This window comes from Sebastes umbrosus, chromosome 11, assembly GCF_015220745.1.
Source record: "Sebastes umbrosus isolate fSebUmb1 chromosome 11, fSebUmb1.pri, whole genome shotgun sequence".
Classification (NCBI taxonomy): Eukaryota; Metazoa; Chordata; class Actinopteri; order Perciformes; family Sebastidae; genus Sebastes; species Sebastes umbrosus.
Genome location: NC_051279.1, coordinates 6,041,546 through 6,094,695, shown reverse-complemented (window position 1 = coordinate 6,094,695; position 53,150 = coordinate 6,041,546). Strand labels below are relative to the sequence as shown.

The window sequence follows — 53,150 nt, the reverse complement described above, 5'->3', positions numbered from 1 at the left end:
TTGAAATAAGTACGTAAACTAAGCAACACGACACAAATTTCCCTTTTTTTTTGTGACGCTCAGCACGACTGTCAACAACGTATTTTTCGTGCTTATTCCGACAAATGTCCAACAACACGTGTCAATTTCCATTCCAGTCTTCTAAAAATAACACTACATAGTTAAGTTTAGGAATAGATTGACTTGCCTAGGCTTAGGCAACAAACTACTTATTTAGGTTTAGGAAAAGATCGTGGTTTGGGTTTAAATAACACTGGAACTTATGTAATGACGTTATGTGACAAATAAATCCACTTTGACTTCTAGTTTCACATGGAACACGAACACCGGCATCCTGGGTGAAAGTCCAGTGTTTTTTGGCCCACACATCCACCCCGGCCCTCTCCCTATGTGACGTTCGCCGCTCTTTATATTTCCTGGTTCATGATTACGTGGAATACATACAAATTGATTTTGTGCTGACCATTACTAAAAAAGTGAAATTTGTGTCTCTGCACACGAATCAACACATTCAATTTCATGAACTGCTGTGCGACTGGGCTGTAACATAAGTACGGAAAACACGTCAAAAACGTCAATAAAAAACACGTGACTGTTTTAGTTTGGACCCCGAAGCAGAGACTGACACCAGTAAGTTAAAATAAAACAAAGTTTATTTTCCAACTAAGAGGAAAAACGCAAGCAGGAGGGCAGGGATCTGGCCGGCTCGTGGCGAGGAGAGAATGGAACATGAGGACTGAGCGCATGGGATATCTCAGCCACTGGAGTCGTGGAAGCAGGAGCAGCAGCGAGGCACACAGGATAATCTGAGAGCAGGAAAAACACAGGTAAGTAATGAGGTCACGAGCAAAAACTAGAAAAATAGCAATCTTGAAAAAACACTAGGAAAGAAGGTACGCCATGCACTACCGAACGAGATCTGGCAACGTAGTGGAGTGGAGACCGGGCTTTTATGGGGAAGTTGATGAGGCGAGTAGAACGTGGTGCTCCTCGTCTGCTGCTGAAGGCGGAGCCAGCCACACGCCCGGCCACACACATGCCCTGCCATGAGGAAAAGACAGAGGGGAATGGGAGAGAGAGAAAGCAAACACAAAAAATCCAACAACCAAAAACAAAAGCAGTGACGTCACATAACTAAACACCGGTCTCGAAAACCGGTCTCCTGGTAAAAAAGATGTGTGTTTGTTGAACCCATCCACCTCCCCTCCTGCCCGCCATAAGCGGTCTGTCTCGCTTTTTATTCTACGTCACTAACTGAGCGTAGCATATTTACGCAGATGCATTTACATGGCAGTCAGTACAGACTACACGGCGTACAAATGACACAGCAAACGCATGAATGACGTTCTTATTGCACGCTAAATGCCTTGCACATTATCGTCTCATTCATACGCCTTTTCGTGTAAACAGGCCGATGGAGCGTGCATGCTGTTTTTTCTTCAGCAACCTGAATTTTATTCATGTGCTCAACAAGCAACTACAACTGGGAGTTCCCCAGCACTGGTGACCAGTCAGTATCTCTACTGGAGCAGCTGGATGTTGGATTGAAACCATTGACCCCGTCCCTCCATGTCCCAGTCCAGTAAAAAACATCTGTTGTGTCACGTCACTGCAATTTAGCCTCATATTCGACCGTCAAAATGGATTTTACTTCAAACAAAGTGGAAGTTTAAAAGCTCAGTTAAAGTTTCATCCAGAAAAATACTTTTCATATGCATGCTCTTAACGTAGTTATGCATATTTCCTGAGCTGTCATCTGAGGATCGGCTTTTGGTGTTCCCACTGCTCTAACCCATCTGATTTAACCATTATACTGTCGCTGTCAGACTTTAAAACCGCTCTTTGCTGCCTTCAGCTGTCATTTCACTGCCTCCTTGACACACTCCACTTCTCTGTCGACTGTTTTCTCCAGAGACGCTCCCAAAATGTGACTCAGCCCAAAGTCCTGTCCAGTCAGCTACTCAGGAATTCTGCTCTGGGTCACATGGTCCATGCAGTTATCTCCAGTCTCCTCATTCTCCACCAAAAAAAACATCTTCACCAGAGTCTCAAATGGGGTTAAAGCCCTCTACTGATGTTTTTTAAATACTTTAAAGTGTCATTAGTTTACTGCATTAAAGGTACACTGTGGAGTTTACCTACATTGACGGTATCCTTGAGGCCTGACGAGTGTGTTGAAAGAATTTAATTTGCAAATTAATTATTTAAAATCAAAATTTTGCTTTGTTTACAAAAGTCCAAAAGTAACGCTAGAGGGTTACTCCATTGTATCGGTCTTCGATGCAGAGGGGCACTGACCAAGCGGCGGTATTTGACGAGTTGGGAGTGAGAATGTCTTGGCATTGTCCTGCATGGTATTGCATTGCAACGCTAGTTAGTCCTGGTATTATAAGTATGATGAATATAGATTTAAGATCAGATTATTAATTTGTTTTAACAAAACCCTGTTTGGCTGCCCTTTTGTAGTTTCAAACAGTATGTTTTCACTGTTCGGCTTTTCCATTCGCACTTTTGGCCGCGCCGAGTCAAACCATGCCACGTTGATTTGCGTTTTCCATTAACAGTTATAGCATGCCAGCACTACCCCCTTTAATATACTTATGGAGTCTAATAGCCAAAGACTTTGCACTTTTCATTTTATCATGCATGTAATAAATTATTGTTCATTTAATATGAAGTCTCTCCTGATTGAAGTAGGTTTGTTACCTAAACCTAAGGAGATATCTGGCAGAGAAACAGCTAAGGGGCCCCTTAGCTGTTGTAAAATCAATGTAAATTGTGGCTTATTGCTTAAATGAGCACGTATATCCATATATATATATACATGTTATGTACTGTGTTGCTGGCCATGAAAATAATCAAAACCGATAACTACTCATACTCCTCTTCAGCAATTTACACCCTGAATTCTTGAAATTAGTCTCTCAAGATGGAGCTGGGTGAGAACTGTTGCTAATGTTTCAGGAAGTACGTTGAATAACGATGCCGAATCAAGAAAACGACACACATCTCTCGAGAGTCTTTGAAACAAGTGGATTTGTATCAGAGACAAATAAATATCTCACTTTATTGGCGGTTTTCTCTTACTAACTGCAATAACTGGTGGAGGTGAAGACTGTGAGAGCTACGGTGTTATTTCTGACACAGCATGGTGCCTTACTTTGCCCAGCTTGCTCATTTTCCATTACAGAATCCAGTCTTCAAATGTATTTCCAACCGTGACTCCTCAATAGAGTCATTCCAGCCCTGCGGTCGGGGCTAAATTTGGGGCCTAAAGGATTTCTTGCGAGTGTGTCGAGTCTAGAAGTGTATAACTCTTTATTTCTGGGAAACCAATTTTTTTTAGTTGTTGTTTGTTTTCCTTTACGGGACACCCGGCGTGCACAGCTTGGCTGCAGCGAGGCTCCGATCAATCAGCGGCTATTCAAACACAATCAACCATGTTGTGCCACGGAGCCACGCACAACTCCTCTCCAATTACCAACACAATCAGATCTGATTGCTCATCATGTGTGCGTTGGTCAGTTTCCAGAAGGTTCCTGTGCTCGTGAGCCCGATTTAGGGCTCAGAGAGAGAGAGAGAGCTCATGTATTTCAGCAGAACACATATACATCGTGTCATGTTGTACTTTTAGCATAATCCAAGGTTATTTTTTGCTGTTACTCACATATGTTTCTCTTTATCCTCCATTTATTTATTATTTTCCCCCTCTTTACACTTTGGCAGCACAGGTGCTCTTAGGAGCCAATAATAAAAGCGGCAACTGTGACTGTAATTGAGAGCGAGAGAGACGGAGCGCCGCTGCTATTTCTAGTTATTTATTCATACTCCACACAAACACACAGGGCCGATGTTAATATCCAGACACTGACTCCAGACGTCCTCTCTGTCTCTCTGCGTTCCCCACAGTAATAAACTCTTTTGGTTGCTTTTTTTAAAGCAAATACACTGTGGCCTTATCGTTTGCATCATCCTCACAGCCTTAACAACATAGTCTAAATAAGCTTGGGAGAGTATTTAGGAAATGCTTGCAGTGTGGGTTGGTTTTCTGCGTGGCAGGAGGAGATTAATGGTTTGTTTGCATTCCCTGCGTGCTGTTCATCGTGGTTGCTGTCCCAAGCAACACACTGCTGTATACATACAGTATAATGGAAGATAAATGTGGCAGGAGGAGGAGACTCTTCCTGGGGGAGTGATAAGAAACAGTAGAAGAGGAATTTACTGGTGACTGTACAGATGAGATAATGTTTCTCTTCTTGTTACAGTTTGTTTTCTTAGAGTGTTTAGCTTCTGACCTCTGGACTGTAGTGGAGACTTCATCACTAACAAACTGTGATGTTGTAGTACAGTGTTTCCCAAACTTTTTTTCTGGGTACACACTTTTTAAAAAGTGACAAACCATCGTGACCCAATTCCCAAAAGTCCTTATCTATAAATCGTGAGAAGAGCGAATTTGTGCTGGATGAACGTTCCTCACCATTTTTACTGCCATAAACCATTTTGAAGAGATATACGTATTGATAAATCACTTTGTTTTATGCATGTGTTATTTAAAAAATATACACATGTTAAATATTTTATAAATCAGACTAAATAAATGCATTTAGGTGGAGGTAACAGGCTCTCCTCATCAGTAAAGCTGGGGACACACCAACACATCATCAGAGAATTAGTGGCGACGAAGGCCGTCTGTTGCGTCGCCTCATGTCGCCTTTGTTTTGGCCGACATGTTGCACCTGAACACACCACAAAGACTGCAGCCGACGGCCAGTTAGCACGGGCGTTCTGCACCTGCATGAGAGGAAATAACTCTCCACACCAGCAGGCGGCGGTGGTCTGTATTCATCATTCAAAAAAGGAAACAGGAAGACCGAGGATGGCGGATATACAAGCTGTTGTTATGATACGTACATGAAACAAAATGCTGAACAATTTCTCTTAGCTTCATTCCAGATGTTCATGTCGTTGTGAAAATATCCGTGTATTGGAATGACCAGATGAGATGAAGATGAAAAATGAGAAGAGCCTTCTGTGTGTGCCCTCTTTACTCGTTTGTAAGCTTTCCTCACTTCTGTTTCTCTTCTCGTGCACTGATTCGTTCAAGCTGAACTGCCAATCGGAGTGATTTCTCTCAGCTGATTCAACATACTGAATCGGCTGAAAAGCCAACGACACGGGCAGACTAGAGCCGATGGTGCGGGACACACCGAAAAACCAAGGGCCTATTGAGTATATAAATAACAAATAAATGTTGGGGACACTATACAAGACCTTGGGGTGCTATAAACAAACATATAATGCATATAACATCCATTTTGTGAAGCTGTGATGAGCACTGAAACATTTTTTTTATGTTATAACAAAACTTTTGGGCTGCTCTGCTCAGGGCTCGCTTCATGCCTGGTAGGTAAAGCAGAAGCTGTTTCAGCATCTTTGAAAATAGTGTTATTTTTGTGGCTCAGCAAGATGTTTGGCAGGAGAAAATGTGGAATATGTTTGTTTATTCATCTCCGAAAGCTGGTGGATTCTCACATTAATCCCTCGAGGACAGATTGACGTCAGCCTTTGAAGTCCAACAGCATGATCGTAATCCACTTTTGAACTCAGACATAATTGGTATCAGCCGTTGAAAGGAGGCGATGAATGAGAAAATGACTGAAAAACAGGTCTCGGTGTAGCTTTACATGTTAATTATTCGTCTTATCTGTTTAATGAAACAGCGGAATAAATGTGTTTGGAAAAAAAAGTGAAAGGTTTCAATTCCTGCAATCTGAAATGTATCAACATTTCAAAAGGACGTAATTATTTCATCATCAAAACATAATTTAATTGGACGCAAACGTCTGAGGAAGATTGAAAAATTGTAATTCATAATCTGCTTTATATTCAAGCGTTGGAACAGTTATAGCTTGTTTTGAAGGTTGTATATAAAAGTTCATCATCATTATTATCATCATCATCATCATCATCATCGGCAGCAGCTGTCGGCTTCAAATCCCGTCAGTTACAGGTGTTTAAAGGTTGGAGCTGTTCAGTAAAACAAACTCTTCTGCTGTGATTCAAGAAGAGGAGCTGGAAGTTAAAATATAACACTTTCCATATTTCATCTGGACTCTATTTTCTTCTTTTCCCATCATATATATATTTTTTTTTTTTTACTCTTTAACTATCTTAATTGATGCCTCAAAACTTTTTCTTCTGTATTTTATATCCTAACTGAAACTTTCTGCTCTCTGCTGCCAATGTGTTTCCAGGAAGCCCGGCAGGCTTTGCTGAGCTTTTGCTGAGTTGTCATTAACAAACCCATTGGATGTTATTTGTGGGAGGAAATCCATGCAAACATAATTCATGACAGAGGAGAAGCTGTTTGCTCTATTTCAGCCACATCTATTTTTAATGATGTTGACTTTTCTTCCAATAAAAACACATCAGGAACGCAGTGAGGACGGCGTGCAGTGCTGGGTTTGCCCTGCAGGTGACAGCAGTAGCATATTTAAAATGCAAACATGTGCACACACATACAGCACACAGAATTACAGAAAGAAGGAGAATCTTATGTTATTTGGACATCTTGTGAATTAGATGTCTTGAACATATTACTACTCCTATATCTAAATATAGGTGGCTATATTTAAAATAGAAAACAATGGAACGCTATCTTTCTGTTACGTCATAAATATAATATATAATTCCAAGGAGTTTCTATTTAAGATTGTGCACAAGTACTACCCTGCTAAAGATAATATTTGCAAGTTCTTCGCAACTGTTAGCGATAGATGCACTTTTTGTAACTGTGAAGGGGAAACTATTGAACATGTGTTTGTAGATTGTTTTCTTGCTACTTCTTTTTGGTTTAATTTAAACTTCTCAAAACATTTTGAAAAAGATATCATACTAATACTCGTACTCACTTTTAACAATCCCAGTTTTTCAGCAGATTACATTTGCATAATTAATTTGATGGATAGCTTCGCAAAATATTATATCCATAAAATTATATTGCTTATTGCTTTTAAACTTTTTAGAGTTAAAAATTAAGATTTTTATTTTCATAAATACTGTATTTATTATTTTCAAATCTTTTGTATTGTTTTTTTTGCAGACATGGCAAAAGTCATCTTATCAAATGTAGAATCACCCCATGTTGGTCTTGGTCACATGAAAGGGGGAAAAAAAAAATTAATAATAAAATAAAATAATTTAAAAAAGTAAATAAATAGAATAAGAATAAATAAATATTTTTAAAAATACTGATTTTAAAACATATTTGACTACGATTGAAAACTTAAAACTCAAAAATTCTAAATTGGCAAAAACTATAAGATTAAAAATGATTAAAAATTCAAATTTATTCCTATTGTTTAACAGACCCGGATTGTTTTTTCTTTTTTGTTTTTATTAATCTTTTCCTTTCCTTGCATTTAATTTGTTGTATTTTATTTTTTATATATATTAAATATATTTACTGTTTTTTGTAATGAAAAATCTGAATATGTTTATATAACTACTGAAATCTCTAAAGGTATAGAAAAAAAATAGAATTAGATTTAGTTCATTTCCATAAACAGATCTTTGATCAGCTCTTTTTCAGATGAGTTATTTCCCATAAAGCAACACTCAGCTTCTGTCACTACTTCAACCAGCTCATGTCGCTCCGTGCCCTTTTACTCCGACCTGCAACTCGAGACGTTTTTGTCAGAACCAGCGTCACCACAAGAAAACAAACTATCAGCAGATCTGTACTTGTGTGGAAATAATATAGCAGGAGGGGTCGAAAAAAAAATCCATTTCAATCAAAGAAGGGGACATTTCTTTCACAGTTGTGCACAATTCCAATAAAGTCTTTTGAGATTTGAAGTGCTGAGGGGAGCAACTCAAACCCTGACTGCTGCTGTTCTCACCAGGCTCCAGCTGTGTTTTCCCCACTTTGCCCACTAAAGGAAAGCAGTGGAATTGCTGACTTCCCCCTTGGGTTTAAAGCAGTGACAAATAAAATGAGGGTTTCTTTGTACTGTGTGTTCGGCCCTTTTTTATGACAGGTTCATTGGCTCAAAAACAAACACAGAAGAAAAGAAAATCACATCTAAGGTTTGCATTGAGCTAACTAGGATGCCACGGTGACTGCTCCGAGGCAGTTTTCCGACATTCGGGACAGTAGAGAGCCCAGAATTCAGTGGCAGATAATCTGATATAATTGGTAGAAACCTTCAGCGCAGAACACGAAGCTGCAAGGTTTTATTAACCTTAATTCACCCAGCCAAGGCTTTTTGCTGAGCGTGCATGTTGTTTTCCAGTGACGGCCATGCTTCGCATTCATACAATTGCACACATTCTCAGCTGGAAGCGGCCCAGCTCCACCTCTGGAGCAGCTGGCTGTTGTTTGCTTCTCTCCACAGCAACAGCAGCAGCGGCCACGTAAGGTAACTCAGCAGACAAAAGGATTTCTTAAAGCTCTTCAATTTTCAGCTAAGAGCCATTGAAGATCCTTTGAAAAGCCAAAGGCCTCATACATCACCCGTTCTAGTTTGCTTTTTATTGGGCCGTCTTGGAAGTAGAAACCATCTCATAAAGTCATTTTATATGACTTGAAAGTACTCAGGACAAAGAGATGAGGTCTGAGATTTGGCAAAATCCTCAGATGCCCTTAAAAGAAAGCCTCCCACGGAGAGAATGAAGGGCCCTTTGCTGTGCAAAAATGCTAATCACCACCTACAGTAAGCACACGCCCATGTATTAGATTTAACCTCGTGTAAAATCCTTTGTGAATACAATCCCTGCTGCTGAGTATCAGAGTGTAGGTTTGTCTTCTGCTGGATGACAGAAAGCGTGCCGTAATAACCTCTAGTAAGGACGTCCTCCATCCTGCTGGCTGGAGGCGGAGTCGTTTCCTGGGCAGCGAGGGGCGAATGAGGAGGGGGTCTTCTGTGTTTTGGGAGAAAGTGATGAGGTGGTGGTGGTGAAATTAAGAGGGAGAGACGTGAGTGAATTGTATTATGTGCAGAGAGGAGCAGCTGGCGGAGCAACCTGTTTGTTCTGTTCCTCAGGCAGAAAGATGAGGAGGTCCAGTGATATCCTGGCAAAGCAGCTCTGGCTGAGTTTGTTCTGTAATAGTCAGATCACAGAGATTTCATATACAGCAGAGATCCTCATTTCTCTCTGTGTGTGTTCCACTTTCAGATAGCTGCGGAAAGGCCACGCGGAGAACCCCGCGGTGCACGTGGCGCCTTATCGCCACTCGTGCTACAATAATGTGACTGTTGTCGGATACGCCGCTCGGCGTTTATTCTGTGCAATGCTTTGTAATCCCTGGAGGAAGATAAGTAGTAGAGGCGTTTAGGTGGAGCATTTTGTGACAGAGCGAGCAGCGATGCTGAGATCTTCCTGCCCACGCAAGAACTAAAGCAGCTCGCAGATACAGCACTGATGACGAACACACACGCACACACACACACACAAACCCTTAGACACTCAGGGGCATACACATGCTTGCATACATATTCAGATGCACACTTGCATAATTTACACATCACTGCTGTCAGAGGGGAAACCTTGTATCTCCAAACTGCCTTGTTTTTAGTGTCGTCACCAGCAGGGCCGGCTTGAAGGGACTGTTTGTAAGAGTCAGAAATGATTGTTAACGGCGACACCTGTGGCCGTTAAGTCACCGAAAGTCAGCGTCGGGCTCGCTCTACATCGCTCTACTTGGTGCTTCCGTGTAGTTTGTGTTGGAGTCTTGTCTGAACAGCGTAGCCACACGCGAGTGAGCATGGGACACCGACCCGGATTGATTTATACGTGTAAGAAGTTACAAACAGTCCCTTTAAGGCATAGGCCATATAGGCGGTCGCCTAGGGCGCCACCTTCTGGGGGGCGCTGGTCAAAACAAACAATAATAATAATACAAATTTAAAAAATATATATAATATGTACATATATATAATTACTGACTTTCTTAATGTAAACGACAGCATTGGTTGTTTGATCAAATGACTGATTACATGGTATGAGTGGAAGCTTAAAGCTGCAGTTGGTAACTTTGAACAAGTTATTTATTTCTAAAACTGTCACTATATCCTGACAGTAGTGCATAAGAAGGATAATCTTTGAAAGGAATCATGTTCTTCTGTGTCCTCCAAAAACAACCAATCAGAGCCGAGCAGTACAGCAGCTGTCAATCACTGCTCGTGAAACTCGTACAAAACGGTCAAACTAGGCAGCGCTGATCAAATATGAATCAGGATTGTGTTACTGTCACGTCTATTTCTCTCCTCAAATGTTTTCAGAAACATATTTTAGTTAATGTTTAGCTTTAATAATAATAATAACATAAAAATAACATAATTTCTCTTGAATAAAAACTTACATTTAGACATAAAATGAACAGATGAACCGGAGGTGACTTGTCAAGTTTAACAACAATAAGACCAATATTGTCTGCACATCACAACAAATCAAGATCATAATGAAATTTTATTTCATATTTGGAAAAACAATAACATAATTTAAAAATGCCTTTTTTCCTTTAAACATTTCTGGAGACTTTTCCATAAATTCATCATTGAATTTGAACTGTTCAATTTCAGTCCAATTCTGAAAATCTCCAAAATAAGAGTTACAAGGTTTCCTCCCGACAATGTCATGTTCACACATGCATGCCAATGCAGCTTTTCAAAGCTCTCCCTCGCTCCTCTTCACATTTGTTGCCATTCAATTTACTGAATTGCATTTGTTTTGGGGGGGTTTGTTCATCTGAGGGGACAAAGTGCACGATAATGGACAACTGCGCTCATTTTTTTTCTTTCCTCCCCTCCAGCTTAAATTGCAGAGGAAAGCAAGAGTAGAATTGTAAAACACATTTATCTGTCCCAGACAACCGTCTCCACTCTGAATAATTAATGCCCCAGGCTTTATGGTGTCTTGCTGGTTTGTCCTTGGGGCGTGTTGACTCGAGGCATTGAGAGTCCAGGATGCTGGCGTGGCGGCCTGGTGATGCACGCCGCCGTACATCAGACCTCCAGAGCAGCTTTACATGCAGAGGATGTCGACTGAGTGGACCAACAGAAATAAATAATCGTATTAAAAGCCGCTGCAGAGACAGTAAGTAAGTGGTGAAGTGATGCAGAAAGCAAAGTAATGAGTGTGCGAATGTGACGGTAAATAAGTAATCACATCTCTGTGATAAAAAACAGTAACGGCACATATTAAACTGGTCAGAGTATCATTTGAAGCACGCCTTCCTGGTTTAACTTTCACAGGAAACAATGTTGAATAAAATGATACCAAAATATCAAGCAAGGAACTCTTGATACTGTGGAAGAAAAGGTATTGTATACTTCTTCTTTTATGCTATATCATGAAAGAGTGGATACATTTAAACTAATATTGTATGGAGTTTGTCCTCTCAGTGATTGATATCATCCTAATAATGGTCTGCTCTCATAGTGCCTGGATCAAAAATGAGCTTCAGGCACAACAATTTGTCATTTTATTCATGTTTCGTGTCATCGTGAACAAATGGTTTTGTATCTAGGACGCCCCATGAAGCCATGACAGTAAGAGTATGAGAAAATGTTTTTGCCTACGCTGGCCTAGTTTGACAAAATCTATCACACCATGGTTGTTGTCTGCATGTCTCTGGCCCCTCTGGCCTTCCAGAAGGAGAGCGTTATGATTGTTGGGAAATCTGACATAGTAGAAACTAGGGCTGCCCTCGCTGAGTCGATTAGTCGACTAATCTGGGGTTTTTGTCTCGCTGGATTAAGATTTCTTTAGCTTTTTTCATGCTAAATGACTTATTACCAAGAACCTATGAGCACATTTGAAGTTATACTTTTGTGTGATTCTTTGTGGAGAAACTCAGGATGACAGATCTGTTACATTAAAGCTGCAGTGGGTAGAAATGGAGCAAATATGATTTAAAAAAGTTATTTTTTATAAAACTACATCTACATCACTACAACCTGACAGTAGTGCATGAGACAGGTAATCTGAAAAAAAGTCATGTGGCTCTGTGTCCTCTGGTGCTCCTAATGGCATCTGCAAGATTTCCCACAATGGAGGAAAACAACCAGAGCGGAGCTGGAGCCTTCCCGTCTCTGAGATGTTTAGCTGTAAAATGAGAAAGTTTGTGACGCGGCAGCCATATTGAGATCAGTTGAGGAAATACCAAGCACTGCCCACCAGCCGGAGTTGCCGTCGATAGAGGCCGTGATTTTTTAATTCACTCGACCCAGATTTTAAAAAATTGCAGCTCGCAAAACTATGCTGTCCACCACGTTCACTACGCCGCACAATTGACGTAGTGTAGACATTTCTCTGTTTTGGTTGCCGTTGAACCAAACAGCCCGCCCGCTCACTCGCTCTCTCTCATCCCCGGCTCTCTAAAGCTCTATGCCCCGGTGTTGCCTGGCAAAGGCAGCGGTGCCAGAGGTGTCGTAGGCCCCCGGGGACCGCCGGTACATTAACCTTTTATTTTGATGTTGATACCCGAATATGTAGGATATTACTACAGACATTCCTGTCATATTACGTCACAACGTCTTCTGTATTAACCATGTGTTTACGACGTGTTTATTTGCATATAGAGCGGGGAAGTGAGATCGGATCACAAGTGATCATTGGAGACACATCTGGAGATGCATTCTAATGCCAGGTGTGAACAGACGTACTTAAAGCTGTCCACTTGTGATCCGATCACTCAGGTCGCATCTTAATACCAGGTCTGAACAGAGCCTCAGTTGTCACAATGTTGAACAAATTATCTGAACTACTTATTGCTCACTTTGAAGCCCAAGTGAGCAAAACAATATTTAATCTGCTGCACGATAAAAAAGACTTTCAACTTGTTACCCAAGTTGTTTCCTATCCCGGTAACTGGCAGGCTGCCATCTTTGGTTTATTTAGTAAAGGTCGTAGACACATTTCTATAAGATAGGGCTGCTGTGTTCATTATAGAGTAAGTACAGTAGACCAAAGTTGAACTTTCTTTACTCACTTACTCTCTATATGAGTAATGGCCAAAAATACATACATATAAACCAGGTCATAAAAAGAGTAATTTTCCTGTAAAAGTAATTTGTTAACTTCTGGCACATTTTAAATGACCTACGTTGTGCATTTACTTTTTATTACCCCAGTAATACCATTTTCTTCACTACAATGCATCTTTATTTAAGAAACATTGTACAGCCATTTGAGACGGGCATCCAGCCCACTAAATCCTTATTGTGTTTCAGTCTCACGAGCACTAATTACAGTGATCTCTTTGTGAACTTACCCTGAGCTCACTGGAGCTACAATTCAGACTGCACTAAGTGTGCAGCGACAGAGATACGCTCAATATGTGGAACTAGTTAAATTCCTTTCAGATTCAAAGACTGAATTTTTAGGTGTCAAGAGTGTCTTTTCCCCCCTAAGGTCAAGTGTCTGCAGGAACATGAGGAACACCGAGTCTGAGTGCCTTTTATACAACCCGGCCGGCTCAGATAATCCTGCAGACGAGGAAACGCCGCCCTTCTGCTTCTCATTTCTCACATTTTCCTCAGTACAGCGAGAGGAGAAATACAATGAACGTTAATCCTCTGCTCAGTCGCCGGCAGCTACGGCTCTCGATTTCCCCTCCTTCACAGTTTGATATGTGGAGGAAAAAAAAATAGCCAGCATTGATTACTGGTAAGTGTGGATGTAGAGGATTTTAGTCGAATTAAAACATGCCGTTGCACATCGCAGATTCTCCACCCCTCGTCCCGCCGCTCAGCATCACCACCAACACTTTCAAATCCTTAGAGAGTTTATTTTGTTTATCCAGCTAATCGTCTTCAGACAAAGACTTCAGTTCATCTGGGTTAAAGAAAAGAGCAGCTGTATAGTATATGTAGCAGTATGGAGTCAATCAATAGAAAGTTTTGATGATTGATTAATTGTTTATTTAATTTATCCACAAACCACTCATTTGTTGGATGTAGACTCTCAAGTCCTCCAAATGAAACAAAAGTTGTTCGTCACCGCCTTCCAAAATGACACATATGAACGTTTTTGAAACCGCCCTCACAAGCTCACGAGAGCTTTCGTTTGCTCAAATGCCTGATACAATTTATTTTTACTTTAACCTGACAAAGACCTCCAGTGGCTGTGCAAATTATGATGATTATGGATTTATTCAGCCCGTTCTCATTCCCAGGGCTTCAAATACCGAGGCTTTGTCATGGCCATCGGCGTGATACCGCCGCAAAAGGTACCCTTTAGCGCCGGTATGAAACACACCGGGCTTGCCATTAACTACAATGTAAATCCATATGTGGCAACAGCAAATGCTCAGAAACGTTCCCCGGCAGCGACTGTGTTGATGTAGTTTAAAGAGCGAAAAGACACACCTATACTTTTTGTTCCAATTTTATCGTTACCGATACCGACTGTGATCATTTCTTAATCGAAATGTCATTTTTCAAAATCATTGTCATTTTAAAAGGGACTGTTTGTAAGAATCAGAAATTGCTTGTTAACAGCGACACCTGTGGCCGTTAAGTCAATGAAAGTCAGCGTCCTGTTGATCGCGCTCGCTCTACATAGACATGAACGAGCATCGCTCAAAACAGTGATTTGTACTCGGTCTTGTCTCGGTTAGGACTCAGGATTTTATTTCAAGACTGGTCAAGACCACAACTATGGGGATATCACTAAAATGTTATCTATACATATACTGTATATGGCAATAGAGAGGTGAATGAAGAGGAATCTTCATTTGTTTTCTGTGGGTGTTTTTATGGGAATGTGGATCTTTCAGATCAATTTGAGGAGTGCCTACATGTTCCACATTTTAACTGGTGTGGTCTTGACTCGGTCTCACCCCCTCAAAGTCGGCCTCGATACACTGTGGTCTTGGTCTTGGTTAGGTTCTTTCGACACTAAAGTCCGTGTTATTAGACCCACCCGTCCACCCCGACCTCCTCCCTACACAGTCTTTGTCGCTCTTTATACTACGTCACCTGTCCTGGTTCACGATTACATACAAATTGATTATGTGGGTTATATACAAATTATAGTGCTATACTTTCCATAGGTATAGCTACGAACGATGTATGAGAACAGCTCGCATATTAACATAGTAAACACGTCATGACTCGTGCTTCAAGTCCTGGCTGACTTTTTCAATATTCAACCAAGACCACCTACTTCCCCCCAAAGTGCTGTGAGTGCCTAAACATAATAATAAGACTTTAATAATGCTGTAGTTTCTCCGAGCGGATTTTGTCAAGAAAACAAATTAAATACTTCAACACTGAATTTTCTTCAGATACTCTGTATGAACATTTTGCAACTTGGTTGATTGAAAACGTTTCCTCAAAATGTTAAATTAGACTTTAATTCAGGTGGGCATTATGTTTCTCTCAAAACATATTTGCTGTTGCACACTTAGTAGTATATAAAAGTTTATTTCTCTGCAGGGTCCTTTCCATAATGTTGTCAGACACTTGTAAGAACAATCTGAGACTGTCAGTGGCAAAAACAAGCACTTTTAGTGAACGTAACGTTATATTGACGCTGCTGACTTGCCCTCGCAGCTCGTTTCGCTGCTGCCGGTTACAGCATTATACCTCAATACTGGATCAGTTTCAGAAAGTTTGGCTAAATTGTTATACTAATAGTCAGTGGTCATGTCTATAATGTTAAATCCAGGGGTACATATCCACCAGTTCCGGCGAGGACGTGCTGCTCCACTCAACTGGCCGTTCAAGCGGTGACGTTCCCTATCGTGGAGTGCACCTGATCGGTCCCTGGTTTTCTGCTTGCCCTTTGAAACAGGAAACAGCATGGCGGACTGCTCATAAACTTTCTGTTATTTCGAAGAAACAGGCTACGCCACTACTGAATCTCGTTTCATTTTAGAACTAGATCGCCTAATTGGACAGCTTGGTCCAAGTTTTGTGAGCCGGACGCGTCGCGCGGGACCTGCTTTCCGGAAATGAATGGAAAGCGTTGAAACGCCCCCCCTTCACCGGTGAGTGGAACCGCTGACACACACACTACTGAAAACTTAAACAAAGGACTGTTCCCGCCTTTTCATTTTGAAAGAGCAACGGCCAACGAGGAAACTCCAACACTCAGCCGACCCATCGTGTAACTTCATCACTCAGTGTCAGACTGTTGCGTTTGTAGGGCTGGTCCTCTGCGGTTCAGGCAAATATCAAAGTTACCCTTTAGGCACCATTTTGTGTGGCAGCAGAGCGACGTTGCGTAGACTCTGAGATGTCTATTCTCAGTGAAACTTCTACCACCCATTTCCCACCAACACCTGCCTCATGTGAATGAACCTCTTGCCTGCACCATACGCTCTGCACTGAGCAGCAAAATATCCACAAACAGACGAAGCTAATTTCAAGGTCAGGAAAATACCAAACTGATAGCTTTTGCCATGAAAATAGAGCCCATATGTTTCAGTGGCCGACCGAACATTAACCATAGTTTGATTGCCATAACCACAAGCTTTCCCTAATATTAACCATACTGTAGTTGCCATGAGCAGATTTTGTAGAAAGCAAGGAATTAAAAAATGTCCCTGCACTGCTTTGCCTTCTTCTTCTCTCCGTTGTGTGAGAACAGTAATACAGAAGGATATCTAAAATAAGCATGAAATGAACATCAGTAGAGGTGTGTGTCAGTCTGTTTATGCAGAGATCTCTATAATCCTCTCTATACTCTGTAACTGCAGACATCTATATACATTAAACCTGTTCATATAAGAAGTGCCGCTCAGATTTTAATAGAAGATTTCTTGATGAAAACAGTCCGCATGAATTTCCCTCTTCATAACGACGTCCTCACAACGTTTCCTCGCCTTTTCATTTTATGTAAATGTTTAAACTGCAGTCTGTCTCATGCCATCATTGTGAGGTTCCTTTCAAACAAGAAACTTTTATATGCAGCACAGAGGCTTATAAATATTTATATCCGCAATTGCCTTTTCGTTCATTTTCTTTAGCTCTCCGGGTCTTTGTTGCCACAATGACCCAGTTTCCCCCGAGGGACTCAATTAAGTGAATCTTATTATGGTGTATTTTACCTTAACTTTGTTTGTACAGGTCCGTGCAAATGTGTCCTTACAAGAACACCACATGAACTTGTCTGTCGAAGGAAATAATAGCAGACATCTCCCGCTCGCAGGAATATTGACACAGTGTTCCTGCCTGTAAACCTCCCTGGAAGATTTGGTGTACGCAGGAGGGAGAATAATTTGATGTGGCGGCGTAACAAGAAGCGTTTGAACAATGCGAGAAATGAAAAAAAAAAAAAGAGGAAAAAATCTTTTTTCCTATCAAGCTATTCTGGTCTTTTTAATAATTCGAAGTAGCTCCTGCTGACAGCCGGGAGCATTGATTATCATTTCCGAGAAGTCGTCTGTGAACTAATCTGCGCTCAGGAGCTCACTGACGATAATTGACCTGCAGGTGCCCGAGGTTTTTATGCTCTTTTAAGTGAAGCAGACAGCAGGGGAGGTGAGGAATCTGATTTGCAGGTGCTGCTGGACGACCGGCTGTCTGTCTCTCATCACAAATGTTACAGAAACATGTTTTTTTTTGGTCTTTTTCTTTGTCTAAACCACCTAAACATCAACGGGTGGATTTCAAGACAGAAACCTTTTGTACCCCAATTTCAGAGACTGTCCTTCCCCCCAAAACAGCCTTAGAGGTTGTTTGTATTAAACAACTTATTACAACCAGACTGTATATAATAAGCAGAAGTAGTCACCGTGACGTCACCCATTGGTTAGTGGACTGCCGTTTTGGGTTTGGCTTTTTGCCGTCGTCATCTTGTTTTTTTTGCAGCTAGAAGCAAAGAACCTTTATTGCCAAGAAGTGAAAGTCAATTGTTCGTTCCACTGCAAATTCAGCGCCCAGCAGCAGAGCTACGCTTCCGTGATTTTGGACTGAAAGCGAATACTGGACGCCAGCAAAGCATTCACCTAAAAAGTGCTATACAAAAGTGAAACAAAATAATGTCTATTCTATTGTCATATTCTACCGAAATGGCCTTTGTTGAACAATAAAATATTATAAATATAATAAGTGTTTTCAGTCCAAAATGGCGACAGCGGCTGTTGTGAAAAAAACACCAGTTTCGTGTCTTTACTTCTATACCAGAAGTGACACCAGAGGGTGGAGCTAAGTACAGTCGAACGCTGAATTAGACATTTTTTAGGCGACCAAAATGTTATAATTAACTTTCATGAACTGAAAACACACTGTGAAAGGGTTAAAGTTCTAAGACTAAAGCACGGACAACTCCCAGACCGGACAGCGGCGTGGTAGAGACCATAAGCTGATGTTTACAATGTTTACTGAGGTATAAAAACGAGTAATGCCTTTTATTGTTAACGCTCATTTTAGTGCTTTTATTGCTTCTATCCTAGTGTTTATCGGATTTATGAATGCTTTTAGGACATAGATAGTGAAGAAAAGAAAATACTAAGACTGGATTTTGAAGTTAATTCCTGTTGTTTTTCATTTGTAAGGATGTCCTTGGTTTTGTTTGCTTAATATTTTAGAGATTCTATGCGTGTTATGGGGATTGTTTGTCCTGTTCTCTACGACATCAGGGACCATGTTGGAAATAAGTTTTTACACTTTACACGTTATCCTTTGGATTGTTTGTTGTCTTCTATATGCAAAAATAAAATAAAACCAAACCACGTGTTTAGAACTGCGACCGCTACGTTTAAGTATGAGAACGTGCCATCGGTAGAGGAAACGCTCCTGTGGGTCGTTTTGTGGTCGTACGGGTCGGAGGACTTTTGGTTTCATGTGTGTTACAGCCCGGCTCAAAGGCTGCAGCAAAAAATGGGAAACCAGAACAAGTATAAAAGTAATAAACAGACATTTACAAAATAATCAAAAAGAACAGAACAAACGTGGAAAGTCAGTAATCAGTAATGTAAGCAGGTGTGGATTTATTGAAAATGTCTGAAACAAACAAAACCAAAACAGCAGCTGTGTCAGCAAAGAGAGGAGAGAGACCTTCTGTTGAAGGTGATGAGCTTTATATCCTCTGAACAACACCGGAGCAGGTGTGGTTCATAAAGCTGACAACCCTCCGGCCTGCAGTCCTAGAAGCACTGTTGCTGTCTCTGCTTCTTATGTGGTGGATTTCTGTCTTTATGATGGTTGAATGTTGGTGCAAAATTGTGAGGATAAAAACTCACTGGTCGTTGACTGTAAGCAACCAAAACCTTATATTTATGTTCATATTTAGCTTCTGGAAATACCAACGTGACTTCACATCACACGTCTAATGCCAAATTCAGACACGACAATCAGCTGGATGATGGCATGAATCAACAGATGTTGGGTGTCAAGCCAAAGTAGCGTGACAATAGTTTGTTTTATCCCGTTTAGTTAGTCATAGTGGAAAACAACTAATGTAGCACCTGGGAGCTAAAGTCCAGCAGGTTTATTTTTCCATCTTTCATGAGTCAGCCCGTTCTCATTCCCACGACGTTAAATATCGACGCTTTGTCACGGCCGTCAGCTTTTGATACAAGGAACCCCATATACCAAGTATTTCCTTTATTATTATACTGTATATTATTTGTAAATACACTATTATTTTAATTTAATTTAATTTTTTTGCTACTTAACTTACTGTTTTCTTAATGGATCTTCCCAGCAAAAGTATTTTAACACAATTGTACTTGTATAACCGGTGTGACAATAAACATCTTGAATCTTGAATCCCTTAACGCCGGTATGCGACACACCAGGCTTTCCATTAACTACAATGTAAACCCATCTGGGTCAATATTAAACACTCAGGAAAAGAGCTGTGGTGACGTAGTTTAAGGAGCGAATGAAACACACATTTGGGGAGGTGGATGGGTCCAACAAAACAAGGCTTTAATATTTTAAATCTTTTTTTTTTAAAGGCTTTAAAATTTAATCCAGAAAGTTTCACTTTCACGCTACAATCAGCTGTTCGTTCGCGTCCCGTGTTCACAATGTTAAGTCACATTTTCAATGTACAAACGTAGTAATTTTAAGCCCAACCATGTTGTTTTTTCCTAAACCTAACTAGGTGGTTTTGTTACCTAATCCTAAGAAAGTATTTTTGTTTAACATTAAGCACGTGTTTACTGCGACCGAAAAGTGACACCAAGTTGTCTGACTTCAGTATGTGAAGTGTTGGGATGAGAACGTGTTGCTTGAGTTTGCCAACTTTTAAGCTTACTAGCTTCTTTTCCTTATTCCTGAGAAAGCATATATTACATTTAGAATTCACTCTGTGTGCTAATTCATGCAATCTGCATTATTAAAATGCCGCTCCGTTCCTTTAGCCCGACTTTCACCTCCACCACGCAGCAGCAGGCCGATCCGTCCGCAGTCCTCCTCTCTCTTGTTCGACCGCTCGACAGCCGAGTGTTTACTGAGGCAATAGCATTTAAGTGCTTTACTCAAGGACAGCTGCATCGTCCTCTTGAGGGAAACACATTAATGCAACAATGATCTGACTGCCAAAATAACCAGGCTGCTCTCCGCCACGAACCTCGGCTAATGCACTGTGTCTCTTCCTACTGCACGCTGATTAAAACCTTAATGGTGTTTTTGTTGCAGGTCCAAACTTTTATCCGGCGGTGCCTTTCTTCTCAGCTGTTTTATTAATGTAATATAGAAAGACTTTTACTTCTTGGACATTATATACCCTATAATATCCCTTTTGATGGAAATAAGGACCTGACGTTCATCATTACTACAACTTTTTTTCAAACTTCGTGGCGCCGTTTGAGAGAGCACGTTTCATTTCTTTTCAAGTGATAAAAAAATCTCAGATCAATATTTGCCAACTCCTAAATCATTACACAGAAACTGTATATAAGAAGTGGAAGTAGTCACCGTGACGTCACCCATTTGTTTGTGGCTGTTTTGAGGCCTTGAGTTTGTCATTTTGGCCGTCACCACGTTGGCTTTTTGCAACCGGAAGTGACAGCAGAGGTCGGAGCTAAGAGCTAACAACCAAAAACTGAAATTTTTAGGCGACCAAAATGTCCCAATTAACTTTCATGAAGTGAAAACACACTGTGAAAGGGTTAAAGTTCTAAGATGGAAACACGGATAATTCCCAGACCGGACAACGCCGTGGTAGCGACCTGTCAATCACAAGGTAGCCCCGCCCTAAAGCATCCTCTGCTTTATGGTCTATTTGACTCTAAATGGGACCATAACTGACTAAATGAACATCATGCTGTATTGAGGAAGACTTGAAACTAGAGATTGAGACCATAAATAATGAAGAAATAATTAAAGTTTCATCAACATGTTTCTGAGGTATTCTGACAGACGACAACCTCTCTTGGAGATATCAGGTTGGTTTTGTCTGCAATAAGGTCACCCAATCTCTTCCTGAGGATTCTGAGAAAAATAAGTAAACAATACATGTCTGTCATTATTATGTTATAGTTTAATTTATCCATATTTAACTTACTGTAATATTGTTTGGGCAAGTACTTTTCCAACTTATCTGAACAAAATATTGCTGCTACATGAACAGTTTATTAGATTAACAACTTTTTCGAATCCTGTTATACCAAGTGTGGCGAATAAACCTAACGAAAATGCTAAATACTCGCCTGCGAATGTTATACAGTATATCTAGGGCTTTTATTGTGAAAGGTAAGAAGGGAAGGAGTGGATCTTGTCTGCGCTGCCTCTGTCAAGGTTGAAAAGAATAATAAAGTTTGCCGTCTTGGATCGGACTACGGAGCCTCCGTGTTGTTGCAACTCAACCCGTTCCACAAAACGTGATTGGTCGAAGCCTTTATTTTGTGGTGCGAAAGTTCAGAAAATCAACCTCATTCCCAAAAGAAATTGCATTGGTTTTTCGCAGTGTAATATTCACCTTCTGTGTGAAAGTAGTCATGACAGAAAAAAATATACTGACGTGTGAATCAATCGCACGTAGGCCTAAAAAAACGCCACTGTGTAACGGCCTTCGATGTGATATCCGCTTTAGACAACAAACAGAAACCTAAATAAATTCAAATAAATCAGTATTTTCCTCCAGATTTATACACATAGCACCAGCCCATAATGTAAGGAAATCATATTTACAGAAAATATAATTGAACAGTTCAATACATTTATAAATAACATGTGGGATTTTGTGATCTCCTTGCAGCGGGAAACAAACATACATGTAGAAAATCATCTAATCATTTAAACTCATCTGCTTTTTATTTATTTTTTTAGTTAAAACCTGTAAAAAAATCCAACATTAATTGACTCAATGCAGACAGAACAGATATGAGGTGTGGTGAGTGAGAGGCTTTATTTTAAGGCAGTGGCTCTCAGACTCACACCACACTGTTTTATCTTCCCTGCCAGGTGGTTAATGGAAATTAATTGCATTCACTTTGCATCCGGAGAGCAAAATAGCTTCTGATTAAACAGCTAAAATTAAATCCGGCAGAGCTCTGGGCAGTGATGACCCGGCTGGAAGACGTCTGCTTTAAGAGGGACGGCATCATGGCTTGGTGGCTATATTGCCAATATAAAGACTTCCAGTATGAGGTTCATCTTCCTTCTCGCTCAGCCAGACAGCCAGTATAATTAGATATTGATAAAAGGGCAGTAATTAATGATGAGTCTTGCCAGCAACATTATCTGCCCCGCAATTTCATCCACATGTCCTATGCTGATTGGGCCGGTGGGTCGCTGAGACACAGCCAATCATTTGTCAAGTTCTCTGACCTGAATCTGTTGTAATGGGAAGGACTTGAGCCGTGATGGAAACCAACACAATTCACTGGTCAATAGTTTCAAGATGACGGCCGGCTCCGGGCCTTTACAGGACGGATTATCTTTAATGATCATCAGAGTCGATTTTTACCAATTTCACTGAATGAAATCCAATTATTCTTTTAAGAAAAATGGGGAGAAAATGCAATTGACCAGGTGATTATGCACCATTATCCAATAAATAATAATTATAAGCTAAAAAATTTACGCTAAAGTACACTTTGTGTCGTGCAAATCATATCTTTAATATCAAATTTACTTTTTTTTTGTATAATCATTACTTTCTAAATAAAACTTTTGTTTTATAAATAACTAGTCATACTAGCTTGTCGAGAAAGAGGATAAATAACGCTCCAAACTTGCACAACTTTTTGGCGAGGAAAAACTGTCATGGCCATTTTCAAAAGGGTCCCTTGACCTCTGACCTCAAGATATGTGAATATAAATGGGTTCTATGGGTACCCACGAGTCTCCCCTTTACAGACATGCCCACTTTATGATAATCACATGCAGTTTGGGGCAAGTCATAGTCAAGTCAGCTGCTGACTTTGCCATTTTATGATTTGAGCATATTTTTTATGCTAAATGCAGTACCTGTGAGGGTTTATGGACAATATTTGTAATTGTTTTGTGTTGTTAATTGATTTCCAATAATAAATATAAACATACATTTGCATAAAGCGAGAATATATGTCCACTCCCATGTTGATAAGAGTATTAAATACTTGACAAATCTCCCTTTAAGGGACATTTTGAACCGATTATAAATGTGTGATTAATCTGCGATTAATCCCGATTAATGATGGACAATATTTCAATCGATTGACAGCCTTAATACATAATCAAAATAAACCCTGACAAAATCGAGGATCTATTTATTATTATCATTATTGATGATAATAATAATAATAATCCCAAATTTTCCTCTAGATTTGTAGTAAAAAGTAAGTTTTACAACAATACGGGTGAAAAAAATACTGTTATTTCCAACCGGATTTCAACTTTTAATTGGTTTTGAAAAACAATCGAAATAAAACACAGACAACTTTGCGTATTTAACAAAAAAGTAAAAATCTTTTACATTCATAAAACCTGTGAAATGGGACTTCATCAAATGTGAAACACATCTGGTTTTCACACATCTCCTGTGATACATTTCGGACGTTTCATGTGATAAATCTGCACGTTATAAGCATGTCATTTTCAGACATCACACTTCAAGACAACAGTTTTACGTGTGTGATAAACTCACATGAAAGCACTTCCATCCATTAGCTACTCTAGCTTTGTTTTGGTTTTTGGAGACTTTTACAGGGGTGAGTCAAAACCACCAGACCCCGTCTGTAAGAGTTATAGAGATGTTTGCATGTTTTAAGGTTTTTACAAGCGGTTAAAAGCAACTGATGGAGATAATTCAATCAAAAGGTTTTAGTTTCTTTCTTTTGTTGTGGGCACATGAGAAACTATTTCGTCTGTTTGGACTGTGTTGAACTTTTAGTTCAGGGCTAATGATGACGTTACTGAAGGAATGAGTGAAGACAGAAGGAGGGAAACAGATGAAACTGTACGTGCAACTCTATGAAGGAAAGAAAGATAAAAGAAAAACAGGTATTCATGTTCGTCTGTGTGACAGACAGGGAGGTGAATCACAGACGGCTTGTCCTCTCTGCCTTTAGGGAAGTCTGTGTGTGTGAGTGATGGCTGTGTGTCTGAGCCGAGGTTACGTGTGTGCACCGGTGCGTGTAATGAACGCCACCATCAGCCCAGCTCCTCGCTTCTCCTCCCCCAAATCCCCCAGCCTGCCACGCCGCATCCTGTACACGACCACTCCCATCAGCAGCACGCCCGCGCACACACACACACACACACACACAGATGGTAGCCGTGTACAGTATTTGCTGCTGATCACGATCACGTTCGGAGACAATCACATCCAGGCCGATCAGTTCCGGTTTCTCCGGTTTGAACCATTTGAATAATGGCTAGAGGCTGTTCACATCAAACACATTATAATGATAAATTGGATTTTAAGGAGCTCTCAGACTATCCAAGGACAGTGTGCTGTAAAAAGAGGAAGGGATGGGAACAGATGTGGGACGGCGTGGAGATGTGGCGGCAAAAGCAACTGATGCTGGAGGAGAAATGTGGGATTCATATCAGGCTTTGAAATCTGAGATGCTTCTAGATGCAGAGAGGAGACGGTGGCCGTGATCTGCTGGGTTTCATGTGAGAGGAAGTCAGCTTGTAGATTTGTGCAGTGAAATCAGTGTCAAACAAATCCTTTATTGAGACCATTTTAGCCTTCTGTTGGATTTCTTGGTATGGGAACCTTACAGTGCAAAACAAAAATCGTTTGTTCAACATTGTTAAAGCAGCCAGCAAAATAATCGTCATGAAGGCACGGTCGATCTAAGCCAGCTCTGACCACCCACTCTTGGAGGAATTTGTTCTTTTCCCTTCTGGGCGGAGATACGGGTCCCCCGGGGTAAACAGTAATAGGTTTAAATTTTCCCTTTGTTAGTACAATAAATGCGCTTAATTTGCACAGAGCCTCGACTAGACTGCACTGCTCAGCAGCACTTTATCCCGGCTACCATTACAATGGTTTGACATTTTCAACGGACGGATAGCTTACATCTTCTTTCTCCACTTGGTTGTTTGCTTGTTGTGATTAATGTCCCATGTCCTCTTGTATGTTTGTGTTCTTGGCCTATACGGCAAACCAAATTCCCCCTCGAGGGACAATAAAGATGAACAGAACTGAACTAACTCAAAGAGGAGAGAGTAACTTTGGAAGATACACGCTTGATTTGTGTAACTCCGACTGCTGGGGCCTCATATTATCTTTGGCTGGGCTTTGTAATTATATATATAATATAACAATATATGCAAAAACAATACAAAAAAATAAATTTCTTTGTAGTTTTATATTAAAATGGTAGTTTTTTTGCTAATAAATTAAATGTATTATTATATTATTAAATGTTTGAAATAAATTATTAAATAATAGCAGAATATAATTATTAAATAATGTTTATAATAAATTAATTTCTGATAAATTTTGAGGTAATTATCGGGGTAATTTGGCAGTAATTCCAAAGAAATTTCAAATAGGTTACTTGCTAATTATCACCTAATTACCATTAAATTTGCGGACCTGTAAAATGAAGTGTTACCTAAAATTTGTTGTTTTAAACTGACAAACATCATTTGTGTGATTCATGGCGCAATTCAAACGCGATCTTAAAGATATTTGCCTTTCGCTGTAGACTATCGTACATATTTTTTTCCAAAACAAGGTCCAATGGAAGTCACCAGAAGGGGAGGGATTTCACCTCTCTATATGACGTGTGCTTACGTAAGCTAGTGCCAACCAGTTTAAATCGATAATATCATGACACCCATCCATCAATCAATCTGCATTTTTTAGCGACACAAGTATGTGTGGAGCCACACTACTATGAAGCTCAGTATCGCGCTACAGTCTAAGCCCGTCCACTTTTTGGCGTCCAATCAAATATGAAGGATTTGATTTAAATACCCCTTGTAACCAATACCTCTTGTGATGCCATTAGGCCCAAAACTACTTTTTTCCATAGACTTACATTGAGAAAGAGACGTCTGTAACTCAGCAGATCTTTTTTTGTTTTTTTAGATAAATCAAAATTCCAGTATGAACACTCTTATAGCCCTTATTTAAATCATTGGGTCCTAAACGTTGTAAAATGCACTAATAGCCGAATCCAGAGTTATGTCCCTTCCTCTGTTCATGTGAATGAGACCCAGACCGAGGCTGGAGCGAGGGCTGGGAGGCGGGGTTAGCAAGCCGTGACGACAGCGTGACGGCCGTGACCGAGCCATGTGACCGAACTATGTGACCGAGCGGACGCTACTGCGCCTGCTCCATGGGCCCAATGGTTGTGGAAGATCGCGGGAAGATCCGGGTACTTTTCCACTTGGAAGTCGAGCCATTTTGGCATCATGCACCACTGAGCAACTTTCATAGGAATGAACGCTCCTCCAACGCTGTATCCAGTTCTCTTATACAATACATCCATGCTTGTACCTATACACCACACAAATATTCCGTTTCCCTGGGAATACATCGCAGTACAGAAGCTCAAGACGCTCTAACATCTATTTCACTGGGACTTTCAGAAGGGGTAAGAATGACTCTTCTTCTGCACAGTGAAGTACAGCTGCACAGATGTTTGAGCATGAAGCGGGCCAGTCACTGAAACCAAACTCCATGTGAGAATTTGCACGACTGAACAGGAGCAGTTTCATGCAACACTCCTGGCAGACATTCTCCAAATGAACCATTAGTATTATTTCAGGAGGCCCGTGTGTGTGTCCAGAGGTGACCCGTCACATGCTCGTCTTATTCATGCTTATAGTTCATCTGAATAATTGATTGGATACATCTCATGCTACTTCTAGAGAGACGTGTCGGTGAAATGTCAACACTTTTCCACCCAATTAGCCCATTCGGCCGCGCATGAGTTCTTTCGAAGAGTTATAGCGCCGCAAGGGTACGAGGTGGAGAGCAAACTGTGTTCTCTGTGCCAAACAAACGGTCACAGAGGAGCATGACATCAGCATCAATCTATAAAAGTGTCTGAGTGTGTAACAACAAAAAGTAAAACCTGCTACCTGAACGTTTGGCTGTCATTGCTGTTATTTAGTCTTGTGTTAGTGTAAGATTTGATCTTAAAGCCAAGAACACGAACACAATGCCTTCAATGAATCACTCGACAGGCTGCAGATGTTCCACGAAAGCGCTCGCCTGACGGATTCCCGGCGGCTCCAGTGTTAAACCAAGAGGTGTTCCATCAAAGCCTTCGTGCCCCTGAAGCATGACAGCCTGGCCGTGACCAACATTAACCCATTCAAGGTAACGCTGGCCATGCATATGGAGTCCATATGGGTCATTCTCTCGGGGTAATAACTAGGTGAGGTGATGGAAAGCCTCAAGCACTTCAAAACCCTCTCTGTCTCTGACTCGCTGTGACAAAGCCAGGCTGAAACACGGGGCCAAACCACCAGTAATGCTCTGACTACGGGTCACCTCTAATTGTTCAGGTTGAGCAAATCTGGCGTACTGTTCCTAACTTGGAACCATACAAGAGAAAATGGTCCAAGATTGATTTTATAGCCTGGGGGCCAAAACCTGGGAAAGTGAGCAGGTTTTGTTCTTTTATTTTGAAGTGCTGAATTTTTCTAAAAGAGCTGATGTTGTGGAGATGCTCATGATTATCACATTTATTATTTTTATGTATGGCAGTATTTTCTGGAGTCTATGGGATGTCAGTAGTGAATTATTGCATGCCAGTTTTAGCCTGCAGCTTGACTTGACTTTTCATGGCTTCCACTTGTTTTGAAACAATGCTACAGGGGCCAAAGGTCTCCCCCATTCATCAGGAGATGCACGCTATCCAACAAAGTGCTGCATATGGAGGAAAATCTGCAAGCACGGCAAATCAACAGTGGAGGAGGAGGAGGAGGAGAAGGGGGGGGGCACTCGAGCTGCAAACATGCTATGTGATCTACAATCAGCAGTGCTGTCAGAAAGCTGATGATCAAAACAGATAGGATGCTGAGTGCTTTCCAACCGGCAGCCTTGGAAACATTCGTCTGGATGGTGAGGTATGGGGAGGCATTTTTCCTCGGGGGATGGTACATCTGCCCCGATTAGTTTTTACCTCCATCATTCAAATTTCTTCTTCACTTTCATGCTTCGTGTTCAGATCTCAGATCTGAGATATGCTTCAAAACTATGTTGATGTGGATTTTCCTACAAGGGGAAAAAAAACATTTTGTTTTAACGTTTAATGCTGATCAGGAAATCTCCACAGTAGACTTTCCCAGGAAAAGAAATCAATGCTTATAGTTTATTTTCTTTTCATTATTTCTACATAAACTGACGATTTGCAGCTTAAACTGATTTACTTTAAGGTCAATTTTGGAAGAATTTGGCATCTGTGGTGCCGTGTTTTGTTTAAGAATTCACAGACAAAGTGTATTTAAGAAAGCTAGCTCATAAGCTCAGTCGCTAACAGGACAAACAGTTAAAGGAACAGTGTGTAACATTATAATATAATATTAATAACTACGTTTTCATTAGTATATAATCACCTCAAAATAAGAATTGTGTTTTCGTTGGCTTAGAATTAACCCTTCATATCTACATAGGGAGCGGGTCCTCTTCACAGAGTCCGCCATGTTGCTCCACCATGTTTCTATGGTAGCCAAGAACGGACAAACCTAACCCAATCAAGAGAGAGACTATCGCATTTTTACGTCACCTGAAGGCCACCGTAGTTCTCTGACACGCTTGTGAAACTGCGGTAACGTGAGCCGCAGAGTGCAAATAAAAAAATAGAACGTAATTTTAAAGACATTCCACGTGTCATGATAACGCATTTTAGGCTTTTCGCACGTCATTTCACGCCACACTTTTTTTCTGTAGTGACGTTTTTCACGTCTTCCATAGTGAGATGATGTTACGTTGTTTCTGTACGTATTTTACTGAGGTTAAGTACTTGTTTAAAAGCCCAGCCACATTTTTCCTAAACCTAGCTAAGTGATTTTGTTGCCTAAACTTAGTGAGTGTTTTTGTTGCCCCATGCTGGTACTCCACCTTCATAAAGGTGTGTAATATTATACACGCCTCGGCGAGTCAAAACGTTACACTGACACACTGTCGTCTGTTGGACAGGCAGGTCTATTATCGGGTTGCATTTAACACCACGTCGTTACCGTGAAACAGTACAACAAAAACACTTAGTTAGGTTTATGAAAAACATCATGGTTGGGCTTAAAACAAGTACATAAACTAAGTAAAGTATGTACGTAAACAACGTAACATAAGTACGGAAAACACGTCACTAATGTAACTTCAAAATAACTCAACAATACTTTGGGGACTCAAACACTGGTCTCCTGGTTGAAAGTCCTATGTTTGTTTGACCCATCAACCCACCGTAAGTAGTCTTTATCCCCTTTTATTCTACCTCACCAGCTCTGAGTGTAGCATATTCACGTGGGATGCGTTTATATCAGTTTATATCATTACAGACTACAAGGCATGAAATGACACGCCAAAGACAAGAATGGTGTTGCGATTGCACACAAATTGAAATCACCTTTTGGTTCACTCAGGCTGTGGGCCCAGAGGTGCCATGATCATCTGTCTGGAGTGAAAAAGAGAGAAAGTCAAAGAAATTTCTTGTTGTTTTTTTTATTAAGGTGGAAAAGATATCAAGAAGAAAACCATCTGGTCCGGTCGGTGTGCTTCTTTCCACAGCTTTTCCACCCGGATTGTTGCCATTGTTGTCAATTAGCTCAACATACTGTATGTCTCATGGAACATGACTAATGATGGCACGTTATGTAATCCTCATAAAGAACAGATCGCTGTCAGAGATTAGTCACGAGGCCTCCCTCTCTCTGTCTCGGGGCACTGCCAGTATCAAAGAGCAGAATCAACTGAATCTAATGGATACTTGCTTCAGCTTCTGGGAAGGCTCCGAGTCTGTCTTTGTTTTTGTCCTCGTAAATGCCCGTTCAAAATCAAATTATTGTGCTATGAGTCATGTCGCCCATTTGGGCGAGTTACTGTTGCCTGATTGCTGTCCCTCCCTTTGTGCAATAGGGTTGGGATGTATTTATTATAGCTGTAATTAAATGTGTTTACATTTTAATTTTATCTGTGATTTAATCTACTCTGACTGAGAAGTGAAAATAAGTTTCCATGACCGACTTGTTGGAAAATATGCACGCAGACAATAAAAGTTTTGCAGGGGTAATACGTTCGATTTTGTACTGGATTGTGTGAACTCGTGCGTCCGTCCCTGCAGCATAATGATTTGTTTATGTGTGTGTGTCAGTGCTTGCGGTGTGCTGACAGCCGGGAATGTGCTGTCTGTTATGAGCCAGGCATTGCTCTTTCTTGTCAACATACTTTGTGAACGGAGGCGAAAAGGAGAGCGAGTACTTTCTTGTCTTGTCATATTGAAGAATTGCTCTCATTTTTGGTTGTTAATGCGCCTTCAAAAATCATATAAATCACCGAGTTTTCACCTTTCAGTGGAGTCAAGTAGGTCTGCTTTATGTGAAACTGAGTTCCACGCTGTCGAGTCGAGCTGATACACTCATAAAAATGATTTCCAACCCTTCCTTGTACACTAGAAATAATGTTAGCCCGATTAAATTTTCTAACACCCAAGGCGATCAGGTGAACGGCTTTGCCTGATTATCTCAGTGATTAATCTTGCTGACGAAAAAAATTTAAAAAGCAAACACGTTATGAGGCTCACACAGACTAATTATGGAAGCACTTTGCATTCAACAATAAATAAAATAAACATCACTGTAATTTTGAGATCTGCATCTCAGAATGGAGAAAAAAGTATCTCATAATTATGCAACAAAATATATTGTTTTTATGAGACAATTATGTTTCAATTATCTGCATTAAATGATCAAAACACTGCTGATGATATATACTGTTTATTTGAAGCTTTGTTGCTATAGGACATAGTTTGGGTTCAAGGTTACTTCCTGCCCGACGTGATCTCATCCCTACATCATGTAAGAACGCTTGTAACATAATGTAAGCTGCGGACGTAACGTCACGTGACATAACATCGTAAGTAAGTATCACTCAATTTTTGTTTTCACATGGGACACGAACGCCAGTCCCCTGAGTACAATTCCTGCAAATGAAATGGCTACTATGGGGGACTACCATCATCACACATGAATACAACGGGGCTCATTCAATATTCCAATACACCATTTTGGAAAAAATAACAAACTTTGGAGTGTTATTTAGCCTCCTTCCCATCAAGCTAGTATGACATGGTTGGTTACCAATGGATCCCTTGGGTTCTCTAGGTTCTTCATAGATATCTGTACCTTCACTCCTGCTACAGCCTCTGAAAGACAGTAAAGTCGGTCGGGATCGCAGGTGTCAGGGGGTTCATAACAATTGCAACTAGTCAAATATACATTATGGATAAATTGACTTGGAATTATACGACATCAAAATTTAATTATAGATATCTGTTTGAATAGAGGTCAATGGTAAACATTGACTTGTTGTAATTAAGTTACAGACATCTACAATTATCTCCAGCTTCCTCCCACAGTCCAAAGACATGCAGGTTAGATTCATTGTTGACTCTAAATGTCCCATAGGTGTGAGTGGGAGTGTGAATGGTTGTCCGTCTCTATGTGATAATCTGGCGACCTGTCCATGGTGTGACCCGCCTCTGCCCAATATCAGCTCGGATCGGCTCCAGACACTGAATAGGATAAGCGTTTACAGATAATGAATGAATGTATGAATGAATATCTACAATGAACATTTCCACTAGTAAGACATTAATTGTTGATATCAAGAGTTAACATTCTGTCTAGTGAGAAATGAATTGTAGATATCTTTAAAGGTATGATATGTAACCGTTGTCGGTTGCCGTTTGTAAATACACCGCATTCAAAGTTGTCCACACCTCCACAGCTCAAGCCGAGAGAGAGAGAGAGAGCAACGGTGGTCGAGCAAGCTATAGAGTGACTGAAGAGAGAGAGCGGCGTTAGTGAGAACAAAGCAGCAAATCACAGAAATAAAAAGTTATTTTCTGATTGTTTCCCGGCAGTTACATTCTGAAACACACAACTAACTCTGCATAACTCTGCGCGAAGGTGCCGAGTTGCTGTATTTTGAATGAATACAGGCTTCCTGTCTGCAGACTGTGGCTCAGCGCTGCTCTCGTCAAACTACAGACAAACACCGATCATAGCTGCACTCACAGCACAGAGAGGAGCAGGGGGAATCACTGGATCACATGCACATAATAACACACAACCAGTTCTCATTCGTGAAATAGGACCCCTTTGTATGTGGAGACTTGTGCCTTGGTACTAGAAGCCGAGGGGCGTGACAAAGCGGTGGCATTTGACCACCTGAATGGGCTGCACACCCTGCGCGCTGTTATTGGCTGGAGGTTACACGCCCACGTGGGGCAAAAAGGCACTTTGCAGACACCCAGGAGTGTCCCGAGTAAAATAAGAAGAAAAGAGAAAATTCAGGCAGGTGGCAGGGTTTCTGCAGAAACAGACACCGCCACACACTTCTAGTGGGACATAAGTGATGATTGACAGGGATTATTTTAGTCTATACATTGTTTTTTAGTTCATTCTTGCATATTATACCTTTAATTAGAATTGCTACCAGTCCAAATCACATTATGGATATGCTGACTTGGAATTCGAACTCGTCAGAAAGCTTTTTTGACATCTACAATTGCTATTAGCGCTACTGATTCAATGTTAAAAGGGCTTGCCATAGCCTGTGTAGCTCATTACATGAAATATGAACTTCTCACCGTCATTCTTGCCCTAAATTGCGCCGTTATTCAGCTTAAACATCCAAAGACGACGACCGTCTATTGAAAGCCTGCCACCTCCCATTGACTCTGCCATTACTCAACCTTCAGATAAGGATCAGCGGTCAGGATAAGCGCAGATAAAGGTGGAGAACGACATTATTCAACAGTGTGAATAATTGAGGAGCCTGCAGTCGATTTTCCCGAAAAAGAAGAGGAAGACTGTAGCGGTGACTATCCTTATCGGTGGCGCCGTGGGTCTCCACCCCCGACACAGACATCTGCCTCGTTGCAGTGCTCGTGCTGGGTGAAAGAGGACAGGTGGGGCGTCCATCATCCATGCAGAAAGGACAGAGGAACCTTTAAGTCAGCAGGATCCATTGTTCAATGAAGGTCAGTGGTAAGGTGGGAGTGAAATAGGGCGACACCGGGGAGAGTGATAATAGCTCATCACGGTGGAGGTTTCTGATTCGCTGCCATATACTTCATCATGCCCTCTCGACGAGCACTCCACTTCTGCTTAAGACAAGGTCACACTGTTCAAATCTGGCAGCGTATCGTCTCCGAAAACTAATCTGAAGGTTGTGGTGGTTGAATAAGAACTTCACTTGCAGTGAGTCGTACCGGAGTCATCAGAGTTGACGGCAAATGTACACACCCACCCTTCCATCCACCAAAAAAACCTCCACACGCTGATTTTCCACCACGCTACTTCGACGTCAAACTGCTGTGTTTCCAGTCGAGTCTTCTCTTAACAATATTTTCCTGTTGGTTCCCTGTATACCAACCAAATAGGTGTATCATCATCTCTTGCTCTGGTTCTCAAACTACAACATTAACTGCACACCACAAATATAGTTTTTAAGAGGCAATATTTGAGGGACAGAAGTGGAAACATATATTTATGGCTAATTTCACTACATTTGAATGCATAGTTGTGGCTTGATCAAACCACAATGCCATTTTAAACCATCTTTATTGTGTATGACTAAAGGTCTTTACAAACTAGTCCGAACCAAGACGGCAAACTTTATTACTCCTTTCAACCTTGATAAAGACAGCGCAGAACAGATCCACTCCTTCCGTTCTTACCTTTCACAATAAAAGCCCTAGATATATAAAATTCGCAGGCAAGTATTTCGCATTTTTGTGTGTAAAGGTCTTAAGGCGGCAACTAATGATTATTTTCATTGTAGATTAATCTCTTGATTATTTTTCAATTTACTTGTTTGTTCATAAAATGTCCGATAGTGAAAATGCCCATCATAATATCCCTGGACCCCTGTTATGACCAACCAGTCCAAAATCCAAAGATATTCAATTAACAAAAGGAATTCAAGCAGCAAATTCTCATATTTGAGAAACTGGAAACAACAAATGTTTGGCAACTAAAATCATAATTTGTTTCCCATCATAAATTAATAGAAATCTGTTTGATGTGTCTCAGAAGTTCAACAGGATGGCTGCACAGGAAGAAAACACTAAATGCATATTAGACGCCCCGGTTGTTTTACATCTAATTGACTATGAAGGGAGGGATCATGGTTGTAGCAAATAAAATATGGTGATGATGGTTGGGGTTAGGCAATCAAAGCACTTGGTTACGATTAGGGAAAGATTGTGGTCACAGTTAATAACAATAAAGCTAATTACAGGACTTAGAGTGCCCAGTCTCACAGTAAAGTGTGTAATAGACCCGCCTGTCTACCAGAGGAAAGCGTGTCAGTGTTGAGTTTTATGTCGCCGAGACGTGAATAAGCTCGTTCGAGACGAGCCAAGCCTGCGCACAATCAGTCACCGGCGATTTGCAGCACAATGAATGCCGGTCAGCTTTGTGTGTGACTTGATCCCAATTTGCTCTGACATCATGCACGCGTTGACAACGGTAACCTCACGAGATCGAGGCAGCTGCAGTTTTTAGAGCCTGCAAGACCCAGGGCATGCTGGGAAACACCTGGCTGTCACCTGATCAATGAGCTGATTGGCTCATAGTTTGACAACAAACAACGTGTTGTAGAAAGTCTGAACTTTCTGTGTAATTGTGATATTTAACACTGGATTGTAGGCTATTAGTCTCATGCTGTGTAATGAAGGTTTCATCAAACATAGACTATCTTGTGTGGTGGTTGATAAAAATAATAATTATTATAATAATGAGGGTTATTTATATATCACTTATCAAAACAAGTGCTCATTACAAAGTGCTTTACAAGGCAGACATACAAATATAAATAAATCCCAACGTGGTCTGCAAGTAGCCCACAGATCGGATCTAACAGGATGTCACTTTTCCTGTGACTTCCTGTAAATTCTTTGAAGGCTGCTGGAAACGGCTGGAAACTGTCCGCAGCTTCTTGTCTCTGCCCCCTGCTGCTGCCGCCTGATCTCGTCTACTTTCCAGGTGAGGTGCAGTTCATCTCGATCAAACCTATTATTACACGCCTGCATGACGGTGATGTGTCTTATAGTGACGGTTATCACATGAGGTTTGTCATGTGTTAACTAGTGACGGAGGTCTAACTTCAGAGTTAGTATATGAAGTGAGAAAGACCATTTATGGTGGGCAGATATAGTGAGATGGATGGGTCCAACAAACACAGGACTTTCACCCGGAAGATCTGTGTTCGAGACCGATGTTTTGTTTTACTAGTTACGTTATGTTTTCCGTACTGACGTTATGTTGTTTACGTACGTGTTTTACTTAGTTAATGTACTTATTTTAAGCCCAACCATGATGTTTTCCCTTAACGTAACTAAGTGGTTTTATTGCCTCAACCTAAGTGAGTTGCTTGGTACTGCACGTTAATACATGCATGTTATATTCACTTCTCTGCAAGGAAATACATGACACTGACACGCTGTCCTCTGGTGGACAGGCGGGTCTATTTCATGCTTTATAGACGACGGCACTATAGATGAATCCGGCAACCGCTTTGTGTGTTCCGCAATCTAGCAGCGCCGCCATTACTGCGGTGGCAAGTCTTAGTGACTCACAGCTGAGAACTGGTAAGGTTCTTCTTGAACTCCTAGACATCATTGTCAAAAGTGATGTTACATAGAGAGTAAAGGTAAAAGTAGAAAATTGTTCACTTCTTGCATTCAAATGTGCGCGTATTGTTGGGGGACGTCAACGCAGTAATGGCGTCTTGGTTACTTTTGGTATTTCGGCAGATTTGTGTGTATATATAACAATTTATAGGAAGTCGAGAAGAGGTGGGAATCTGTCTCCTGATCCATATTGAGCTTCAGATTTTTTAGATGAGATGTACTCATGTGCTCCCACTCAGCATGTTGGCAGAAATGTTGTCAGGCTCAGTGGTGAGATACTGAGATTTGTGCAGATACAATTACTGCAGCCCAGATATTACAAGCCAATACTGCAGTTTGGGAAACACTTGGATAAGCCCGAGTGTATGTTTGCCACATCACATTTGTCTTATTTTTGCATCTAATTTCCCTCCCTCAGTACTGCTAATCATCCCGGCTGAAGAATTCACTGTTTCCCCTCCTTCATTTATGCATCTTTTATAATGATGCTCGAGAACCCTAACAGGGTTTTTCCCCATGCTTTCACTCGTTATTGGATTTGAAAAGTCTGCTGCAGGCGGCTCTGTGATTGTGTAGCTGCTGACATTTGTTTTTGTGCTGTGGTGCGTTCAGAGCTGTGGGAACCTCCAACCTCTTGACACTGATGATCAGCAGCCTTTTTATTGGAAGAGAGCACTGAATTCATGTATTCCTTTTCATGTTGTTTGGTTATTGTTTGACTTCTGGGCTTGGTATTATATCAAAGCTTGTAAATGTTGTTCAGCGTCCAAAACTTAAACTGATACTTGACCCAAAATCTATCTTTGGAATATAAAACTGTAGGCTTGAGAGAAAAATAAGTAGTTTTATTTGCTGTGGAGAACAGCGGCCGTGCTCAGCTTCGGTTGAATTGGATTCAAACAGTGACCAGTTTTTACAGTTGAAAATGTATCAAATATCAATTAAAGCCTGCCAAAGCCCTCTTGCAGCATAACTCTCATCCTTCTGTTCATTTGTATGCTCCAAACACTCATGTTTTCACCAAAATATAGCTAAAATATAGCTAAGAATCCATCTGTCACATCAGGGCAGACACATCAGCCGTCTCTTTAATGAAATGTCACCAAACTTAAGGCGTCATATGCTTCAAATTAAGTGCTTGTCGGATCATTGAACAGCTCCTGAGACCCCCTTCTCAGACGCTTTCGTTAGAATTTGGTGGGGCTGCATCCAACAAATTTAGGTATATTCCAAAACCAACAATCCAACAAGAATGTCCACTTCATGCAGCGATTGGCCAGATGTGCGGAGGTGAGAAGCTATAGGCAGAGTTTGAACTGAAGCTCTCATTTTCTTCACTTTTTGCGTGTTCAAACCGAGAGATATTCCAGAAGTGGGCAGTGTGCAATTCACCATGTCTCTCTCTTCTCAATGATGGCAGTGTCAGGATTAATAAATACAGAGGGAGGACTCAAATGCAGACAAACACACACAATGCAAGCAGGTGGGATGAAGGGACACTTACTAGAGGCTGTAGTCAGGAACAGACTTACAAGCTGGCAACGGGATGGCAGGTTGAACAGTCAAAAGAGGCAACAGGTCAAAATATTGGAGCAAGGAACAGGTGGCTGGATGCAAAGACAGTGAGCAACACAACAACAAACTGTCAGGAGCAGGTGGAAACGGGTTGGTATAAATACTGTGGGGGGTAATTGGAGAATGAGGAACAGGTGAGCATGTGGATGTAGGCGTCAGGTGACTGGGACTGGCGGGGAAAGTCTGAGGGCATCTGGTGGATGGATGGGAAATGGCAATGCATGGGCCTGGAGGAAGTGAGAAGTGGCTGAAGACAGGGACAGAGATACAGACTGAGTCAAAAAACAACTGAGGAAGCTGTTGTGACTGATCAGGGCATATCTTGTTTTCATCTACTTTGTGATATAGAGCGATGGCGGGCTGTGCATGTACTGTAGATCTAGAGTTACATCCAGGTAGCTTCTATTTTGCCTCATCTCATTACTCAATAGGACAGAGAGAAAAGTGATTCTTGCAGTGGAGATGGCTTTGGTAGATTAAAGGAGACCACTGAGCTTTTTTTCAACTTGTTCAATGTCGTCTTTGCAAGAAAAATCATCCCCAGGCATCGGAAACTTCGACGTAGCATCTGGCGTAGCTGCAGAGGCTCCAAAGCTACACTGTTAACCCCTTAATGCCCAACTATAAATCCATCTTTAGAGACCCACCTCATGCTCTTCCATTGGTCAAAACTGTTCAATCCTTCCTAGGGTTGCCAACTGTCCTATTTGGCTGGGACGCCCCATTTATTGGGCAAAATTAGTTTGTCCTATACGCGGCCTAAATTATCCCGTATTGACTGCTACTCTACTCTGATCAGCAGACGGCACTCTTATGGGCCTTTCACACAGAATGCAGCAACGGCACCACTTCACCCTGAAACCCAGTATTTCCGATGGCTTGCATGGCGCAACTACGGCTTTTTGCTGCACCAAGCAAAGCGCAGCCCGCGGTGGGCGCAGCGCAAACCGTATTCTGTGCGATAGGCCCATTACAGATCCTAAATCTGATACAACAGCAACAGCAGATCATGTGCCGATCACGTCAGAGAGAGATCACCTGTCATCATATTACAGGTCCCCTTATATGCATCAATTGCGTATAGCGTAAATGTAACAATTCTTGCCCAAAAAAAAAGTTTCATAACATCTGATGTTTTTCGGACGGTTTGGCACAATATGGATCAACCTGCAAATACGGATAAACCTGCAAACAAGAAAAGACTGTGCAGCTACAACAAACAATGGAAAGCAAAATAGACGTGGGTTAAGCCCGTCAGCAGTGGCGTCAGCAGTCTGTACTTTATGCCATCTGGAATTGTCAATTGCCCACGAAGGTGAGAATGACCTAACTCAGCACCCACAGAAATGCACAAAAAGGCCATAGTAACTGGTGCAAGAAATATCATTTCCATCAACTTTTTTTTAAAATTACAAAATCACGACACGTGAAGCCTCCCTTGTATGTGCATGATAAGATTAATCAGCTGTCAACTGTCTAAACGGTGCTTTGTTTCATGACTCAAATGTTGTGAAGAAGATGCTGATGGGAAGAGCGAAAGGTGAGATGATTACAATGAATGTTTTAGGGCCAAAGATTGGGGTTTGGGATATTTGCAGTGCAAGTTACTTGACTTTCATGAAGACCGTGATGAAACTACAAATGGAATACGTCAAGCTCTGATTAACTGTCTGAGAAAGCATGGCTTTATTAGACACATCACAGCATATGCAGCAGATAATGCCAATGTCAACTTTGGAAAACACCACTCTGTTTACTGAGCAGTGCCAGCAATCGCATTGTGAAAGCTAATCACCCAGCTCATATAGCTCATAACACCTGCAAGCACGCCCGCGACCAGCTGTTTCTTGTTTTAAAGGTCTACATCATGTCATGTAAGGACTTCTCTCTTGCTGTGCAAAAGGACAAAGGACGGCTCGAATCAGTCAAGAGCAGCAAAAAATATCCCTGAAAAAGTAGATTTGGTGAGTCATTGTGTCCCTCTTAATCTCTTTTGAAATGTTTTTTTTTGTAAAGGTCCAAATTGTGATTTCTTAGAATAAGAAACACCACACCACACCGAGGATAAACGGTGACAGATAATGGATGGATGGAATATCACACCGCCCTGCAGGCCCGCCCATAAAGGGGGCTAGAAGGAGAAAGCTTTCTGGAGCCCAGCCGCTAGGTCAAGCTATAGTATAAATAGTGATTTATATTTGAAAATGCATAAAAGGAAATCTGGGGGAGCCAGCTTGAATGGGCCTGATGCAGTTGATAAAATTAATAATATCATTGTTATCTATAATTTACAGGTGCTATGCAGCCATAGCCTGGAGGCTTATGTTTACATTGTAGAGCCAAAACTAATTTTATAATATTGTGAGGACTGGAGTAATTACCAGGCAGCAGAGCCAGAGCTCAGTGTTATTATTTTCTACATTTTATTTTTAAATTAAATGTTTACTTATCTTAAGATTCTATAGAAAATATTCTATTTAATAAAAAAGAAAAACGTGGCCTGAGAAATTTACTGATATAAACTATTAGCTAGAGTTGGAGTGCATCCTACACAGCCCCCATTACTGATTAATTCCCTCTCAGTTTACATGTATGTGTTAAGTAGAAGAAAGAGAGCATGCACATGCGTTGATATGAGTAAAGCAGATTTGCGGAGGGCCCATTTCAGGGGCTCAGCCATGGATGTACTAAGAGCTAAAATGGCTCGACTGCCGAGTGATAAAGTATCCGGATCATCCAGCAGTCATTCCGTGCAACGTGGCACGGCACCATTTGTCCCTAATTTGGTAGTGATAAAGTTGCCAACCCTAATCCTTACTCACTTATTGGCTTTCCTGACGTACAGCTCCTGGGCAAGTTACGTCCTCAAAAACGACCCCAGACTAAAGACAAATAGTGACCTGATAAAATCTGTGGTTATTACTATTTATATTCATTAAATGTGTGACTACTGGGACACACAGGAGCCTCCAGATTCAGATACAAATGTGTGACATTTTCAGTCCAGACCTACTCCAATTTGAGGTCTCCAGTGTTTAACCCATTCACACGTTATGATCGTCTTGACAGTCCAGGTCGCCTGAAAATTGGTACATAAATCATTTACTGTGACCTTGTCTTCATCAGCTGATAGCCTTAAGTGATTAACTCAAGTATGCTACAATTTAATTTCCCTGCTTCCTTTCTCTCTCTCTCTCTCGTGTGAAGCAGAAGCTGGAAAGAGGCTTGGACACTAAACACCACATGCTGTGCAGAGAACTAAAGTCCTAGTTTACACACTCTGGCACGCTTCCCAGGCAAAACACAGCATTTTTTTGCTGCTAATGTTTTCTTGCTCCCGGTGTTCTTTGAGCTCTGTTTCTTTTCTGATTAATTTCTCCTTTCCTGATTAAAACATAGTTTCTGATTAATAAGCAGAGGAGATAAGTGAACAACAGCGGATAATTTATCCCTGAAGAAAGCAATATGCTTTAGCCTTTTCCAACAAGCAACTACCTGATCCCAAATAATAATTAGTTTCATATTTTTGGATGAAGCGAATATGAAAGCCCTCCTGTTTCCTATCAAGGCCAATTATTTTAATAGGAAATGACATCAGCTGAGGTCCAAGGTGGGCCAGTAAAGCAACAGAACAATCCTCCTCTGCCCGTTGGCACGCATATGCAACAGCCACTCTATCCCCCTTGTTTCTCGCTAAAACTGAAATAAAGTGTATTTTCTTGCTAGTGTGCACCAACAATAGCCAAAAAACGATTATTGTGGGATTCGCACAGACACAGCTGGACGGTTCTGGGGGGAAAAAAAGAAAACAAATGAGTAGAATTCCCCAGAAAGAAGCCTGTTATTAATTACAAAAAGGGTGAATCGCCTGAGCCTCGGAAAGCAGTGGGATCAAAGAAGAAATGAGGGATGACAAATAACCTGCAGCCCGAGTCTGCTGGAATTCAAGTAGTGAGACGACACGACCAGTGAGAGAGGGAGGAAAATATATAACATAGGCTACACTAGAAAGATAAATGAACAGAAAGATTTATAGAGAGGGATTTTAGACACTTTTATATTGGTTTTATTCATCATCTGCACCCTGACATTAAGAAACATAAACTTTTCATTTAAAAAATGACAATAAATGAATGGAACTGTTGAACTGCGGCGATTTGGATCAGGTTAGCATTTATCTTGCAGTTACAGCATCCAAAGGAGTAATTGCTCACAAGTCTCTCACCCAGCTATTTTCCTCTGAATTTTAATGGCATCTCAGACAAAAGGACAACTGGGGCAGCCTATTTTTCAGTTTGAGTCTGTTATTATTCGCCCCGGTTCAATGTGTCACTAGTGGGCTGTCAATGGAGCTGTCACTTTGACAAGCTCGGGGCTTTTCGTGAATGGAGTGCTGGTTAGAAACAGGAAACAGTGTCTCCCATAACCCCCCTCCTCTCACCACAGAGTTCATTTCTAAACATGTGATCTCCGCTGGCTTTGGGAAGCTTCCCGGCTCCAGACACAGCATGATGTCCGGACCACCATTTACACACTTTTAACCCCAAGCACAGATGGTGATGTCTTTTATTATTTGTCTTTTAAAGGGGTTTAATCTGAAATATAAACAAAAAAAATGGTAAAAGTGTCATCCTATCCTTTGAAGAGACCGTTAATGGGGTTTTTATGTTACCTTTTATTACACTGATATCTCAGATATGTCAAATCTGGAACAAAGCTCTTCATGTGCAGACTGTTCCAAAACAAAAAAAAAATGAACATCCGAGGTAAATCAAAGAAATCCGCCAGCGTTGTGACAAGCGATGGAAATCTTTCATCCCGTTTCGCCGACTATAGTCACAGTGTCTTTTGAAGCGGAAACACGCAGGATTTAATCCCAGCTCCGTTTCTACCTGCTCGTGCCACTTCGACATACTTTGGAAGGAGAGTATAAGATGATTGAATTATTGGGATCAAACAGAGTATTTGTCTTGCTGAGTGGCTTCATGTGTCTGACTGGGTTAAGTGGTTGGAATCTCCCAATTTTAGGAGGAATGCTAAACTGGAGTCATGCTGCTTTCACGAGGTTGACAGGAAATTGCATTCATCTATCACTTTTTTTCCTTCTCAGATGTCTCGAGGTTTTGTAGGGGAAATACAGAAGTGACTGAAGACGCTAATATCACTATATTAAACAATGAGCATGTGCAGGCTTTTTTGTATACAAATCTGCAACGCATTATAATCAAATTAATGTGGAATTAATACAAAGTCTCAACACAGATGGGATTATACAAACATTGCATTCCTTCTTGAACTTGACATGATGGAATAATTACATGAATTTGACCTGCGGTTTTATTGTGTTTATTATCTAACAGCTATTTTTACCCGATGGCTACTGAAGCTACTGAAACAATTTGGTAAGAGGAGCTCCATTTTGTTAACCTAACCCCTCCAAATGGCTGTGGATGGATGTTACACATAACAATCTGAGAAGTCGTCATTGGAAACTGTTTGGAAAAGGGCAGGCACATTCAAAACATACCTGTGCAGGTGATTGGATGAATCATCTGTCAATCAAACTCTTGCTGAAGCCAGTCAGGAGAAGAAAAACAGGTTTTTCATCAAGAAAACCCTTCAGTGCCGTTCTTTGCTCTTCTTTCAATGAAGAAATACTTTCCAGTTCTGATATAACAGATGCTATTGCAGTTATGCTAAACTCTTCACGGGCCGCCACTGATGCTTAGAATGAAGCTCTTCGTGTCGCCTCACACTCACCTAAGCCACGCTTGTAGCTGCCAGTAGCTCCTCACAGGATGTTGATTGGTCTGTGCTCTGGCTTGCCAGACACAAACACATTACTTAAAGAATGACAAGATGGATTTTCGTATGATATGTGATCCCGCGATTCGACACTATCTAGTGACATTGCGAGAATCCAGCTGCTGTGCACAACACATTCTCACTCCCAACTCGTCAAATACCGCCGCTTGGTCTCCCTCGGTGTCGGAGACCAAGAAGGGTAGCCCTCTGGCATTACTCTAGGACTGACGAGGGACTGCGTGGCAATATACGCTCATTATGCATAGTGTCCTTTCAAAATAAACCTCTGTGACTCACGTGACTAACGATACCAACGAGTCACGGGACCAACGACTGAAATGACAAAATAAGTCAACGTTACTTTTAGTTTCACACGGGACACAAACAGCGGTCTCCTGGTTGAAAGTCTTGTGTTTGTTTGATCCATCCACCACCACTCCCGCTTGCCCTTAGCAGACTCTTACTCTGTTAATACTACGTCACTTGCTCCGACTGTCGAATAATGCCACGGGGTGGGTTTTACATTGGAGTTAGTTGTAAGCCCGGTTCGTCAAACACTATCTCTAAAGTGTTCCTCCGTGGGTCGATTTCCAATGCCGATTTGCGCTGCCCAATCGGCGGTATTTGACGAGTTGGGAGTGAGACCCGGTTGCCGTGCAAGGTAATCATTTTGTGAAACTTTTGATGATAACACTGAATCAAATGGCTCGCTGTGCTTGAATCAACAGTCTGCAGCTTTTTTGCATCTTTTAGCTTCAAGCTCTTTGTTCCCTCCATTCATTTTAAAACCACTGATTTTATGTAAAACCACAGTTAGTTTTCCCAGCATGACATGACATGAGTGGTGGAAACCCCAAACCGGATATTTTTCTCTGAAGTTGGTGGACCGAACCACAGCTATGTCAACACCAGTGAACGATGGGCTAACGTTCAACAGGTGGAAAGAAACAAGAGTCCAATGGGATGCTCATATTGCTCTGTGTGTGCTTATTGTCTAAGTATGAAATTGTTTGGCCACAAAAACTCAATACATTTGTTTTAGAAGCCACTTTTAAAATAAATGTGTAACCAAATATGGAACAACCCAAATGTTGAAAACTGCCAGCAGAAGATATTTTTTTTAGGAATTGGAAACCTCCACTCGACTCCTTGTCTCTGCCACATAATCCTCCCCTGGTGGGAAAACCTTTTTGTTGTGCATGAGGAATATATTTTTAGGGCATCATGTTCATTTGTTATGCTCCGAATCTGTAAATACCTGCTGCTGCTTCTTGTTGTTTGAGCATTAAACACTCCGTGACAATTGGGGGCACCTGCGGTTATGTTACCAAAAAACATTTAGGAAACCAGAAAACAGCAGTGACCAATTAAAAGCTGTAAAACAACACCAGCAAATGGTGGCTGGGGCGAAGGATGACTGAGGTTTGCTGAGTGAATTAATGTGTGGCTTTAGAGACTGCGCTTGGCCATAAATGTCCTGTAACGAGCTCAGTGAGCCATTTAAATTGATTTCATTTGGACAAAAATGAGATGTTAGCATGTAAATAAAAAACAAATGAAAAGGGAAAGGAAATGGAGATTGTCTTTTATATAAAGGCTCTAAGGATGTCAGTCCACTACTTTGGTCAAAGAAATAGAAATATTTCAACAACCATTGGATAGATTGTCATGAAATTTGGTGCAGATATCCATGTTCTCCAGAGGATGAATCCTACTGACTTTGGTGACCCGCTGACTTTTTATTTAGCACCACCAACAGGCCAAAGTTTTAAAGTAATCTACGGAAATACCTCTACATCTACGAAATGGATCGGTACAATACGCTGACATTCATTGTTCTCAGATGGTGTATCCTCTTGGATATGGCAATCACATGACTTTTCTTCTGGTAAAAGCATGAGGTTAACATTTGTGGTTTTGAGTGAAATGTCTCCACAACTATTGGATGAAATGTCCTGATATTTGTTCTCCCACAGGATGAATAGCAACACCTTTGTTCATCCCTTAAAAGGCACAGTGTGTAACATCTGGCAGCATCTAGCGGTGAGATTACAGATTGTAAAATCTCCCGTGTGCCAAGCGTGTAGGAGAACTACGGTGGCCGACATGAAAACTTGAATGGCCCTATCTAGAGCCAGTTGTTGTAAGAGTGGCGAATGTGTGTGATGGTGTGAGCAAACAAGTGAGCATGTGGAGCAGAAGACGGAGTTAGTTTAGCTTGGAGAAGATCAAGTGAAGGTACAGTGGAAGTTGCAGTTTGTGCAGAAATAAATGCTGCAGCTTCTCAAGACCAACAGAGGTTTCACGTGTCTTGTGTCCTGGCGGCTGAGTGGAGTGACGGGGGTTAACTCTGGAGCGAGTCACGACCCTGGCCCAAGCAGGAAAAGTTAACACAGTGGTTTGTCCGTTCTGGGCTACTGTAGAAACATGGCGGCCAGCTATGTGAAGAGGATCTGCTCCGTATGTAGATATAAACGGCTCATTTTAAGGTAACAAAAACACGATTCATATTTTCAGGTGATTATACACTAAAGAAAACATATTAATATTATATTCCATTTCTGCCAATAGATCCCTCTAAATGTTAAACACCGGTCCTTTAACTTTTCATCTAGCAGCATCATCGTGAACAGCAACATCTCAACATCTACTTGTACAGACATTCATGGTCCCCAGATGATGTATCCTAATAATGTTGGTGATCCCCTGACATTTCCTCCAGTGCCACCATGAGGTTGATATTTTGCCTTTTTATTGAAATACCTCAACAACTATTGGATGGATTGCTATGACATTTGAAAGAAGCATTTATTGTCCCCAGAGGATGAACTGTAATAACTTTTATCTCAACCTTTTGTCATCATCAGGTCCGAATTTCATTCTATCCAATACTCTGGTTTATGACCAAATACCTGCAAAGCTAATGCCATTCCCATCAGCCTCAGCTCTACTTTCTGTTTAAGTGTTAGTCAGCATATGTTAGTATGCTAACGTGCTAAACTAAGATGGTTTACCTCGGAGCATTTTACCTGTATCAACCTGCCAAAATGAGTTTATGCAGAAACCACAATAAAGTATGTAGTTTTTCAATTTGACAGAATGTCACCGTCGGGTTAATGGGTTTTTATAAGGTGTCCCTGTGGAGCTTTGAAGTGTATGCATATAATCAAATCTTGAAGAGGAAAGGAATGAGGAAATTGCATTAGATTTTAGACATGCAGCACAGTATAACGTCTCCTTACATTGACCAATGATTTGCAATGGCAGCTTTATTGCTCAACGCTTTTTCTGTTCTTGCAGATAACATAAGTATTGCATTTGCCTGCAGAGGTACAGATTGGTGGTTATCCTGAGCATGATTGGTGGATGGATGACATCACGGCTCCGGACCACAGGACTTCTTCACGCTGATGTCATCAAAACAAGACAGCTGCTGCGACGACTCCGATGTGCTCTCTTTGACGTCTGTAAAGCGCCGAGGAGGATACCAGACCCGACATCCCACAGCATCATAGATTAAAAAAACACATATCCACGTCTATGGACAACAAAGCTTTTCATTTCACAACACTTATTGTTCTTACACTTCTGTCCCTTGGTAATAGTCGCTAGGGCACAATTCAATCAAAAGGAACCCCTCATATAATTCATTTTTCTTTTAATTTGAATCATACCCTTCAGTCGTTCTCAAGGGGGAGCCATCTGTTCCCAACATTTTTCTCTGTGTAAGTGAAACGCAGAACAAAAGACGTGCAGCTCTTTCTTTATAGTTGCTCAATCCGCTGACACAAAAATTGCAGCGTTATGTCGGATTAAGAAAAAAGCTTGAGGTTAAAGCCTACTCATCATCCGTGGTTGAGGTTATGCCGCCAGATGTTTTCAAGTCTGCGCCGTTTCGGGGGAGCACATCGCTCTGGAGTTATGTCCAATAAATTTCAGTCGCAGATTCCCTCAGTTTGGCCCGTCTTACACCGTTTTCGCTGTCGGTGAGTACATCGTCTCAGAGAATTAGCCAACATGGGCCAAATTGTTTCCATCTCCAGGAACGCAGTGGATTGGGTCTCACAAGCCTCCGCTGTATCTCAGGAAGATGTAATTCTAGAGGCCTTGTAATGGATTGGGCTGTCTACTTTTTTGTAGTGTCTTTTCAATATCCACCTCAGCGGGCAATACAGCGTGTCTACACCACGAGCCACTCTCTGAAGCAACCGCGGTGAAATAAGCCTGTTGTTGACCCCTTTTGTCTTCCTTAAAATCTGGGCCAGAACAACAGCACACTGTGCTCCATGCAGGGCTCTGAAGCTGCACAAAGAAAGCTCCTTTCAGTTAATCAAAACTTTATCTCCGCAGCGCCGACGATGTCAAACAACATCCTACATTAACACAGCAGGTCTCATTCATAATTAAAGCATCATCATCTGATATTAATAATTAAGAATTAATCAATTTAATGTTTAATTTCTAACTGCTAAATATATTGTATCCGCAAATGGAGGCAAGTGCTTCCCAACGTTTGCAAATTTTACTGCAACTTATAAAACGTTATCACAAAAAAAAGTGAATCGTTATATAACCTCAGGTTTGCACCACAGGAATGCAATGCTCGAAGTGAGCCGGCACTCACCGGTACACAGTACCGGCACTTCTTCATTTTACTCCTGCCGACACACAAGCTGCTGTTACTCTTCTCTGCTGTCTCCTTATCAGGTTCTCTGGGAGATTCATAATGGCGTTTCATAACGGCACAGGGCCAGCGTATTTGCGCCGTGCCTCATAACCCATATGAACATAAAAACAATGTGGAGAACATCTGGACGAGCTGACACACGGCACGGGGGAGAGAGGGTGAGAATGAGGGTGCTGTAATTTATCAACACAATGTTCACGTCCTTTCGGTAAAATATTTAGTGAACAGATATAATAATGAAACATTATTTAAAAGTTTCCAGAGGAATTAAATGTTCAGACGAAGGCTGTGATATGTGTAAATAATGAGATAATCATTTAACTAGTAATAATAATGGTCCAAAATTATGTTAAATTGCATAGTTTTAAGTCAAAAACCTTCACATTTTCTTGGGGGAGGATCTCTAAACCCAATATTAGTACCTGTAATTCACTGTCAAAATGCAGAATGTGTCTCTTTATCCTGTTGCATAATATGTAGGAGCATCCTGACTGGGACACTGCTCCTAAAACCTGAATGATACCCAACTATAGGCTATAAATAATACAGTAATGCACTTTAACTATTAACACTAAACACACCACTTTAACCCTATAATATTCCAGGTGGAATATTATTGGAGTATAATAGGCCCACTATAGAAGATGCATAGCCAAAGTTTAATAATATAGCATTAAACCACAGCTGATTATGACTGACACAGTATAACATGCTTAAAGAAAAAAATGAATGTATAAGTCGCCAGAGATCGCCGATAACAGCCGACACACACGCCAACATGCAAATACGAGAGTTCTGGCACTATTTATTTTTTCCACTTCAAGCACTGCAGGAAAGAATAGCGCATAGTGGGAGTGATTTTTTCACAAATGCATGGTGAGCTTTATGAACTATTTTATGCTAAATGCAGTTCAGTGCAGGTATGAGAGCGAACAGCCGTCTGCAGAGGTTAGAGATCAGGTTTGTGATTGGAGAGTCACCAGTTCCCGGACCGACTGGGAAAATGTGGTTAGAGGAAAATAAATTAATAATGCTTCCCGCTCCCTCGACAAGCAGCGTCCTCATAAGAGCTTCATCTAGAAAGCAGACTGTGGCCGTGCTGGGAAGCAGTGGAAGTGGGTTGAATGAGTGAAGAGGGGCGACGCTGTGCTCAGCCGACGTTCCCCGGATAAATTAACGCTCGAAACAAACTCGGAGAGATGTTCTCTGAGATTACGTTGCACCTATCAGGAAAATGTGATACAGCTCCCACAGTGAATTGTGGCATTTTACCGAAAATAGCGCTGATGTGAAACAGACCAGCTCTCAGTCCATGCCTGACGGCGGTTTGTCAGATTGACTTTTAAAGATATAAAGAATTTAAAGTCTGCTTAGTCCTACATCTGCTTGCTGTGATGCAAAAAATAAATCAAACTTGTTGACAGCACCACTAAGTTTTGATTTAGATTATCACAGATGTGTCTCTTTGGTGAGTGACTTTCCCATAAGGCTTTGCAATCTGTATGCAAAAGGGTGTTTTTTTTTTTTTCATTTTCCCTCCGCTGATAAATGAACAAGCCTCTCGGTTGTCAGCTCCTATTTGTCAGGTGAGGGGTAACCTACCAGGCCTCCTGCATGTAAAAATGGAGCACATGTGTGCACGTTACGTGATTCATAAGAGAGTTTAACTCATCTATTAGGTCTCCGATGACACATTCGTCTGATCGAGGAGGAAGGATTCAACAGGAAAGCAGCGGCAGTGTTTAAGCACATTAGCTCCTGTTTGTGTGATAACGGCTGAGACGCAGTCGGCTCTACAAGCGCTGTCACATTTCTCTGCTTATACGTTCGCAGATATCGAAGTGGAGCGGCGCGCTGCGTGTTACCGTGTTGCTGAAGATAAGGCTTCAGGAAAATGCTGTGTTCATCACTTTGAGTGAAATAAGATGGTGTCTCGCTGTCGCCCTGCCGGCAAGTGCAGATCTCATCAAAGCAAAAAAAAAAAAGAAAAAAGGGGGGCCGTCTGGAAAAAGGATCTTGGTGCAAGTGTCACCTCTTCTTTTTGTCTAACCTCGACGTTGGCGGCAGCCTCGTTGAGGCTCTCTGTAAACTCAACTTGGTGTTTTGTCCCAGTGAGTTTTTTACCTCTCTTGTTCTTTCTCTCCTCGCTTGTTCTGATGATGAGCGTGAAGCAGCAGGGCTCCTCTTTTCAGCCCAGTGTTTTGTACTAATGATACTCCACAGACTTGATAAGTCAGACGCTGCAGCTTCTCCGAGATTCACAACAAAAAAGTCTTTGTCTTCAACTATACTATCTTTAGTGTCTTTGTTCCCAGGCTGTATAGAGTCTACATCATATTTTTTTGTAATCCCTATCTTTTTTTCCCGCAGCTGAAACCAATTGAAAACTGTTTTGATGTTTTGTAGGTGAAAAGAGGCTGAAGCTGGGAAAATCGTTTGGTTGAAATGTGAAAGCTTCTCACCTGCAAATCACCATAACGATGTTCGCAGGGACACAGCAGCACATGAATGCATACATCATAAAAAGATTCATGGAAGAATCTTCTCTAAAATACCCTATAGCACAGCGTGAAACAGCGCCTGGACGAGATGTGCTTTGTATTTCTGGGTCAATTTAGTTGTTTGAGAGAGTATTTTTCTTACTCCTGTGGATTCATTTGCAAAGGAAAGACGAGGACAGTATTTCCAGTACAGCTGCAGCTATTACTGGTGTCATTCTCAAATGGAAAAAAAAGAAGATTTTTGCTTTTTACTTGCCATTTGCTCTCTCCTAAAAATGGTTGAAATTGAATTGCAAATGAAACATACAAAGCTATAGCATGTTTTATTATGTTACTCCATCCATTTTTCTTCTGCTTATGTGGGGCCGGGTCGCGGGGACAGCAGGCTTAGCAGGGAATACCAGACGTCCCTCTCCACAGCAACGTTTTCCAGCTCTTCCTGGGGGACCCCGAGGCGTTCCCAGGCTAGACGAGATATATAATCTCTCCAGCGTGTTCTGGGTCTACCACGGGGCCTCTTACCAGTTGGCTATGCCCGGAAAACCTCTAAAGGGAGGCATCCATCAGGAGGCATCCTGATCAGATGCCCGAACCTCCTCAGCTGGCCCCTTTCGACGTGAAGAAGCAGCTGCTCTACTCCGAGCTTCCTCCGGATGTATGAGCTCCTCACCCTATCCCTAAGGCTGAGCCCAGACACCCTACGAATGAAACTCATTTCGGCTGCTTGTATCTGCGATCTCATTCTTTCGATCACGACCCAAAGCTCATGACCACAGGTGAGGGTTGGAACGTAGATGGATTTACCTCAAACTCCCTCGTGTGCCAGGTCAGGGGGGTTGTCACAGATACATTTACTCCTGTTCTGTACTGAAGGACACTGCTGACATACTTGTACTTTGATAACAAAATCTGTATGTAGCTGTTATTGATTACAAACTGCTCTACATAAACTACATATAAAAAAAATGCAGTTAACGCAGATAGTCTGTATTATCTTAAAGGACCATTACAACCCATAAAATACAGTTTTCACCTGCCAAAAAGTGATTGCAGCTCCTACCTTGTGACTGAAAGTTTTTTTCTACATCAGATTGGTTTGATTTCATTCATGAGGATTATATCTGACAGATTATAGCCCACTCAGTCCTTTTTACCTGCTGAAATTCCTTTAAAGGAACAGTGTGTATAGGATTTTACATCATCTAGTGGTGTGGTTGCAGAAGTGTGTCAGAGAACTTCAGGTAACATAAAAACGTGAAAGTCCCTCTCCAGAGCCAGTGTTTGGTTTGTCCGTTCTGGGCTGCTTTAGAAACATGGCGGACTCCGTGAAGAGGACCCGCTCCATATGTAGATATGAAGGGCTCATTCTAAGCTAACGAAAACACAACTTATTTTTAGTATCATGTAATGACCAGTTGAAGCGGACCCAGATGAAAGACACAGGAAGCAGATGGAAAATTAACAAAAAGCTTTATTGCCAGAAATGTGCAGAGGAATTGATCAAGGCAAAAATGGGGCTGAGGGTTAAAGCCACACAAGCAGGCAGGCAGATATGGCAACAGGCAGGCAGGCAGGCAGGGCACCTACATGTAGGCACAAAGGAAGAAAAACGCACGTTAGTGATAGAATCAAAATCACAAGCAGAACTAGTAACACGACTTGGAACAAGAGAGGCCGGAGGAGTCTATCACTTGGGGTGAATTAACGAACTGGCGACGAGTGTCTGAGATTGTCCGGGTATAAGTAGTGTGCTGATCATCTGATTGCTGCCAGCTGCGTGATTGGTGTCAGGTGGATTGACTGCGTCATCTAGCGCGGGAATCTGCTGGTGGGAGGAGAGCACACACACACACACACGCACACACACACACACACACACACACACACACACACACACACACACACACACACACGCACACGCACACACACACACCCACACAAGACAAAAAGGGGAACTGAAAAACAGGGAAAAAGGTAACAGACACACTAGGAAACTGGAGGCTTATGGCTGTGAGCATGACATATCATACACTAAAGTAAACATAGTTATGAATATTATATTCCTGCTAATAGATCCCCCGAAATGTTACCCACAGTTCCTTTAAAATTAGTCCTGTTAATCCTCTATCTTTTAGTGACTTTCTTTCTATATAGGGCTGGCAAAATAGTTATAATAATTTATTTCCTCAACATTTTAATGGTGTTTTTTTTATTATGCCACTAACGTTAACAACTACAGATGATAATAAAGTAGAGAAACGACATTTTGATTTTGGGACGGTTTACATTCACTTTGGGGCGGTTAAAACTCGACTCAGTGCACTTTTTCTAGACCAGTGCTAACCACAAACTTCAGGCTTTATTG

At 41.3% G+C, this 53,150-nt stretch overlaps 1 long non-coding RNA gene across 1 annotated transcript; it reads right to left on the bottom strand.

The window, feature by feature from the left end:
* Nucleotides 1-635: 635 nt before the first annotated feature.
* Nucleotides 636-37,850, bottom strand: LOC119497217. The gene is made up of 3 exons (XR_005208885.1): nucleotides 37,722-37,850; nucleotides 910-1,041; nucleotides 636-806 (listed from the first exon to the last, which is right to left on the bottom strand). It is a non-coding gene; the product is annotated as an uncharacterized LOC119497217 (long non-coding RNA).
* Nucleotides 37,851-53,150: the final 15,300 nt, after the last annotated feature.